The following is a 71,826-nucleotide window of genomic DNA, read 5'->3' as shown; positions in this document are numbered from 1 at the left end:
TTCTGGCTACATTTCGCAGAGTTTTAGGATTGCATATCTAGACCTACCTCTCCAGCAGTCCTTCCATCTAGGATCTCCTTTTTCCCAGAAAGGATAGAGCTTTTCATTCCACTGATTTTGATCAGGAGACCAGCCATGTAGCTTCTTATGGGACCTGACATGAGAAGAAGATCTTCCATGGCTCATCACATCTCGAAACTCTAGATAGAAATATGAGCAACATAAAGTAAGAATGTTTCCACTGCTCCATTTCACAATATTAAATTCTTGCACTGAATGCAAAACTCTTAATCAATGGACATGCTTGGAACTTTATCATGATAAATAAAGCTTATGTCTTTCAGTTTATTGACAATGGAAATTTCTCTGAATTTAGGCTATACATATTTCATCCTTTCTTTACTTTAGGACATGTTCCAGTTGTATGAAAGGATTCTTGGAGGGATAAGATCACATTGATGAACATTTTCCAGCCTTTTTCTTGCTTATTTATAATTTCTCAGAACTTTAAAAAATATTGTCAGTAGCTTATAAACCAAAAAATTTATATGTAAACTGTCACCAGGTGATTATCAAGAGACATTAGGGAATGTAATAGTGAGCTATTAGGCTCAATCTTGCAATGAGTTCTACACAGGTGGACCCCTGCATCCATTAAAGTCCATGGGAACACACATGAACATAGGTATCTGCCTACATGGAATGCATTGCAGAATTGGGGCTTTGCTTATAGTTTAGTACCTAAAGTACCTGAAGGATTCAACAAAAGGGGGGGGTGGGAGGAGCAAGGACATGACTCACAGGCTCCCCTTCCCTCCCTTGCCTCCTGAACATCTCAAGCCAGCTGATTGCTGCGGGCAAGAGGCAGGGGAGGGAGGTAGGAGGTGCGCTGCGTCCTTGCTCCTCTCCCCTTTCTCCTGCCCGCGGCAATCAGCTGGCTTGCAACATTCAGGGGGCACGAGGAAGAGAGGAGGAGCAAGGACTTGGTGCACAGGCTCCTCCCTCCCTCCCCTGCCTCCTGCCTGTGGCAATCAGCTGGTTTGTGGCGTTTTGGGAGGCAGAGGAGGGAGGAGGAGACTGTGCGCCGAGTCCTTGCTCCTCCTCCTCCCTTCTGAATGCCTCACACCAGCTGATTGCTGCAGGCTGAAGGGATGGGAGGAGGGGGAAGGCGCTGATCTGGGGGGTCGGCCAGCGGGTGCAAGGTGTTGGTACAGGTGGCGTAAGGGAGCTCATGGGGGATTGGCAGCTGTGGACAAAGCAAGCAGCCAAACGATGTTATAGTGAAGCATTGCACAACTTTAAATGGAGCATGTTCTGTAATTGAGCAGGGACGTAAGATCAAAACAACGTTAAGCAAGAGGATGTTAGGTGGGGAGTTACTGTAACTCAGGTCAATCCCCCTCCCCCCCAGTGTAGACCAGGCCTAAGAAGGCTGACTTGTTTAACACCTATTTTGCTTCAGTCTTCACTAAAAAACTTAATTGTGACCAGATGCTTAATACAATTAATATTAAACAAGAGGGAAGGAACACAAGCCAGAATAAAGAAAGAACAGGTTACAGAATATTAAATAAGTTAGATATAGTCAAAATTGGCAGGACCTGACGAAATTCACCCTAGGGTACTTAAACTAGCAGAAGCAATCTTTGAACCATTAGTGATTATCTTCAAGAACAGGACAGGTGAGGTCCCAGAAGACTGGAGAAGGGCAAGCACAGTACACATATTTAAAAAGGGGAACAAAAAGGTCCTCAGGAATGTATACTAAATTCGATATCTGGATCGATCCTGGAACAAATTATTAAACAATCAATTGGTAAGCACTTACAGGATAATAGAGTGATAAGTAATAGCCAACACAGATTTTTCAGTAATAAATCATGCCAAACCAACCTAATTTCCTTCTTTGACATGGTTACCGGCCTAGTGAAAAGATGGGAAGAAGTAAATGTGCTATATCTTGATTTTAGTAAACTTTTGACACAGTTTCATGTGGCATTCTCATAAGCAAACTAGAGAAATGTAGTCCAGATGAAATTACTATAAAGTGAATTCACAAATGGTTGAAAAAACATACTCAAAGGGTAATTATTAATGGTTCGCTGTCAAATTGGGAGGCAATATCTAGTGGGGTCCCTCAGGGAAGCGGGGAGGATAATTACTTGGACAATAGAGTGGATAGTAGGCTTATAAAATTCGCCAGTGATGCCAAAGTGGGAGGGGTTGCAAGTACTTTGGAGGACAGGATTGAATTCAAAATAACCTGGAGAAACTGGAGAATTAGTCTGAAATCAGCAAGATGAAATTAAATAAAGCCAAACGCAAAGTACTACACTTAGGAAGGAAAAATCACATGCACAAATACAAAATGGGGAATAACTGGCTATGTAGTAGTGCTGCTGAAAAGGATCTAGGGGTTATAGTGGATCACAAATTGAATATGAGCCAATTGTGGGATGCAGTTGTGAAAAAGGCAAATATCATTCTGAGGTGTATTAACAGGCGTGTCATATGTAAGACATGGGAGGTTATTGTCCCACTATACTTAACATCAGTAACACCTCAGCTGAACTATTATGTCCAGTTCGGGGCACCACATTTTCAGAAAGATGTGGACAAATTGGAGAGTCCAGAGAAGAGCAACAGAAATGATAAAAGGTTTATCATGCAGACATGTTACAAAACTGGGCATGTTTAGTCTTGAAAAAAGGAGACTAGGGGGCAGGGGAAAGAACTGATAACAGTCTTCAAGTATATTAAGGGCTATTATAAAGGAGACGGTGCTCCGTTTTGCCTCATATCCATGGAAGATAGGACAAGAAGTAATGGGCTTAATCTGCAACAAGGGAAATTTTTGTTAGATATTAGAAAAACTTTCTAACTGTAACAATATTTAAGGACTAGAACAGGTTACCAAGGGAGGTTGTGAAATCACTGTCACTGAAGGTTTTTAAGAACAAGTTATAGACAGATGCCAGGGATGGTCTAGGTATATTTGGTCCTGCTTCAGTGTGGGGGGATGGCCAGGTGACCTCTTGAAGCCCCTTCCAGTGGATTTCTGTGATTCTATAAGTGGGTATGGAATACTCTGACTCTTCTTAGGGTACCCAGAGGCATGCTGCTACCATCCGTCTTTAGTGTGAGGAAACCTTGTCCGTGCTGGCCATGGGTCAGAGCCCTAGCTCTACCAGCCACAGGCAACACATGCACTCCCCTGTAGGCCATGTAGGCCCCACTGTCACTCAACAAGTTAGCAGCTGACACACCCAAGCATCTCCCTGGAGTGTCCCTTCGATCCTCCTTTCATGAGACAAGCACACCATCAGTTTGCATCCTAGATGAAGGATTCCTTGTGCCTCGTTGCACCCCAAGATGTACTAGAACAATCCTTTGTCTTCATTCATAAACAGGACCCCTCCTGCCGTTTTTTTTTTTTTCCCTGACAAATTCTTCTCTTGTAGATTTTATAATGTCTTTGCATCTGGCTCAGTATGCAAACAGGCATACATTATGAGGCACACAGTACAAAATATACAGATGGCCAGATACGGAGATAAGTAACAGTTACCTCCTGATGACCTGCCTTAACTCCAAGACCTTAAGAATATAATTTCCAGTATAGACACATAACTTCCTTGCTATTATCGGTACGTACACTTCTCAATTATTATGATGACAGTGGGCTACTGTCTCTCAGTAGAGACCTCATATGCCACCCTTTGGTGAACTATTATGCATATATCTGACCCAGGGGATCCCTGTAAAACCTCATGCACCCCTTGTGCAGTTGTGCCCTCTCCCAGTTGGCACCATGGAGTCCCTGGGACACACAGACCCAGACATCTCACTGTAATCTGTTTAGAAGAGACCACAGCATACTTCCCCCCTGTCCCAATTCAAGCCCTGGCAAGAAATATTTTACATCCCAAAGTTTTAAGACCATCTGTACATTTTTCTAGATGTTGTGCTGTATTATCTTATCTAGCTGAAGAGAAGAAAGTTTCAACAGGTATTTTTTACTGTGAAATTTGCAGAAATTGTTCATATCGCTGGACATACCGCTGCAGTCATGTAGTTGGTTCACTTTATAAAGAGATGGACTGCTTTATGGATGGATCACACAGAAAGCCATAATAGCAGCCCCTGGACCATGTCCCTGCCCCCTCAGAGCAGGTGGAGGGTCCAGAACTCCCCACAGCAGCTTGGTCTCCCTGGATGATTCATAGCATGACCCAGCTCCGGCTTCCAGCCTGGCCAGGGGGTGGGGCCTAGGTAGGAAGAGGAGCAGGAGGCAGGGCCCTGTGGCAAGGGGGAGCACTAAAGTCCACCTCAGCCGCCCACCAGGAAGAGGCTGGCACCACTTCTGGCACCCCTGAGTCCCTGGAATATAGGGGAGTCCAAATGTTCTTTGTGCCCAGGGCACCAATAAATCTTAATCTGCCTCTGCGCCTATTGTGGTGTGTTATGTGCTCCGGGGTCCTGTCACTTCTCTGTAGTTTAGAAGAGGCACTGTGCAGATACAGCTGGATGAAGTGGAGCCTGCACAACACTGTAATGCCTGAGGTGGAGGCAGGGAAGCAGTGCTGAAGAAGGGGCAACAGCTGCTTTTTTGCCATCCGCCTTCCTACCCACTGAGGCTGCTGCCAGACTGGAGTTCCTTTTGACTGGTCCCGTGTGCACCATTCTCTGTGCTCAGCCAGCGCTGCTGCTAGCTCCTCCCTGCTGTCTGGGGAATTGTGCCCTGCAAGGTCTTTAGGAGGGAGCAGCCTTTGACCTCAGAAGTGTGGAAGGGCTGCAATTGTGCCTGGCCTCTGCAAAGGGGATAGAGGGCTGGGGAAGATGCCTGACCCCTTCCGTCTTCATGCACTCTCCTTGTGGCCAGTCACAACCTCACTCTTAATGCATGAAACAAGTTGTTATTGCCAAATGGATAAGATCTGAATTCAAAGTGCCCTGCAACTTTTGGCATTTCCTGCATGACTGGACCGTGGCTTGTATGTTTTTTCCATGACAAACCATCAGCCCTAATCGTAACTTTGGCCATCACAAATTCTAACAAGGTAAGCTCCTATGGCATGTCTTCACTGTCTTGTAATTTGTTTATCTCAATCAAATGTAAGAAGTTTCACAAGCTTTTGGATTACACAGCCAAGGCATTTTTCACCCTAACATCTTCTTCAGCCCCAGTCCCTTTAAACCACAAGGAGATGAACTGAGGGGTAAGAAAAAAAGAGCCTTTATTGAAGTTTTTTCCTCCACTTAACTATACACAGCCTTCATAAGCAAGTGTCAGTCATTGGCACATGTGGAGCAATTGAGTCCAAAGCAGCCAGTCTAATAATAAAACCCAAGAAAGTGATTCTTGTTAATAATGACACCATACTTTAGTGCGCCTGGGAGAGGAGCTGGTGCTCCTGCTCCCAACTCAGCTGGGCTTCTATCCCTGAGCTTGTACGCTATCTCTGGTGGAGAAATGGGGAGGTGAGGAGATGTTCAGCATTCCCTGGGACAGTGTGTTGCCCAGGGAAGGGAAAGGAGGCCAACTGAGGCTCAGACCCCACCCCTAGACCTCTATCCCATAGCCAGTAAGTCAACCATGGACTCCTGGAAGGTCAGCAATAGCTGAGTCCTAACCGGTCCTGCCCCTCTGTACTCAAGAGGGTCTGTCAGACCTGGAAGAGAGAGAGAGAGAATTCCAAAGAGGCTTACACCCCTCCCCAGGATCCATGGTCCATGTCAGTATGGAGAAGGAATGGGCTCCTCCCTGAGACCCCCGTTTCTAAATTAGTGAGTCACATCCAGAGGACTTTTCCAGAGGTGGGGAAATCAGCAGAGGCTCATTGTCCCTGTCACTGAGCTGGTGTGTCTCATCTAGAGGTGTGGAGAAGTCAACAGAGGCTCAGGACCCGTCAGCCCGCCACCCTGCTCCCTGGTGTTATAACAGGTAGCAGAATAGCTCTCCTCATTCCTATCCCATCTCAGATCACATGTGCAGCCACAAAGGCAGATAACCCCCAGCTGGGTAGGCAGCAGCCTGAAAGCACCCAACCCCTGAGCTGCAGCAACCAAAGCAAAACACATTTCAAAATAACAGCATAGCTGTGATCACACCATCTCAGCAAATTAAACCTGGGGAAGGTGGGGGGAGATGAGGGGAAGGAACCAAGGCACTCACGTTTGGCAGCAGCATGCAGAACTCCTTTGGCCAGGAGCAGGACTCCGAGGAGGAGGCAGAGACTCTTCATGGTGTGGGAGTGAGTGTGTGTATTGTGTCCCCAATTCCTGCACAGGTTAACTCTCTTCAGGGAAGTGGGAATAATGTTTATCTGCTGCCCTCCAACTCTGTGATTAAATGGAGAGCCCCAGGGCTCATCATGTGATGGCATTAAGCAGAGATGCATGATTTCTTGTCTTCAACTCAACTCCCTGCTCATGTGCTTATGACTCACTCCTCTCACTTTAACATTCACTGGGATTTTTAAGAGACCCACTTAGAAACATGCCATTCTCCCCACAGGAATTCTTAGACTAATTTGGCCCTGTTTCCAGCTTTTGTAGATGTTTGTTTTCAAATTAAAGCCATTTCCCTTCAGTTACCTCTCATCTCAGCCCAGATTGCAATTATTACTGCAGTCGCTCCTTCCCCATCAGTAAACCTGGGAGCGACCCGCGTCAGGTCCGTGAGATGTGATGGGTAACATTTCTGGGTTAAGAGATGAATGCTTGATCCCAGTTCATCACCAGGGCTTGGGCTTATATTTAATGTTCATTTTAGAGAAGTCATTCGTAAAAGTATCTTCATTGCAGGAGTCAGAACACGTGCGTGCATCTGATATTGCATTTTGTGATACAGGATGCTACATGGCGGCACATTGTGATATTGTGATGACATCACACCATCCCCCAAAACATGTGCTGCTATTAATTGTTATTTGTATTAGGTAGTGATATTATTATAAGGTTTATTAAGACAGCATGTAAAAGCCCAGAGGGTTTTGAACACAGGCCTACAGGTCTGCAAACACCTCCTCTTCCCCCCAAGGCCCTGCCCCCATTCCACCCCTTCTCCCCAAGCCCTCATCCTGCCCCCTTCCCCTGACGCCCCACCTCTTTCCCCCAAGATCCTGCCCTCAGCTCAGTCCTCTCTGCTCCCTCACCCCATTGCTTGCTCTTACAACCTCTGTCCACTACCATGATCCACTGGAGACACAGACCACAGGAAGTAGCACTTTAGTGAAGAGGCTCCTATGCAGATGGGAGAGCTTCTCATGTTGGCGTAGTTACATGGGGGGTTAGGTCGGTATAACCACATTGCTCAGGAATATGGATTTTTCACCCCCCTGAGTGGCATAATTATACTGATACAGGTCTGTAGTGTAGACCTGGCTTCATTCTAGATTTTGTGCATTTTCTTTTTCCATTTACTTATGTGGTGGAAATCAGTGCTTTCATGGACACCCTTGTAATTGGAGGAGAAATCCAAATACACTGTGAGTTGAGTAAACATTGAAATGTGGCTGTGCTGCAAAGATCTAGGAATTTGTATTGTGTCCTCAGCACTTATGCTTCAGACCAGACATTTTCAAAATGAAACAGAAAATGTTTGGATACTTTCACTCTTTGGTGTGGCCAGCAATGCTAACAAAGCTAAAAATGATGTAATTGGCCCTCCAGACTGAATGGATTGCCTGAAAGCTGGATTGAACTTCTCAAAGGCTGATTGATTTGACAAGTCTTCTGCTAGCCCACTTCAACTGACTTCTTCTTATTTGTACATGTGTAAACTAATTCCTGTGAAATACACTGCAGACTTGTTTAAATCAGTTTTCATCAGACTAAGTTCATCACTGCCAAAGCTTTCATTCTCTTTATAGGTTTCACATGAGAGCTAATCCAGGCTTCCTGCTGAGCAGTGGGTTTGCAGTCCAAGAAAAGTTCATGTATAATTACAATTTGAACAAAAATTCCATGTCTCTATCAGAGTTAAGGAAAAGAGGAGCTAATGAAAAAATTTCTTAAACATCTAGATAACAAAGATAATACGAATTAAGAGAAGTTTTAAGGACTTGACCTTACAAAGAGCTGAGAGTGCAGGGGCTTCAGAATATTACAAGAAGTGTTCGGTATGTCACAGGATAAAGCCCTTATTTATTAACACACACAGAGAGATATACATTATCTGTACTGCATGAAGGGCTGTCATATGACAAGAAATCCTGAAGAAATCAAGCCTGTGTCAGCATGTCGGATCATAGTTTGACATGTCCATGCCCTGATTGCTGCAGAGTTGACAAGTTCTTGTTCTATCTTTCTAGCTCCTCAACACCAATACAAGAATGGTTATTTGAGGCTTAGATAGGGTGACCTTATTTCCCTATACTGAATACTGGACACCTGGTAAAATTATTTGTATTCAAGTGAGTTCAAAGGCAATCAATCATACAAACTTGCAAATTAATATCAAGTTGACTGAGCCCCTGTTAAAAAGAAATATTGTGTAGTTGGATTCTTTTTATTCACCTTCTTATCGTTAAAGCTTTAGGGTTCACACCACACGGGGAGGGGTGACACATACACCCTCCCCCCACTCCCCCAGACACTGAGATGTGACACACTCACAAACTCCTGTACACCTCTCTTGCACAGCAGGAGTGACCGACCAACCTGACCCTCCCTGTTTGGTGCTCTCCACCCTCCATGCCTGGATGGGCCCCCGGGATGGACCTACCTCACCTGGTACCTGGCACTGCATCTTCACAAAGAAACACGTGGGTAGGGGGCACGCAGGGTCACATGCCCCCCCTCCTCAGATTTCTATCAGAGTTCACACCATAATGTGGCTAGCAGCAGCCTTTTGGCACTGTGCGGGAGGGAAGGGACAGGAGTTGCTTCCAGCTGCCAGGGTGGGGGAGGGGGAGAGGGAGAGGATGACCTGCCCCATGTGTTTGCAGAACTCATCTCTCCCCCCTTCTGCCCCCATGTGTGGCTGGAAGAAGCTTGTCCCTTCCTGCCCACACAGTGTTGAAAGGCAGCTAACACTTATAGGGTGCTGCTGGCCCAGCTGCCTCCAGTCTCCCAGTTCCCCCTCCACCTCCTGCCCCCACCCCGGCTACAGTATGGTCAGGAAGGAGTTAAGCCCTAAGGATGCATTGTGCTCCAGGGCCCAGGGAACCTGACTGCAGGAGCTTCAGGGAACCCAGCCAGAGAGGTGGCTCAGCAGGGGAGGGTGCCTAGGGGATGGAGCAGCCTCATGCTCCGTGGGGGCAGGACCCAGGGCAGGGTGTGTGTGAGAAGAGGGTGCTAAGTCCCTGCCCCAGGGGCTGCTGTGGAGCCTGCAGGGTCGGGGGCACAGACAGAGCTTAGTGAAGGGCAGAAGGGCTTCCCATGCCAGTGCTGTGTGGGGCTTTGGCATGTGCCGGGCTTGGCTTCTCCTGGTCAGTGCCCCAGGCTGGAGGGTCTTGGGCTTTCCCAGGGCGCTGGCCCAGCCAGAGGCAGTGGGAGAAGGAAGGAGCCTGTCGGCCAGGCTGTTAGTAAGCTGAGCGCTCCAACCAGGGGCTGGTTCTCTGCACAGTACTGGGAGTGAGATGCACTCTGCCAGGTGGGATATGGAGGAGCAGCAGGGCTGATGGGTGGGCAGCAGAGGCTACATGTAACCGGCCGCCACCTGGAGCCTGCCCACACTCAGCAGCCACCGTAGCTCACAGTGCACAGCTGGTGCCGGCCGGAAACGGGACAGGCGGGCGTGGTCCTGCTGGACAAGAGCTGGCACGCAGCGGGGGTTGCGGTGATCAACTGGCAGGAGGAATGGCCAGCCCCACACACTGCATCTTCACCCCGCCACCAGCCTTGCATACCTGCACCCATCACCAGGCACACACCCCTTATCACCATTGGTGGGTGGGCAGCTGGCGAGCAGGGATCCAGCCAGCAGCAGGACCTGCCAGTACTGATGTGGAGAGACAGAAAATACAGGACAATTTGTCTATTTTAAGAAAAAGTTGTGACACCTGCAGGAGGGCTTAAATATGGGATTGTCCCTTTAAAAACAGGACGTTTGGTCATCCAAAGCTTAGAGAAATTGTGAGAAAACTGAATTTGGTTTGTTATTGTCAAAAAACAAACTAAATGAGAGAATCAGCCACAACAAAATGCTGTTTGCTAAACATTATTTGCCACCCTCAATGGACTTGCTAGGGAAACTCATGGTCAGGCTACACGTGCTGCCTTTCTGGTGAGACTTCTGCATCACCCTTTGCATGTGACAGCTGGCCACCGGCTGACGAGTTTGAAAACAAAGAGAGCCACTTTTGCCTTCTAAAATATTTTTTGAAACATACCAGTCACAAGCTTTTGACGTATTTGGTACATCTAGATCAGTAAGAGCAGAACCTTGCTAATGGACAACCAGATGTGTAACAATCCATTGGGATCATCTAGTCTGACCTCCTGTATAACATAGGCCATGGGATTTACAATAATTCAGATATTTCTATCATCATTTTTGGGGTAGCTAATGCTACAGTTAAGAGTGCAAAACCAGGTTGTATTAGAGCTCATTTTCACTCTGTGATACTTTTCTCTACATTTCTTTTTTTAGGTTGATATTTTCCAAGCTTGGTCTCTGTCCAAGTGAATTCTTTTGTAATTTTGTTAGTATATATATTTTACTAGAGAGATGCCAAATGACCAGCAATTTAAGGGACAGCTCAGCACTTTGAAGTCTGAATCCTCTAACAAGTATGAACCCTCCAAGATCCCCCCCCACCCACACACATACATTATTTTTTAAAAGTGCATATGTGGCAGGGAGGAGTTTTCTTCAGTCTCTCTAGGGTTACTAGTTGCTAGAAAGGGTTCCATCCCAGGAGGATGTGTAGTTAGAGCAGAAGACTGGTCAGAACTCTTTTGTGCTGTCACTCATGGCCCCACTGACTCTCTGGGTAACCTTAGGCAAATCATCTAATCTGCCTGTGCCTCAGTTTATCTATTTGTAAAACAACAAAAACTACTAAACCTGATTATTTTTCAGTCTGAATATTAGCTTTGTTATATTAAAGATCTAATAGATTTGTGAACTACAGATTAAGCGGTTAGAGAACCTTTTTCACAGTAGATATGTAAACAGTGGTTTACACATGGTTTATATTCATAGTGACTCTTCAAAGAGCAATCATCATTCGGTCCGCAGGGCATATAATTACTTTGAAAGTACTTAGTTACTACTCTGTCATATGCCATATTATATGCTTCACTACATCACTTAATAATAGCATCTATTCAGCCATATTTCACTGAAAAACGCCAAGGTTTTGCTACTGTATATCTTTCAGCGATGTACAGTGCAACCAAATTATTGCTGAAAATGTCACCCTGACATCTTTAAAGGCATTTATTGATATTTTGGAGAAAGAGAGAGAATTCTTTAAAAAGACCAACACTGGAAGAACTGGACTATGGTAGGTGAGTAGAAAGAACTTAGCAAGAGCAAACCATTGGATAATAATTTTTCTGTTGAGACACAAGCGAGAGAAGTGCTGTCTCAAACAACCAAGATCCACACTGTTTATTTATTTTGTGACATACAATAAAAACTGTACTGTACTGTATTGCATCAGGGCTTCCAAGAGGCGGGGGGCAAGTGGGGCAATTTGCCCCGGGTGCCGCAGGGGCCCCCAGAAGAGTTTTTCGGGGCCCCTGGAGTGGGGTCCTTCACTCGCTCCGGGGGCCCCGGAAAACTCTCGCGGGGCCCGGGCCCCTGGAGCTTCTTCCACTCCGGGTCCTCAGCGGCAATTCAGCAGCAAATTCTGGAGTGGATGGACCCCCCGCTGCCGAATTGCCATCAAAGACCCGGAGCAGAAGAAGCTCCAGGGGCCCGGTCCCCATGAGAGTTTTCCAGGGCCCCTGGAGCGAGTGAAGGACCTCGCTCCAGGGGCCCCGAAAAACTCTCATGGGGGCCCAGGAGCCCTTCTTCCCCTCCAGGTCTTCGCTGGCAATTCGGCAGAGGGGGGGTCCTTCCACCCTGGGACCCACCACTGAAGTGTTGGGTCTTCGACGGCAATTTGGCAGTGGGGGCCCACCACTGCCGAAGACCCCAAGCCCCCTGAATCCTTTGGGCGGCCCTGTACTGCGTCTTATTTCCCTGCACACTCTCACCCATTTGCCATGTTACATTAGTGTTAGGCCATTATGGGGCTGAGTCAAAGAGTTCAACAAGGAAGCTCAGCAACGGGTCAAAGGGAAGAGCCCTGAAAGTTCAAGAACTATCCCTGGTACCTCTTCTGACTGGAGGTCAGACGAGATGAAAGTTTTGGCAGCTGAACCTTAGCATACTATATACTATGTTAACTACAAAGTATATGGCCAAAATCCTGCCTAATTTTACTCCCACTGAATCATGTTAATAAGACATGTTAATTCAGAAAATAATTTCCAGCAGTGGAATTTCCAGACCTCACCCCAGCTAACGCAGAGGCCATGGAAAGAAAAAGGTAGAGATCTGCACACTCTCATTGGCAAGCAAGGCACACAAGACAAAGACCTATATTTATAGAATCATATTTAATGGCACAGAAGGAATGCATGCACTGGACAAGTCATGGCCACTGCACTCTAGCCCACTGCAGAGGTGATGTGCTGCCGCTACCATGGAATTTAAAAGTTCTTGGAGCTGGCTTCCTTGAGAATACCCATTTGCTTTTAGGAAAGGCACATTCTTTGTGGGAGTTTACAGGCACTGGTTTGAGTTATGGACACACCTCCTTTTTCAAAGTCCACACCTTCTTTTCATGGGCATGCTGTGACTTGCACAGAACTGCCAAGAATTGCTACCTACAGGGCCGGCTTTAGGCCAGTTCAACCAATTCCCCTGAATCAGGCCCCGCCCCTAAGAGGGCCCCATGCCAAAGCCCCAGTACGGCATACCGGCAAGAGCCGATGTGCCAGACCGGGGTGGCCCCTTTTCCCCAGGAGGCAATTTAAAGGGCATGGGGCTTCCAGCAGGGGCTGGAACCCCAGGCCCTTTAAATTGCCACCAGAGCCCCAATGCTGGAGCCCTGGGGTAGGGCTGTGAGGCTCTGGGGGCTATTTAAAAAGTCCGGGGCTTGGTTGCTTCTACCGTCCTGGCCCTTTAAATAGCCGCTGGAACCCCACTGCTTCCCCAGGGCTCCCGTGGCTATTTAAAGGGCCAGGGCAGTAGAAGCAGTGGAGTCCCGGGCCCTTTAAATAGCCCCCGAGCTCCAGGTGCTGCTGCTACCCTGGCGGGAGAGGGAGGAGGAGGAGACACTCACCGTACAGGGTGGGCTGTACCCCCTGCACCTGCACCCCCTGCCCACAGCCAGTCCCTGCTGCACCCCTTGCCCTGCCTGCAGCAGCTCCTGTCTGCAGCCAGCCCTGCACCCCATGCCCACAGCCAGCCCCGCACTCCCTGGCCTGCCTCCAGCCCCGTATGAGCCCCTGTCTCCTACCAGCCCCGCACTCCCTGTCTGCAGCCAGCCCGTCTCCAGCCAGACCCTGATGCACCCCCTGCCCTGCCCGCACCAGCCCCGCACCCCCTGCCCTGCCATGCTTGCACCAGGTCATACCCCATGCCCTGTCTCCAGCCAACCCCTGCCGCATCCCCTGCCTGAAGCCAGCCAGGCCTGCACTCTTCTGTCTCCAGCCCTGCCGACCCTTGCTGCACCCCTGCTGTGGCCCTGCCTGAAGCCAGCCAGCCCACCCCACACCCTCCTGTCTCCAGCCAGCCCTGCACCCCTTGCCCTGCTTGCAGCCAGACCTTACCTCCAGTTAGCCCCTGCCCTGCCTCCAGCCAGCCCCATGTCCACTGGTGCCCTGCAGTTCCCAGGGCAGTAATCCTGCACACCTGCTTTAATGAGGAGGGCAGGGAGCAGCTGGGACCCACACATGTGCACACTCTAAGGTGACCAGACAGCAAGTGTGAAAAATCAGGACGGGGTGGGGGGTAATAGGATCTTATATAAGGAAAAAAACCCAAAAATCGGGACTGTCCCTATAAAATCGGAACATCTGGTCACCCTAGCACACTCCCAGGGAGTGGTGGGGACCCACACATGTAAAACGGAGCTCATTTCTAGTTCAGGCCCATCTTTTTAAAAAAGAACTTTAGGTAGGGTTAACATATATCTGTATTTTTCTGGACATGTCCAGCTTTTTGGTTCTTAAATTGCCAGCCAGGAGGAAAATATGGATGTATGGTAACCCTATTGGTACAAAAAATACATACTGTGGCACATCCCTTAAATCAGAACTTTTTATAGGGAACCGGTTGCTAAGAAAGAAAAGGCTTTTTTTTACATGTTTTTTTTTTTTTAGTCATCCCCGCTGGGGCTCCGCTGAAAATGTTCCAGTTGGGCCCTGCACTTCCTAAAGCCGGCCCTGGCTGCCTACCTTGGTTTACTCAAGGGAACACCATACTAGCAATTCATTTTTAGTGTAACTTGCCCATTGGTCATGAGTGCACAGCACCACTTCTATTGTTTTTGTTCTGTTGCATAGCAGGCCAAAGACAGCATGATCAGGCCCTGATATTAGAACAAGAAGACTAAGTTAAAACGATGACATTTTTTCCCCTGTCAATATTAAGATGCATATAAAATGTAACACAAGATTTCTCTAAGTGCTACCTAACAAAGCTTAAACCTAACAGAGTTATGATGAGAGGAGGAAGGGAAAATTTTATCAAATATACTAAACGTACAATAAGATATAATAAAAAAAAAATCCTGTTTTTAAAGAGAAACCCAAGCAATCTGAATCACCAAATGTTATATTTGCCATAATATGAATAGGCATGTTTTCACTTTTAAAAAAAATTGTATATATATGATTTGTATTGAAACTTTGTTGTTTTATCTAAACCTTCTTGTACAATGTTGGAAAACTAATTACAAGCTCATATGAAAGCCAAAAATGGAACTAACAGGCCAGTTGAGTTTCCCTCTCTGACCAAGGTGAGCTACAAATAAACATCAAATGGTAAAAAGCAAATTAGATTTTTGCAGTGCTTGTAACTTTAATGATCTAAAGTTTTGCTTGTAACTTGGAAAAGGAATTTCTTTGAAAAATCCATCTAGCTTCTAGACCTCCAAAATGCAGCAGTCTAGCTATATGCATTTTTGGCCTGATAGCACTCACTACAGAAAATGTACATGAATCACCAAAATAAATGAAATAGCCAGTTCTTCAATCTATAGCACAAAAGATTTTTTCTTAGAAAGAGCAGAATAGCATAGGACATCTCCCCCAAGAAACATGTGATTCCTACCTATCACGCAGGGTACTACTGTATCCTGTACACCAGTAAATTAAACAATCTGAGGGGGATGCTCAGGCAGGAGTGAATAAGACTGGCTGGAGTATCTTCGCTGGGAGCAAGAGACTTTTGCAGAAGCCTGCCAAAGCAGGGAATGGCTACTGGGAGTAAGTGAACTCCAGCAGGGAAAAAGCTTCAGGCAGAAGGCATGGCAGACCCCCAGCAGGGAGATTGGGAGAAAGGACTATGCAGGGTTGAGAACTTTTATTTTGAATATTTTGTTATGTTAATAAATCCAGCCCCATGGAAGGGTGTTGCTGAACTTGAAAAGAGTTTGTTTTGGTAACTTTACTGTCAGAATCCTGAAAAGACGGGAAATTGAGGCAGGACACCTGGAGAGTGACCTCAGGCCATGAAGGGGTGCTCAGGAGGTGACTAGCCTGTTCACATAACTGAAACAATTACACTTTCAGTACAAATGGTGTGTAATGAGGCAGTCACCCTGCTCCGGCCCTGAAAGGGTTAAAAGCCAGTCCTTGGAGAGGGCTGGGGCTGAGGGCCAATAAGAAGAGGCTGGGAGGCAGCCAATCAGGGCCAGGCTGGGTGCTATAAAAGAACTGTGGGGCTAAAAGGCAAAGTCTCTCTCTCTAGCTTTGAAGAGAGAAGGGCCTAGCTGCCTGGGAGCACAATGGTGAGCAGAGTTTGGAGAGGGCAAAAGGAGCTGGGGAGCTCCAGCCTGGCAATTCCCCAGGCTGAGGCCTTGGTAAAGGCCTGTGGAGGTACTGGGGCTACAGAGGTGCAACCCAGAAATAGGCAAAGACAGTGGGTCCAACCCCCATGCCAGTGATGAGTGGCCATTACAGACTGAAGTTTGCCCCAGAGAACAGGAGCTAGATGATGACTAGCAGTAGCCACTGAGGCAAGGTGGGCATAGGGGGAGATGGTTCCCAGGGGAAAGGAGACCCGGAGTGTGGGGGCACTGCTGCAGGGCAGAACCCCAAGGAAAGGGGCCCTGGGGTTTGGGAGGGACATGGGGTTCTGAGACAGGAGAGACAGCGGCCAGCAGGAGGCGCTCTGAGGCTGGAAAAGAGCTAATTCCTGGATGACCAGCAGGAGGCACCACACCAGTGAGCGCTCGATCTGCTACATGGTGCCAATGTAGACATGATGGAGCGGAAGCTTCACAGTTATTAAATGTACATTCAGACCTCCTGTAAATCAGTTGCAACTCCCTTGAAGCCAGTGTCATTGCACCCATTTGAACCAGCTCTGAATCTGACCCTGTACTACATGTTTCCTCCAGGAGCAGAGGATTATACATAAACTAGTCTTATTCTGGAACAGCATCAAGAAACAAAATTAAAGAAATGAGCAGTGTGAAAGAAGAGGAAAAAGTGGTTCATATATTCAGAGCTCTCCAAAGTTAAAGTGATTCTCCAGGCTGAAGTCAAGGCTGGTGTCCAAATGAAAGCAAAAAGATGGATTTGCTTTCTGAAATGAGGTGACATAAAATAAAAGCAATTGTGGGTCATTTCAGTTCTGAGTTGCTGGTGGTTTGTCATTCTCTGGATGTTCACCAGAGCCAGCTCTTGTTTCTTACATGCCACAAAAGATTTTGCTGCCTCTGATCCTCTCAGTATGAAAAACTGGCGCTTTGCCAGGGTGGAGAATACAGGCATATAGGGAGGCAGTACTGGTTAAAGGACTAAAAGCCAAGAGAGCCCAACTTCTAATCACTCTCTCACTGTATAGATTTGGATACATGACTTAACTGATGGGCCTCAGTTTACCCATCTAAAATGTTGATGAGAAATAATTCCTACGCCACAAAGGTGCTGAACGGAGGACTACGTAGTTATTATTTGTAAAGTGCTTTGAATGTGTAAAGCACGTGTCGTGTATAAGCACCAAGTGGTGGTGTTCATTTTTTTAAGAACACTAATATAATGGTCAATCCATGAAGTTGCTTCTTTATCTTTAAGTGCTGCTTTCTAGTTCAAGAAAGAGCTTGGCTCTGATGCTGAGAGATCAACTTCAATGACATCGTTCACCTTTGCTCTGGCAGTTAAATTCTTGTCCTTCGCACATGTACGTATTGACGTTCTGCTCTCACTGTGATTGGGAAAACCTCCAGCTTTGTGCCACAAGATAGACACTTTGCATTTCCCTTGCAGTAACAATCTGCTCACTGACAAGACTCACTTGGAGGTGACTGTGATTATTAAAAATAAATAGCACAGCATGAGCTTTATCTGATTCATTAACTGTGTGATAGTGCCATTAAGAAGCAGGATGAGAAGTGTAAATCAGACTTTCAAGGCATTGTGTCATTTATGGCCGACCTAGTATCTGGATTCAGATCACTGGCAGTAGTCAGCATGCATTCTGATCCTTGCTTTGAACACATTCCTGTCATAGAGACATAAAAGTGAAACTACATTCCAGAGTCAGGTTCTGTTAGAAGCACTTCACCATAAAATGCCTCACAATCATCAAGGATCTATTAAATCATTAAGTCACAAGGAAGAATTAGCTATTTGTTTCAGAGCTGCCCAGAGGATTCAAGGGGCCTGGGGTCTTCAGCAGCGTGTCCTGGGGCAGAAGGACCCCCCACTGCAGGTCTTCGGGACACTTTAGCGGCAGGTCCTGGAGCGGAAGGACCCCCCGCCACCCCCCACCACTGAATTGCCCCCGAAGACCAGGAGTGGAAGAAGCTCCGGGGGCCCTGACCCCGCAAGAGTTTTCTGGGGCCCCCAGAGTGAGTGAAGGACCCTGCTCCAGCGCCCCGAAAAACTCTCGTGCAGGCCTCTGTGGGGCCTGGGGCAAATTGCCCCGCTTACCCGCTCCTCTGGGCGGCCCTGATTTGTTTTATTTTTCCACCAGTAACTGGTCACTAGTAATATGAAACTGACTCGTACTGTGCATTTATTTGGCTAATAGAAAAACAGCAATTAACTTTGTAGTAAAGACCTGGGGACTGGGTGACTCAGGATTAACAATGGGATAGAGAGATTTTTCACCTCTGGGTGGGCAATTCTGCTTCAGATAAGTAGAGATAATAAACCACTAGCATCTGATGACTGTTTGCTGGCCTACGTACAATGAGTGGGTGGTCAGAGTCCAGCTCCCAGGGGGCAACTGTCTACATCACTAAACTGTCACTTGGCATCAGACGGCAGATGAAGCAGAGGGGCCAAAGACTGAAAGGGTCTGACAATCAGAAGACTCTCACCTCTAGGCTAGGAATAAGACAGTTTAGCAGGACAGTGTGAAGATGCTTGCACTGCTGCTGCCTCAGCTGTATGGCTCTTTGGATAAATAAATAACTTTATGTTCCAGGCTTGCTACTCCAGCTCTAAAGTAATGAACAAAATTGAGGTGGAAGGAAGAATCAGGAATACGTAAGACAGAGGGATCATTATAAAGATAACGACAAAGACATCACTCATTGAGTTATACATAAACTAATTACCCCTGGACTCTGCCTGGTATGCTGAGGAATGCAAGTGTTCTTCAGAGCACCTCACGATAGTCGCCTATTGAGCCTAACTCTCTCTCTCACTTGTTTTATGTCACACCATTAAATCTGATCCATTCCATTAACTCTTCTGAAATCAAAAGCTCTGAGTAAAAGTGACAGATAAGATTTTCAGTCTGTGGACCAGCTCACTACTATGCCATGAAACAGGGACCTACCTCTCTTTGCCTTTGCATTGCCCCACTAGATCCTTCCATGAGCTAAGGCATTTCTCTTCTTGTGAAGGACACAGTAGAAGCTATTTTTTCCTCTAATGAAGACGGGAATTAAAAGCCTTTAATGAAATTAAACGGTCTAACAATGGCATGAAAAGCAGAGCATCATATTCAGAATATGGTGCCAACAAATCAAGGCTCTCAGAAATAAAGCAGGTAATATAGGGCTTGTCTTCAGGTACATCACTGTTACACTTTAGTGAAAATGGTCCTACGCTGACAGGACAGCTTCTCTTGTCAGAGTGTCTCCTGCCAACACAGTGGTGGATTTTTCACACCCCCAAGCAACCAGGTTGGTCTATAGTGTAGACCTGGCCTGACATCATTATGCAATGTTGTAGCTCTTCAGTTACCAAGTTATGGCCTGCAGACAGCCCATAGTCTGAGAAACCCCTTCTGTTAGTCTACAGAATGAAACATTTGGGGCAACAATATAATAAATGATATGGCGGACTGAAAATTTGGGAGGGGAAGTGGTCAGGGAGAGATCTGTCTCATACAAACTAATTCACATCATGAAAAATTATGCAAACCACTACTGTAGATCATGCCAGTGAATGGCTGGCTATTTTAAGCTATCATGGTTTATGCATGTGTTTCTCTCTTCCAATAAAAATAACATAAGAACAGCCATATGGGGTCAGACCAATGGTCAGTCTAGCCCAGTATCCTGTCTTCTGACAGTTGCCAGTGCCAGGTGCTTCAGAGGGAATTACCAGAACGGAGCAATCATCAAGTGATCCATCCCCTGTCATCCAGTCCCAGCTTTTGGCACTCAGAGGTTTAGGGTCACCTGAGCAAGGGGTTGCATCCCTGACCAGTTTGGCTATTCACCAGTGATAGACATGTCCTCCATGAACTTATCTAATTCTTATTTGAACCCAATTATACTTGTGGCCTTCATGACATTCTGTGGCAATGAGTTCCACAGGTTAACTGTGCCTACTTGCCTTTGTTTGTTTTAAACCTGCTGCCTATTAATTTCATAGGATGGCCACTGGCTCTTGTGCTATGTGAAGGGGTAAAGAAAGCTTTCCTATTCACTTTCTCCATGCCAGTCATAATTTTATAGGCCTCTATCATATCCCTGCTTAGTCATCTCTTTTCTAAGCTGAACAGTTCCAGCTTTCATGGCTCCTTGTATGGAAACTGTTCCATACCCTTAATCATTTTTGTTGCTCTTCTTTGTAACTTTTACCATTCTAATATATCACTTTTGAGATGAGGTGACCAGAACGCCATAATTCAAGGTGTGGGAGTACCATGAATTTATGTAGTAGCGTTACGATATTTTTTGTCTTATTATCTATCCTTTTGCTAATGGTTCCTAACATTCTGTTCACTTGTTTGACTGCCACTGCACATTGAGCAGATGTTTTCAAAGAACTATCCACAATGATGCCAAGAGCTCGTTCTTGAGTGTAACAACTAATTTAGACCCCATCATTTGATACTTTTCAAATTCTTTTTTGGCCTGCACTAATTATACTTTTACACTTGATTTGCAGAGTTTATGCTTCTTTCTATTTTCCTCCCTGGGATTTGACTTGCAATTTTTAAAGGATGCTTTTTTGTCTCTTGTCACTGGGTGCCTTGGATGGATCATACTGATATTGCTACACTCACGGCAGACTGCCAGAAATAGGGCAGATAATTCCCAAAGCTGGTGGTTTCCTCTATAGTCAGATTCACCAAACCAGCAACAAAAGAACTTCTGTAGTATCACACTAGTTAACTTGAAGCCAAACACATTCCAGCCCTTGTCTCCCATCCAGGCACCTCAGGCTAATATAGTGAGAGGTTATTGCAAACCATTTCAACATATGTGAGGTTCTTTCTAATCCCAAAGTATCAGACACATCCCCAGCTCAATATGTATCTCAGCTCTTACCCAAATATCACGTTGTCAGCCAATCCTTAGCAAACTAACTAAAGATTTATGAATGAAAGAAAACAAGAGTTACGCATGGTTAATAGATCATATACATGCATACAAATGATCACAAAGTCCTTAGCTCAGGTGTGTAGCGGCGATGGCATAGCCTGACAGCTTGTAAAGTCTCTTTGGTAACTTCCAAAAGGTCCATAGTTCAAGGTGCTCCTTTTAGCTGCAAATTCACAGTCCAGAGAATTAGAGCAGGAAAAGAGGCAACATGGAAATGTCTCAGGTGTCTTTATATCCTCTGCCACATGCATGGAAAGTTACCATCCCAAACAAAGCCCGTCGACCCCGAGGTTGGAAAGTTACTGGCCCAAGATGGAACCCAGGATCACGTGAGCACATCACATGTCCTTCCAAGGTTTACTGACTCACAAGAGGTGGCCATAGGCTCTTGGCTGTCTGAGGCATCCGCAGGAAGACATACTGCGTGGAATGAGTTTCTTCAATGATCCGTTGTGAGAGCTGAGTGTTCGTGATGGACCATCAATATATAGCTGTCTAGCCCTGATGTAAATCCATCTGATGGGTGTCACCCAGGAATACAACACAGGTTTACGATACCAGTACATAGCCAATAGTTATAACTTCTGATTCAAAGATGATACATGGATTTAACCAGGACAATCACATTTGATAGAGGGCAGCTTATCCATTGGCATCTTACATGATACACTTTGTACAAGATTTATGGTAATTGTATAACAGTGGTAATATCAATGATATAAATGGTGATCTTTAATCACACAGCATCATACCTCTAACTACCGTTTACTCATATTTCCAGGAAGAATATGGGGTGTAACATCACACACTTATCAACTCTCTGCTGTTCAGCTATAGTAACTTTTTTTTTTTGGTGTTCTGTTGTTGTTATTTGGGGTTATACATTTAGGTGAACCTCTATTATGGTGTTTTAAAATAATTTCCATGCAGCTTGTGGGCTTTTCACTCCTGTGACTGTTTGTTTTAATTTCCATTTAATTAGCTTCCTTGTTTTTGTGTAGTTCCACTTTTTGAAGTTAAATACTACTGTGGTGGGTTTCTTTGGTATTCTTCCTCCTCTACAAGGATGCTAAATTTAATTACATTATGGTTGCTATTACCAAGTAGTTCAGCTGTATTAATCTCTTGGACCAGATCCTGTGAGCCACTTAGGACTAATTCAGTAATTGCCTTTCCTCTTGTGAGTTCCAGGACTATCTACTCCAAGAAGCTGTCATTAATGGTGTCTAGAAACTTTATTTCTGCATCCTGTCCTGAGGTGACATGTTCCCAGTCAGTATGGGGATAGTTGAAATCCCCCATTATTATTGGGTTGCCTGGTTTTGTAGCCTCGCTGATCTCCCTGAGCATTTCACAATTACCATCACCATCCTGATCAGGTGGTCAGGAGTATATTCTTACTGTTATCCTCTTATTATTCAAGAATGCAAGTTCTATCCACAGAGATTCTAATGATAGTTTGATTCCTTAAAGACTTTTACTATAATTGATGCTATACTTTCTTTCACATACAGTACTACCCTGCAACCAGTGAGACCTGCTCTATCATTCCTGTATATTTTGTATCTTGGTATTACCAGGTCCCATAGATTTTCATCATTCCACAAATTTTCTGTGATGCCTATTATATCAATATCCTCATTTAATACCAGGCACTCAAGTTCACCCTTAGTATTTAGACTTCTAGCATTTGTATGCAAGCACTTATCAAATTTGTCACTATTTTGTTTACTATTTTCGTGTGATGTAATTGTTTCTCTTCCTGTGCCTTATCAACTTCTACCCTCTCCTCTTTTCTAGGATATAAAGTATCTCCTTTAATAAATCCACCTCTAAGGGATGTGTCTGAACCATGTGCTCCTCTGCCTCTATTAGATTTAAAAATAATAATAATAATAATATATGGAGATATACCTGTCTCATAGAACTGGAAGGGACCCAGAAGGTCATGGAGTCCAGCCTCCACTAGCAGGACCAAGTACTGATTTTGTCCTAGATCCCTAAGTGGCCCACCCCCTCAAAGATTTGAACTCATAGTACTGGGTTTAGCAGGCCAATGCTCAAACCACTGAACTATCCCTCCCCCAAAAGGAACAAACACAGGAATAGCAGAGGATGATTTTGATCCTTTAACCTCAGGGTTCTGAAGCCAGCATGCTGCCACTGTGCCACTCTGCTAGCTTTCCCACAGCCAACAATTTAAACATGCACCGATATATTTATTCTGTTAGGGCAGTGTCAGTAATGACTTTATAGCTAAACCTGTGTTCAGTTTATTATTGAAAGGCTGGGCCTACACTAGACTGCTGAAAAATCACACAACATTACTACCAGTGGCAGCAACGGTGGGAGCTTCTGTAAAGACAGAATTTTGGGTGGCTGCCAGTGTTAGGCAGATGTGGTATAACCTTACCCACAGTAGATGTCTACACATCATGTAAGTAAAAACGCCAGTGGCCCAGAGACCCTTGTCTACACTGGTGCTCCCTCTGTAGCCATCACCAGTGAAACTGTTCTGGCATTAGAAACAATAGGAAAGTGTGGGGGTTTTTTAAAGCCAAAAGTAGAGCAGGCTTAAGTATTATTTGAATATCTTGAAACATTAGATTCAAATTATGAATTGCTTTAATAAATACAGGTAATGTTGGGGAACAGATGAAATGCATAGGAAAGTTTCAAAGTTCATGCAGAAAGGAATTGGAAATAGCTAAAGCCATCCAGATCCCTACAGTGGAAATAGGCCACTCAGACCTTTGAAGTTGTCTATTTATCTACACATGTATTTTTATACCTCTAGTCACTGTAGCCTTTTTGTAATAATTACTAATTAAAAAGAAAGTTTCAGGTTATTCACAAATAAAAATAAAGTTGTTTGTTGTTTATATTAAAACCACCAGCACAATGGCACCATTGTTGGATAGCTGAGCTGAGAGGCCATGGACTGGCTGGGCGTGCAAACTACACTATTTTGTTCTGGAAGTAAAGAGAGAGTGGGAAAATGGATAGATCTGATGGGGATAGAGGGAGGAAGTTGGAGGAGGCCCATCAAGGGGTTGAGACATTGGGAGGACAGTGCAGTGCAGGGATGCTTATATTATATCTACATAGACTGTGCCTATTTTGCAGATAAAGAAAGGATTTCTATCTCCATAGCTATCAATCCATAGCATTAAATTTACTTGTAGGGGGAAAATATCCTCTTTCCTGTATAAAGACATTTAGCGATAGCTGTGATGTGAAAGCCATGTTATTACTATGTATGGGGGCACTGATGACGAAAATGCCACCTACTTGACAAAGTGAATGAGGTCCCAAGCAAATTCCAGCTAGGAACAGTTATGACTCAAACAGATAAATAGAAGATTTCTTGTGATCATATCCGAGTCTCTCAGTACATTTTGTCTTTTCTGTGCCCAATAACACATCATCAAAAAATTGTGCTCTTAGAGTGAAATTTATCTCAACATGGAGAACCAGCACACATCCTTTTCACCCTTTAAGCCAAATCCTGGGACGTGCATTAAGAGCCAAAAGCAGAGCAACTACACAGGGGACCTCTGCATATTGTGGATGGTAGAATCTGGGGCAGAATAATGAAACATACAGCTACATAGATTCATTTAGCCTAACAACCCATGCCAGGGACACATTGGGATTGCAGCTACTGTTCCACCCCATGCCAGGACTAGTGGCTGTGAGAAGAAGGCAGCAGGTTGTTCTGCACCCTGATCCCAGAATAAGGATGCATTGCCAAGCCTAGACCTCCTGCATGTCAACAACATGAAGCCTGATTTTATCATCATATTATGGGCAATGTGAATGTCATCCTGAGGCTGAAGTCAGAGGTAATGTGCACATCACATCCAGCTTTGACCCCTTTGGACTAAGTTAGATTCCCTTGCTTCAGTTAGACTTCAAGGGCCAAGCTTATAGGTGATGTACATATAATTTTCACATTGGTAAATTGATATGAGTTTATATAAATAAATCTGTATAAAGATAGACAGCGGGAGGACATGTTTCCACAACACACACATTGAGAGGGCCAGAAGACGGTGTAAATCACACCAAATTTGATTAGATTAGGGTCACTTCTGAATTTGGTTCTTAGTTTTTAAGGTGTGTCCTATAGCATGTATTTATCAGCACGGTACTAAAAGAAGATATTATACCAGTTAACAAAAACCTGAAATTAAAAGCCCCGGGTGTGTCCATGACAATACTTTACTCTCCAGTACTGCCCTTTCTTCAAAATCTTTTAGGAGGCATGATTTTAAGTTTCCTAAAAACAAGAGAGTGCTTAGGTCAGCAGTCATGCACTTTTGCGTGAGGTTTGTGTGGCGAAAGAGCTGACGGAACATGTGCCTTTGCTAATGAGAAGTCAGGGAGAAAAAGCTTTAAGCAGACACATTTCTGGTCCAAGTTACATCATACATTTTTGGGGAAAACTTTTTAATCAAGATCAGCAGCTTACACAGTTCAGTTGTGTTTATTTTATTTATTGTGTGTTTGAAAATGATTGAAAGGAAGAAATTCTAGCTTGTTAGTATGTTATCTTTTATGCCAAGTAAACCGTCCCAGTTCAGACAGTTTTTGAGAGAGACTGATTACATATTTCAGTCTCCAGTTAATCTGGTATCCACATATTGATTTATTTTAGATTCTGATATAATATAGTAGGTTCTCAAACTGCATAGAATTGAGGAGGTCGGGTTTGTTTGTTTTTTAAATAGTTTTAGGAATACAGCCAGAAGACACACCTGGAAGATTCTTTTGCTAATTTTGATGTTCAGGCTTCACAAGCTGCTTTGTAATTAAGAACTCATAATATTTATATCACAGTAATGCTTACAGGCCACACCCAGGTTGGACCCCACTGTGTTAGGCACTTTACAGACAAAATAAATGACTGTCCGTGCCCCAGAGACTCAGCTGTTTAAACTCAGGTTCTAATATTTATGGAGTGTCTGGAATGGTACTGTCATTGTCAGATTTAATTGCACTCCACTCTTCCATTTCTGTTTTGGTACCATGGATAAACACAGACTTACCTGACACTTGCTTATTATTATCCATATTATTTGCTGATGTTAATAAAATGATCATATTATGACAATTCCTCTGAGTTAGCTTAAGCGTTTAGCTTAAGCCAGGTGGTTTCTGGCTCATCTCACACAGCTGGCAACACTGGCCAGAGAGGGAAGGCTTGGGGGCTAGGAGGGCGAGAGAAAGATTGAGAATGGATGTCATATGCGTCTGTCACAGGCGGATAGTTTCTCCTTTGATTTTAGCTCAGAACACTCTTCCGTTGAGAGCAATATTTTGATGAGCCCCTCTCTGAAATGAATGGAATCCATGCACCTACAGATGAGTAGGAGACAATACTTTTTGTCTGATGGCTTACTCCTTCAGTGACCTGGGAGGACTTTATAATGACCTTCTTGTCCTCCTAGCAATGCAGTGGGCTCCTAAACACCCTTTTTCTTTCCTTCATCCTCCCAGGTCACCATGTTCCACAGCTGAAACAACTGAGGAGACAAGTATCCCCAGCTGGCAATTTGAACTTTTTAGAGTGGCACATAAGAGATAAAACAAAGCAGGGGAGTAGGCCCATGGTATTTTTTTCTTTCTTTCCAGTTTCTCTTGTTTTATACTTGGCCACTGCATTGGTGACTTAAGTGTTATGTCACAGTTGACTGTGCTATAAAGAATTTATGAAGTCTTACAGCACGGCTGTGTAAGGAGTGAAGAAATAACCATATGGTGCTAGACCAATCAGAAACTTAAGATAGTAGAGATGTAGCTGCCTATTAAGTGGCATTTCATATAAACAACATATTATAGCAGTGCTTTGTAGTCAGCACTAGCTGCGTCTCAGTTTCCAGGTGGAGTTTAAAGTTCTGACTTTGATCTATAAAGTCCTGAATGTTTTGGATTCTTCCTTTGTGGAAACTGCCTCTTTCCCCATGTGTAATAGCATCATTTTTGTGATCAGTTGATGCGCATGACATGAATGATCAACACCATGATTTAAAAGGGAGGGAGGCAGTAGCTAAGCATGTTCTATGAGAGACTACTGAGTCCGGAACTCAATTCCATTTTGGGTCAAAATAGTGTACATTTATTGACGTTCACAGCAGGGTTCCAGGCTCATTTATTATCTTACTGGTTTGGTGAGGTGCAGGAGTGATTTTTGGAGCATGGGACGATGGGGGATGAGGTGAGTTTGTGAGTCAATCTCGGTGGTCTATATTTTGGGGGCTTGTGTCAAACTTAGTGGCAATATCGGTAGAATAATTCTGAAGATAAAATGTCCTTTAAAAGTCCAGCTGTATTTCAGGGGAGATTCCTATTGGATAGAATGGGAAGCAACAAATAAACATGTAGTGTGTACAGAATGGAGGGGGGTGAACGGTTAGAAAAGAATAGGCTAGAATACGATCAGAAATAAAAATTCACTTGTGTTAAGAAGCACTTGCCTAAATTACCTCCACGAATATTTTAAAAGGTTTTGTTTATTTCCCAAGGGAAGTGTACCAAGCTTCGTGTTCAGTTGCAGAAACCTGTTTGGAGCTCATCTCCAATGATTCAGTCCATTTCCCCTATGATCTCAGGAAGGCTGGATACAACTCCTTAGAAGCACTACTCCTTTTGGGCCTGTGGCCAGTCTGATAATAGCAATCCTCCCCACATGAAGGGCTAAGCAAACTGCTTCTCCTCCACTGCTCCCACTCCTGGCAGCCCAAACGTGGGTTTCTTTTTCAGATTTCAATAGGGGTGTTGTCTTGGTTTTTTTTAATTTAAAAATGTATTGGATTTTTAGAATGGTCAACTATAAAGCAGAAAATAAATACCATGGACCAGCCCCTCAGCCTTGCTCTATCCCTTACGTGCTGCTCCGGAAAGCTTAAACTGCTAGCTGGGGATTCTCCTAGCACAGGGAAATCTTTGAGTAGTATATAGCTGGTTTTATGCCACTTGCTCCTGGGGCATACCATTCCCAGCACAGATGGCATTCAGGAATAGGACTAGAGAACACTGTGCTCTAGCGGTCCTGGACTGCCAGCACAAGTTGGAGACACCCTAGGTTGTACAGGGGGCTAAATGGGTCCTGGCTAGCCCCAGGATCAGGGTAAACATCTGGTAGAAAGCTGCCTATACCTCACTCAGGTGTACTGGTACTCTAATATATTCATACATACATACATACACTCACTTCTATATATACACACAGAATTAAGTTACATAGCTATAGATTACAACACGTTTGTGATTATGAAAATGCATAATGACTTTAGATGAGAACAATAACAGGGCTCCCTCTGTTCATGAATGTTCCCATTCTGCTGTTGTTGGAAAAATAAACCTTTTCAAAGCAGACCATCATAAGAATGGAATGCATCCAATGAACATCTAACTGGGAGGAATTCTCCCAATGCTGCCAGAACTACTTTTATAGCAGTTGTGATCAAGATGTTTGTTGTGTGTATTTATTTACTTGTTCTGCAGTATTGAATTTAAAGACCAAGCAACAGGAACAAAGTTAATCTTTTGAGGGAAAATATTAGATTACATTCTAAGTGAAAGTGTAAATGGAAAGGGGAGAAAAAATATTAATAAGAGCACTCGGAATTCTTCAGCACAAATCAGCCTGATAGTCCAGGCCTGTATACTGACAGATGTCCACATTGCTTTATTATATTTTTATTGAAATAAAATCAGCAGCCATATGTGAAATATTTCCTGATGTAAGAATCAACACATGGTTAAACCATGCACTCTTTGGCCTATTTCTCATATGAAATGTGCCCTTCATAAACATTACTTTGTAGATCTACTGTGGGAGGAAGTATGGTCTTGTGATTAAAGCACAGGACCCAGAGTCAGGAGATCTAGGTTTCATCTGCAGTGGTTTAGCTTTCCTGTGTGAGCAAAGGGAAGACACATACGTGTTTTGTGCCTCAGTTTCCCCATCTGTATTTTACAGATGGAGGCTGCAGGATGCGTACAGACTGTAGAGAACCCATAGGATGAGAGGATCCTACAAATGCTGTCTGTGGGGCATTCCGGGGAGGGTGGCTGGCAGTAGACTATGAGAACCTGCTAGTTAAAGCCTTCTTTGTGTGCAGGTCCAGGAGTTGCAGGCGTTGTCTGAGAACAATTCTGCAACTAGAGGGAGGATTCCGTTTCTCTCTTTCCACAGTGCCTGCACAACACCAGTGCATGAGGACTCCGCCCAAAAGGGTGAGGAATTACCTTTAAAACTCACAGCTAGGCTATGCAGTGTTACAGTGTTATGAATTGGTCACTGATGCGTATTTGACAGAGATAACTAAGCAAACAGGGAGTTCTATCTCCTTAAAGGAAGGCTGATCTAGATTCAGCAGTTTACTCCCTCCACCTAGGACACTTAAAAGCATTGGCTGCTTATCTAGAGCAAAAGCTGACAGCTTGTGGAGTGGGGGTGCTGCTTTGGAAATGAGATATGGGGGGGGGGAATGAGTACCGTGTGCATAAAAACTTAATAAATAATAATAATAGTATTATTAGCCCACCTTCAAAATAACTCTTCCATTGTAGAAATAGAATGCACAAGCCAAGATCCAATCACCCTGCCACTCCAGCCTAACTATGGTAAAGGCAAAAATGTAAGGGGCAGTTGAAATGCTGTTTTCCCAGAGGAAACTGGGGGATACACAACAGAATGATAGCAGATAGGGAGTCATTATTGTGTGATAGACCAAAACTGTTCTACTTTCTCCAGACTGTGCCCCGGATCAAGCCTTATGATGGAAAAATGCTGGTGTAACCTGCACCATTGATCTGATATATGACAATTGAGTCTTTCACCTATATTTTCCTACAGGGTCACAGACTGTAAAAGACTATAATGCCAAGGTAATTTGAAGACTAGAGACCATGTCCTAGCATGGTGTCTGCTAAATGGAAAGAGAGAGAAGACGACAAGCTGGATGCCTTTTAAAACAAAAAAAAGTCAAGTCACTTCCATATGTTGTTTTGAAGGGGAAGTAATGTTCTAACCTCTTCTGGACCGGTGTCTGGGAGAAAATAGTATCTTCCTTGGAGCACACAGTTGAAACAACAGCTTCAGTGCCACCCACTGTGATTAGCAGGATCACAGGGAAAGTTGGCTGACCTGAAGAAAAAGCAGGAAGAGGGGACCACTGGATATTTAAGTCAAATCAGGTTCAGATTTATTTTGTTCCAGGTGAAAAGACCCACATTTTAAAATCTGTCTCCATCTAGTCTGACTATGTAAAAGAAATGCTGCAATGGGACAGCAACTTTGAACAACTCCAACCTGAAACACAAGTTGTGCTAGGTAGTGGCATGGCCCCTCTATGGTCTTGTACAGCACCGAGCTCTTTGCTGGGTGTGACTGCTTTGGAGCTGCCTGGAATAATTTAGCAATAGTATATCTGGGCTGGATCATGATATTTGCTGTATGCATACGTTTGAGTGAATTCTTAGCAGTTTTGTCAGGAAGGGAGCTGGTTCCCGATATTCACATCTCTCTGTGAACACTGGGAGGACAGTGCAGAGCAATTCACTTTGAAGCCCTGGCTCACACAACCCCTCAGGGACCTCATGGACCACACAGATGGGTTTTTTCCAAGAGGAATTCAGCTCCTGTGATGGATGGACAAGATCAAAGGCCTCAGAAGGGTTGAAAGACAGCCAGACACACAGACACACACACAGACTCAAGGAGGGCAGATGGTTAAGGGGGAGACTGAGGCAGAGATTGTTGTGGAGCAGACTGACCCCTGCTCCACCCCAGACTCTAGAGATGGGAGTCTGGGGTAAGAAAAGGCATAACTAAGCCTGTAAGTGAGATAAATGTGTATATCCATTTTGTTTTAAAATCCCTTTCCTCTTATGCTATGCTGAACTTCTACTATTAAGATTAAACCATAATTTGTTTTAAGATGACTGTGTGGGAACACTGTATTCATCACTGGTCACAACTCCCACATGTACCGAGTCCAGTAGGCTCTGCTGGGTAAGCGTGATTGGTACACAGGGTACTGTAGCTCTGGGCTCAGGCCTGGTCTTAGAGTCAGAGAATTGTGGAATTCTGCCCTAGAAAGGGGAAGGCACAGTGCCCAAGACTAGGAGGGGAAGTACTCACAAGAGACCAAGGAAAGGGCTAGAGGTGCAGCTAGCCCTGAGCTGACACCAGCTTTTCACAAATAATGACTAGCAGTACTGCATAGTCAGTACTAAAACCAACCAACCTCTGGCAAATAAACTACCATGACCTAAGGAAGGAGTCTCTGCTCCTGCAACTGTAGATAACTCTGCTTAGTAATGGTAGAGGTGCATGCTCTGTGTTATGTTGGGATCCTGGACTGAATAGCATATGTGCAAAGGTAGGGCACCAGAAGAGATCTTGCACAGGGGATTTAAGGAATATTTCAAAACTTTTCTAAACCATTCTAAAAGTGGCTGGTGGTAGATAAAATCTAATCAGGTGTAAGATGTTCAGAGCAACAGCTGTTTTCTCTCTCCTTTAGGAGGAGGAGGAGGAGGAGGAATGCTATAATTTCAGTTCAATCATTGGGGCCAGTAGTTATTTGCTCTAATGTTGTAAATCCTTGATCATAGCAAGAGTTAAAGAATATCTCTAAGGCAGGATTCTATCTGGATCTAATCTGAAATGCATCTGATGTGCAGAAACTGTGTGCTACTTATGGCATTTTCTTATTCCATTATTTTATCCCATTGTTATAAAATGCCACTCCTGAACAATGGTCAGCACTTCAAGGGAAACCTGAATATGTTCTTCATTGTAAAGCGAAGGCCACCATCATGAGAGTGGTGTAAAGAAAAAAATTCTCCATTGCTTTTTAAGGTTTCTGTAGCATTTAACTCTACAATAGTCCAGAGCTCATCAGATATTCCAAAGACTTGCCTCGCTGAGAAAATTCAACAACTGGGGGAAGGTAGGAAAGCAGAGCAGCAAACAGCAAGAACAGTGCCACATGTGACTGCTTTCAGAAGAGGTCTTGTATACGTTACTACACCATGTATTTTATACAAACACTCTAAACAAAGTAAGAAGTAAAGCAGTATTTGTAGGGTACACTGTGTGCATTTAAGTAATTAGATTTTTCCTAATTAGATAGATCACATGATGGAGCATATGCTGCAGCCAGATTTCATGTGATCTGCAAGGATAAAGCAACAGAGAAGTCTTATAGGAATGTGACTAAGATGCTGACTAGAAATTATTTAGTTTGCTGAGAGGGACGTGGAAAGCTCTGCTTAACAATGAACAGAAACATAGGACCTGCAGGAAATAAGATCTGTGTGTACTTTTAACTACCACATCTCCTTTCCAGTGGCCACTAAGTTTTATAATGAACACTTTTATAGAATTTGCTGCTCAAAGGGGGCAGGGCATGAAAGTTGTTTCTAATATCTATCAAATTGTGTTTGAATATTATAAATTAAGTATAATAAAATCCCACCCACTGGTGTGTAGTCTTCTAGGAAAAAGTATGAACAAAACCAAATCAAACCAAAAACACTTTTGATGTATTTGTTGACACTAAAAGAACTCTCTTCCCCTTTGTTCCTCTTCCCAACGTTTTGAGCTGTTTCATTTTGTATGGGGAAAAAACTTGCACCCAGTACCTTTTTTTTAAAAAAAAAGATGATATTGATAAGAATGTGTCTAGTCCTCCCGCACAGAGAAAACTCTGAAGAGATGCAGCAGCAATGGAGACTATGGGTACATCTACACTATAGGATTATTCTGATTTTACATAAACCGGTTTTGTAAAACAGATTGTATAAAGTCGAGTGCACGCGGACACACTAAGCACATTAATTCGGTGGGTGTTTGGCCATTCATATACCGAGGCTAGCGTCGATTTCTGGAGCGTTGCACTGGGGGTAGCTATTCCGTAGCTATCCCATAGTTCCACAGTCTCCCCCCCCTTAGAATTCTGGGTTGAGATCCAGTGCCTGATGGGCAAAAAAACTTGTCGCGGGTGGTTCTGGGTACAGCCTCACCCTCCCCCTGAAAGCAGCAGACAACCGTTTCGTGCCTTTTTTCCTGGGTGAACAGTGCATGCCATAGCACAGCAAGCATGGACCCTGCTCAGATCAGACCACAATCGGGACGTTGTAAACACCTCGCGCATCTTCGTGCAGTCTAGCTGCAACCAGGACCTGCAAAGCCAGGTAAGGAGGCGCTAACAACGGCAGCGCAGCGACGAGTGAATTGAGGACATGCCACAGAATCTCTCAAACCCGGGCCCCTGCGCTTTGGAGATCCTGCTGGTAATGGGCAGGTTGTAGCCATTGAATGCCGATTTGGGCCGGGAAACAAGCGCTGACTGGTGGGACCACATAGTTTTGCAGGTTTGGGACGATTCCCAGTGGCTGCGAACTTTCGCATGCGTAAGGCACTTTCATGGAACTTTGGTACTTGCTTTCCCCTGCCTGAAACGCCAGAAATACCAAGATGAGACAGCCCTCACTTAAGAAATCGAGTGCCATATAGACCCTGGAAGCTTGCAAAGCCAGACAGCTACCGGTCAGTCGGAATCAATTTGGAGTGGGCAAATCTACTGTGGGGGCTGCTATGATGCAAGTAGCCAAGCAATCATTAAGCCTGCTGCAACAAAAGGTTGTGACCTGGGAAACGTGCAGGTCATAGTGGATGGCTTTGCTAACAATGGACCTAACTGTGGTGGGCGATAGATTGCAACCCATATCCCTATCTTGGGCACCAGAGCACCAGTGCACCCAGTACATAAACCGAAAGGGGTACTTGGTGTTAGAGATCACAGACACAGGTCCGGCCTCAGAATTTGGCTTGCATGGCATGGAAGCCATTGCTTTCGGCTTCTGCAGCCTCAATATATCCAGCGCCCTCCTTTCCCAAATAGCAAGAAAGCCCGTTGAAGTTGCTTCTTTCCTGTTAACGTGCAGCACCAGAAACCGCCCATACATTCTCTGGATGATCGCTTTACCTCCCCTCCCCTCACCGCATGGCTGGTATCATGGAAGATCCCAGCTAGCCAACGCAAAAAGCTCAGCGCCACTTGCCCCCTCCCCTTCCCCTGCTTGGCTACCTGCAAGAAGGATTTATTTAAGCAACAGGCAAACAGCCCAGTAGAATGACATCTCTGTCCCCTAATTAAATTCTGAATTCAACAGGTTACCATGAACGACATCACTCTCCTGAGATAACACAGCAGAGATAAAAAATGGATGTTGCTTGAATGCAGCAATCACTGGCACCATACGCAGCTAGGCTTTGTCAATACAGTGATACCAGATTACTTGCACATGCATGGCGTGGTCAAGTGCCTACATGGAGGACGGAACAAGGTGCCCTGCCAGAAACCTCGCAAAGGCTTTTGGAGTACACCTCCAGGAGAGCTTCATGGAGATGTCCTGGAGATTTCCGCTTCATCCCCAGAACTGTTAACAGACTTTCCAATAACTGTCCTGCCGCGAATGCATCCCAAGTCCTCAGGCAAATTCATCATTAAAAAAGCTTGCTTTTAAACCATGTTTTATATTTACAAGGTACACTCACTAGAGGTCGCTTCCATGGCTTCATTGTCTGGGCTAGTGGCTGGGAGGGCTGGGAGGGTAACCGACTGGGTGAGAAAAGCTCCGGGCTGTTGGGGAGAATGGAGTGCTGTTGCTCTCTGCAAGCTCATCCTCCTCTTCCCTTCTCTCTCTTCCACGTCCGCAGAATCCTCAGCCAAGGCTGAGATACCACTCCACCTCAGAATCACGGACAGGGGGGTATGTGGGCGGACCCCTAGCCAGATTGCATGCAGCTCAGCGTAGAAGCGCATGTTTTCGACCCTGCCCCGGACCTTCCGTTTGCTTCTTTGGTTTCTGGTGGGTTGTCTGAGCGCCTTAACTTTCACACGGCACTGCACTGAGTCCTGGTGTGGCCTTTCTCCATCACGCTTTGGAAATGTTTCAAATATTTTTTCATTTCGTCTTTTGGAAGGAGTTCTGTTAGCATGGAATCCTCTCCCCATATTAGCGATCAGATCCAGTACCTCCCGTGCGGTCCATGCTGAGCTCTTTTTCGATTCTCAGGAGACTGCATTGTTACCTGTGCTGGTGAGCTCTCCACGCTGGCCAAACAGGAAATGAAATTCAAAGTTCGTGGGCTTTTCCTGTCAGCCTGGCCAGTGCATCTGAGTTCAGATTGCTTTCCAGAGCGGTCACAGTGGTGCACTGTGGGATACCGCCCAGAGACCAATACCGTCGATTTGCAGCCACACTACCCTAATCTGACATGGCAATACCGATTTCAGCACTACTCCTCTCGTCGGGGAGGAGTACAGAAACTGGTTTTAAGAGCCCTTTATATTGATATAAAGGGCCTCATTGTGTGGACGGGTGCAGGGTTAAATCCGTTTAACATTATAAAATCGGTTTAAACGCGTAGTGTAGACCAGGCCTATGTAAGAGTATTGCCTAAAGTTGATTTGTTAAGGAGAGCTACTCTTCCTTTTTGTACTTGCGCATTCTCAAAAGGAAAACTACAGACAGTTGTGAGAGAGAGATACAGCATCCTTCTTTCTGACATCCAATTATGTATAGCATTATGGAAATATATTAGGTCATCTATTCCTTTTACCAGTCAGAGCAGGATTAGTCCCTACTGTACACTGTTTGGTGGTGGTGTGTTTGGTTCATGAAGTTTTAAATAGAGAAGGAACTATTGGTCTAATAAAGTTGGCAGCAAGTTCTTTTCACCAATTATGGACTAATTATGTCCCTTTAAAAATTCTGTCTCCACCCTTAAGCGTTTACACCCCAAGTACCTGTAGACAGTTCTGCCACTCCACATACTTAGTTATCACCAAGCAATAGTTATTTCTCTCTTGCGTTTCTTCATAAGTCCATGCCTCCAACTCTCCATTCAGTTTGCTTGCTCTCCTCTGAATTTTCTTCAACTGTTTAAACAGTTCTGTGGTTACACAGTACTTAGAACCAATGGCACCAGTACAGAGCCAACGTTAAAAGACTTATTTCTCTACTGCCATACTTGATATCTGTGTACTTCAAAAATTGTATTGGCTTTTTCTGTTGACCTAGCCCATTCCAAAGTCTCATCTAGTTTGCTGTCCAGTGTCACCTAACATCTTTCAGAATCACAGATTTACAGGTTTCTCATTCTCACTAAATACACAGTACAGATTTCTCACCAGCTCTTAGGTTGCATTTTTCAGGGTTAAGTATAATTGTACACTTATTTATAACCTCTCAGTACATTTTTGTATTATTTCTCTGTCCACAACATGGTCTAGTATATTTCATTAACATGCATCTCTACTTCCAGATCATTAATAAAAGTGTTCAATAACAGAATTAACACTGACCTTTAGCTGTCTCCTTCAAACTAGATACAGAAAGCAGACTGTAAATAAATGGCATTTCATCATTTTCAGTACACCTAGCAATGTTCCTATCCAAATCACCTTAAAACAAACATACCACATTTTTTTGGGATACACTTATCAAACGTTTTACTAAAAGTCAAACAATCCATCCATGGAATTCCCTTCAATTATTTTGTAATTGTCAAAAAAGCAATTGTTTGCCTGTTAAGATGTATTTTCTCTAGTACATCCCTACTGCTCCATAACTTATCAAAATAATTGTCAGTGGCACAGTAAGTGCATTAGCTCATTCTCTTACTACTGGAGGAGATACACCATCTGGACTCAATGATTTGTGTACAGCAGGTTCTCATTTCACAAAGATTCCCTTAGCTGCCTTTTATCAATAAGCATTTTGCATCTTCCTTGCCTTCCTCCTGGCCATTTATTTCAATAGTGTTTTTAAAAATGATCTCTCAGGCATTTCAGAGTTATCAGTTCATCTCACTGTCCCTTTATTAACAGATTCTTGTATTTCCTTAAATATATTTGTAAAAGCCCTTATTTCTCTTTCTTCTTTAACTTATTTTTTTTTGCTGCCCTTTTTACAAGTTTTAACATTCTCAGTTCATCACCTTCTTCCTCTTTGATTGTGAGAAGCAGTAGCCTCTGATTTTTCAGCAGCAGTTAGTGAAGTTATTCCTACTACTTTTCTTTCCTTTTATTACACAATTGGAATTACTTTCAAGCCTCTTATTTCCCCTCCCCCTTTAACTGCTTACACTTGAGGCCCCACATTGCTGCTGCTAATATTTGGTTGAATAAGCCTGGAGAGCGTTTCAGTTGTTGCCCATTAAATCTGCTCCTTTTGCTTGTGCAGTAGAAAGATGCCGTTGGATGACAAATCTCTTGGGTATACAGCCAGCCCATAGCTGCTGCTATCTGAGAACTGCGCCATCATCTCCCATGAACCAAACTTCAAATAATTCTTAAAATTAGTTACTTGTACACACCACAGGAATTTCAGTGACTCATAAATCCTGTTATCATCAAAGCAAGGGAAATACTCAGTATCACATGGAGCCAGACCTTGGGTTGAGAGCTTGACTCCGTTGTACCTAGTCTTCTGCCAGCGATCATGACACTTAAATCTGTTACAGCCCTGCACTGTGATTTTTAAACTCTTATTACTTGAACTAAAGCTAAATGTGACAATGAGATCTGTGAATCTGCTACCATGTGCCATTTTCTTTTCCATATGTCAAGTCCAAACTTTTATGACTATCTGTATGGCAGCCAAATAAGGAGGTAGGCACAAGAGGCAGCACTCTAGTCAGCAGGAGGATAAAAGAGGGATATAACTGCTATGAATTAGGAGTTTCTCTCTCCCCTCTCCATGTTGACAGTGAATTTTGAAATCCTGTTCTGCTTTCACTGTAATTGATTAATAATGGCAGTGTGTGCATGTGGGGCATTTTTTAACACAACTGTTCAGTTGGATGGATGGACTGACTGACTTAAAAGTTATCTGTCTTATGTAGTGTAGCAAGACTCCTTTGGCTGCTTGTATTCCTACCATCTGCAGAGACTGCTCTTCTTGGGGGAGGGAGAAGAGTCCACTCTTCCTTGCCCCATTTCTGTCCTGGACCCAGAACTGTGCAGTTGACCACCCCATCGGGGGGGAGGGGCGTGGCACTAGAACCCAGGTGGTGCTTCTCCTCCCCAGTAGCCTTCAGGAATAACTGCAGAGTGCAGCCAGCCACTGAGACTCCAACTGGTAGGAACAGGAACAGCCAAAGCAGGGTCCTTTGGACATGCCAATCAAAACTGGCACGTTCTGACTTTCTCTGCCCTTTATTGACTGGCTGTTTTGCTCCAATCCTCCCCCACCATCTCTTCACTCCACACCTGCCATGCCCCTCTCATCCCCTCCCCCCTTTCAATTTAGCTGATCTTCCATCTAAGAAAACCCACCTCCACAATCCATAAAGGGATTAACATGCTGCTTGCCACCATCATATTGTTCACTTTGCTAGTATGTTCTACCCCTTCCCACAGCCTGTGTCAATCTTATCTATTCAGACAATATTGCCTCATTGTTTCCATGCCTTCTCTTGCTGGTGTCTTATATTTAGATTTTAGTTTCTTTGAGATGGGGGCTGTCTCATTGTTCGGTGTTTGTATAGAACCTAGCACAATAGGGTTCTAGGCCAAAATAGGTTCTTAGATGCCGCAATAATACAAATAGTTGTCATAATACTTATGCTCATTTTAGCATTGTCTTGTCTGTTGTATAGGCCACCACGCTCAGATGCTTGACTGCTATCACTTAATATAGAGTACCAATGTTCTATTCTAGCATCTTCCTCGTTTTAGTTACACATAACAAATTCCATTGGGGATGAACGGGTGGGTGCTAGCTCAATGAGGATTGTTTTTTATCTTAAAGTTGATCAAACCTACTGCAGTGATACTTTTGCTGTAGGCCCAGCTAATGAATTGTACCTTCATTCCTTTTATATATATTTCCTATAGCCTTAAAATGATTAAAGTTAAAAACTTTAACTTGGCTTTCTTACATCCCTCAACCTGACAATAATCCAAGTTTGAAAAATGTCATTTTAAAGATGGGATTTTGGCTCATGCAATAGACTTTTTCTACTTTTGTACTCCAAATCGCAGTGTTGTATAGCTGTTTAGAACGTGGTATGCATGGAAAACCATTGCAGCTTAGAGAAGCCCTTGGCCACTTCAGCCCTCAAAAGTTCTTAAAGCAGCTTAGTAACAGCCTGCGAGACACCCTGAAAGGGGCTAATAGTCTCAGGCAGCTTAGCACTTAAGTGCAATGCTAAACAACTATAAGGATCATCTGCATTGCAAATACAACTAAAGGCTCTTGTAGTAGCCTAGTTTCTTCAGTATTATGAAACTGGCAAACTTTTAGCAGATGCAGCCCCTCTCCAACTGTTACTTCAAGAATCCCTGTCATTACTATGGCAGCCATTTAACTGGACAAACCATGAGGACAGTTGTGAAGAATAATGTCTTTAAAGTTGAAATACATGGAATTTCTAGATAACAACCCTTTTGAGAAATTTTCCGAACACAAGTTAAGAATGACTTTTTCTAAAAAACATGCCAGGGGATGTTAATGCCAGGACCACCTCATTTTTAGGCTATACTTCAAACTATAAGCTCTTGTGCAGTCTACCATCATGCACTGGTTTAAACGCTAGTTTAACAGAATACCACCACCAGCTTTTCCTGTAGCATCTGGTTTTGTTTTTCCTTGGAAATCTCTCACCCAACTACTGACTTGGTTTTCTAAATTATGCACCAAGGCTAAAGCTGCTCTAACAGTCTTTGCCATTGTTTTTATCTACAAGTAATTTTACAAAAGTGAGGCAGTGAAAGTGTATTTTTTTAGAATTACAAAGGCATGACAATTGACATGCAAGTAGATTTTATTTAAACAAGCCATCTTCTGTGTTAATTAGTAGTGTATTTGTGCAAAGGCTATGTGGTCCATAGTAAGATTTAAGGCAAAATGTCTTCAAACTGCTCAAGAGAAGGAGGCTGGTGGTGGTGGTTGGGGGGACGGGGGGAACGGGACGACTGAGTCATCTTTCTGCCATACCGACCAGGAAAACCGAGAAGTGTGCTGCTTGCTAGGAGCCAGGAGTCACAATGTGACAGAGAGAGAGACTGCTGAGATTCATCATGCCCTTGGTTTGCTACCCTTTCCTGCTTCTCCACGGGGGTACCAATGATACTGCCAAGAATGACCTTGAGTGGAAGTCAATGAATGGCTACGCCAGTGGTGTCGGAAAGGTTTTGGATTCTTTGACCATGGGATGGTGTTCCAAGAAGGAGTGCCAGGCAGAGACGGGCTCCACCTAATGAAGAGAGGGAAGAGCATCTTCGCCAGCAGGCTGGCTAACCTAGTGAGGAAGGCTTTAAAATAGGTTCACCGGAGGAAGGAGACCAAAGCCCTGAGGTAAGTAGGGAAGTGGGATACCAGGAGGAAACACAAGCAGGAGAGTGCAAGAGAGGAGGACTCCTGCCTCATACTGAGAAAGCAGGACGATCAGTGAGTTATCTTAAGTGCTGTCGTAGCTTCCTACTCAGATTTGAACCTTAGCGTTCATAAAATGAGAAGCTAGCATGAACCCTCTAAGCTTAAATTACCAGCTTAGATCTGATATCGCTGCCACCAGCCAAGGATTCCAGGGCTTGGCTCACTCTGGTCTTCCCAAAACCTTCTCTGGGGGACCCCAAGACTCACAGAGAAGAGATATATCCCTGGTGCAGTGCCGGAGGAACACTAGGGGCAGAGCTCTTCTTGACCTGCTGTTCACAAACAGGGAAGAATAGTAGGGAAGAGAAAGTGGATGGGAACTGGGAGGCAGTGACATGAGATGGTGAGTTCAGAATCCTGACACAAGAGAAGGAGAGCATACGGGACCATGGATTTTAGAAAAGCAGATTTGAATCCCCAGGAACTGATGCAGGATCCCCTAGGAGACTAACATGAGGGGAAAGGAGTCCGAGATCTGCTTATTTTAAAGAATCCTTATTGAGTTGCAGACAAACATCCATGTGAAGAAAGATAAATTATGCAGGCAACCAGCTTGGCTTAACAGTGAATCCTTGCTGATCTTAAACAAAAAAAGAGCTTACAAAGTGCGCCAGGGAGGAGTAAAAATTGCTCAGGCATGCAGGATTGAATAGGAGGCCAAAAATCAACTTGGAGTTGTGTGAGGAGATGTTAAGAGTACAAGAAGGGTTTCTTCAGGTATGTTAGCAACAAGATGGTGGTCAAGGAAAGTGTGGCGCCTTACTGAATGAGGGGGCACTAGTAACAGAGGATGTGGAAAAAGCTAATAGCATTCAGTGCTTTTTGCCTCTGTCTTCACAAAGCAGGCAGCTCCCAGACTACTGCATTGCAGCACATATGGGGAGCAGGTGATCAGCCCTCTGTGGATAAGAAGATGTTTCAGGACTATTTAGAAAAGGCATGAGCACAAGTCCATGGCGGCAGATCACTGCATCTGGGGTGCTAAAGAGTTGCAGATGTGTATGCAGACCATTGTTTCCTTTAATCTTTTGAAAACTCATGGCGATTAGGGAATTCCTGGTGATGACTAAAAAAAGGCTAATGTAGTGCCATCTTTTAAAAAGGAGGGAAGGTCCAGGACACAAGCAGTCGCTACTCAGTCCCTGAAATCATGGAGCAGGTCTCAAGGAATAAATCTAAAGCACTTAGAGGGAGGAAGTGATCAGGAACAGGTCCATGGACCACAAGGGCAAGTCATCGCTTGACATCGCTCGAGAAGTATTAGATTAAACTGGCCTGTGGATGAGGGAAAGCATGGATGTGTTAACCTATTTACAAAGCTTTTGATCAGTCTCCACGTATTTTCTAGCAAGTTAAGTAGTATGCTACAATAGACTATAGGTAGGATAGAAAGTTGGCTAATCATTGGGTTCAACGGTAGTGATAGGCTCCATGTCTAGTTGGAGCCGGTATCAAGTGGTGCCCCAATGGTGTCTTGGGCCATTTTGTTCAACATCATCATTAGTGATCTGGAAATGGTGTGGACTGCACTCTCAGCAAGTTGCAGATGACACTAAACTGGAGAGTGCTAGATATTTGAGGGTGCGCATAGGCTAACAGGGGATCTAGACAAATTGAGGATTGGCAAAAGAATATCTGATGAGGTTCAACAAGGACAAGTGCAGAGTCCTGTTTAGGACAGAAGAATCCAGCACTCTACAGACTAGGGACCGAGTGCTAGGCATTCAGTTCTACAGAAAGGACCTAGGTTACCAGTGGAGGTTGACTCATATAATTTCCGTGTTACCATCAAAAGGGGGCAATGGAAATTACTCAGATCAAGGACCCAGACCTTTTGAAGGGCTGGACTTCGGGTTGTACCTAGTCTTCGTTTGGGCCATCTGGATTCATTGGACATTGAAATAGGTGGTACATGGCGCACTGGGTATTTTTAGAACCTTATTCTTGACTAAAGCGTAAATGTGACATATGGAGATCTCGTGAACTGGGCTACCGATGTCATTTTTCTGTCCATATTAATGGTCCGATAATTTATGGCACAATCTGATCACTGGCGACCGAAAATTATTTATGGCGATGGTGGGCACTAAGAGGCAGCATCTTGCAGTCATGAGATAATAAAGATGGGATTAAATAAGCAGTGGCTATAAAGTCGGATTCTCTATCCCTCTCCATGTAGTGAACAGTATGGAATTGAGAAATCCTTTATCTATGAGCTATTCACTATCATATAATACTGAATAAGAATGTTGCAGTGAGTTGATGTGGAGTCATTGTATAATAACCCGAACAACGTTCTATTTTGCTATTGTAATGGACTGTACTAGAACTTATAAATTAGAGTACTGTCTTTTTGAGGATAGCAAGACTATTTGAGCTCGCCTTGTATCCACATGCTGCAGGAATCGAGAGCCTCGTGGGATGTAGAAGTAGTCACTCTTTACCTTAGCCCATTCTAGTCACTCGTAACCAAGCAACTGTGACAGGTTGAGCCACGTTTGTCCCATCTGGCGGCGGAGGGGCGTGCACTAGAACCCAGGTGGTGCTTCTCCTCCAGTGCCTTCAGGAATAACTGCAGATGCAGCCAGCCACTGAGACTCAACGTAGGAACAAGAACAGTCCAAAGCAGGTCTTTGGACATGCCAATACAAAACTGCACGTTCTTGACTTTCTCTGCCTTATTGACTGGCCGTTTTGCTCCAATCCTCCCAACCATCTCTTCACTCCACACTGCCATGCCCTCTCTCATCCCTCCCCTTTCAATTAGCTGATCTTCCATCATAAGGAAACCCACCTCCAAATCCTAAAGGTTAACATGTGCTTGCCACATCATATTGTTCACTTTGCTAGTATGTTCACTCCGTTCCACAGCCTTGTGTCAATCTATCTATCAGACAATATTGCCTTCATGTTCCATGCTTCTCTTGCTGGTGTCTTATATTTAGATTTTAGTTTCTTTGAGATGGGGCTGCTCTTTCGGTTTTTATAGAACCTAGCACAATGGGTTCTAGGCCAAAATAGGTTCTTAGATGCGCAATAAATACAATAGTTGTCATAAATACTTATGCTCATTTTAGCAGTTCTTGTCTGTTGTATGGCACCACGCTCAATGCTTGACTGCTATCAACTTAATATAGACCAATGTTCTATTCTAGCATCTCTCCTTTAGTTACACATAACAAATTCCATTGGGATGAACGGTGGTTTCTAGCTCAATGAGGATTGTTTTTTATCTTAAGTGATCACAACCTACTGCAGTGATACTTTTGCTGTAGCAGCTATGAATTGTAGCCTTCATCCTTTTATAATTTCCTAAGCTTAAAATGATTAAGTTTAAAAACTTTAACTGGCTTTCTACATCCCTCACACCAATAATCCAAGTTGAAAATGTCATTTTAAATGGGATTTTGGCTCATGCAAAGACTTTTCTACTTTTGTACTCCAATCGAGTGTTGTATAGCTGTTTAGAACGGTGTAGTCATGGAAACCATTGCAGTTAGAGAAGCCCTTGGCCCCTTCCGCCTCAAATCTTAAAGAGCTTAGTAACAGGCCCGAACACCCTGAAAGGGCTAATATCTCAGGCAGCTTAGCACTTAAGTGCAATGCTAAACACTATAGGACATCTGCATTGCAAATACAACTAAAGGCGCTGTAGACCTAGTTTCTTCAGTATTGATAACTGGCAAACTTTAGCAGATGCAGCCCCTCTCCAACTGTTACTTTAAGATCCCTGTCATTACTATGCAGCCATTCTTAACTGACAAACCATGAGGACATGTTGTGAAGATATATTCTTTAAAGTTGAAATACATGGAATTCTAGATAACACCTTGAGAAATTTTCCGAAACACAAGTTAGAATGACTTTTCGAAAAAAAAACATGCGGGGAGTAAGCGCCAGACCACCTCATTTTAGGTATAACTTCAAACATAAGCTCTTGGTGCAGTCTACATCATGCAACTGGTTTAAAAACGCTAGTTTAACAGAATACCACCACCAGCTTCCTGTAGCATCTGGTTTTGTTTTCTTGGAAATCTCTCACCCACTACGACTTGGTTTTCTAAATTATGCACCAAGCTAAGCTGCTCTAACAGTCTTTGCCATTGTTTTATCTACAAGTAATTTTACAAAAGTAGGCATGTGAAAGTGTATTTTTTAGAATTACAAAGCATGTACAATTGACATGCAAGTAGATTTAAGAACAGACCATCTTCTGTGTTAATTTAGTGTATTTGTGCAAAGCTAAGTGTCCATAGTAAAATTAAGGCAAAATGTCTTCAAACTGCTCAAAGAAGAGGAGCTGGTGGTGTGGTTGGGGGACGGGGGAAACGGGACATGAGTCATCTTCTGCCATATCGACCAGGAAACCAGGAAGTGTGCTGCTGCTAGGAGCCAGGGTCACAATGTGACAGAGAGAGAGACTGCTGAGATTCATCATGCCTTGGTTGCTACCCTTTCTGCTCTCCACGGGGTACGAATGATACTGCCAAGAATGACCTGAGTGAAGTCAATAATGGCTACCCAGTGGTGTCGCAAAGGTTGATCTTTGACCATGGGATGGTTTCCAAGAAGGAGTGCCAGGCAAGACGGGCTCCACCTAAGAAGAGAGGAAGAGCATCTTCGCCAGCAGGCCCTGGCAAACCTAGTGAGGAAGGCTTAAAACTAGTTCACCGGAGGAAGGAGACCAAAGCCTGAGTAAAGTAGGGCATGGGATACCAGGACAACACAGCAGAGAGAGTGCAAGAGAGAGGACCCTGCCGCAACTGAGAAAGCAGGACGATCAGTGAGTTATCTTAAGTGCTGTCGTACTTCCTACTCAGATTTGAACCTTAGCGTTCATAAAATGAGAAGCTAGCATAAACCTCTAATCTAAATATACCAGCTTAGATCGATATCGTCTCACGACCAAGATCCAGGGCTTGGCTCACTCTGGTCTCCCAAAACTTCTCTGGGGACCAAGCACTAACCAGCACTAGGGCCCGAGTCTCACGACTCAGACGGCCCGAGTCTCCACCAAAGGAAAACAGACCCTCTTCTTGTCTCCTCTTTACCTCATCCCGTTCCCCTCCCTGGGTTATCCTGGACGTACTAGTACTAATATTGATTACAAAAACAGAGAGGCAATTTACCTTCCCCTCCTCCTGTTTCCTCCCAGTCTTTCCTGAGAGAGACGTAATTTGGCACAGGATTTCTATCCCTAGAGCCTCATAGAAAAGAAAATCCAACAGTTTTAAAAAGAAGTTTATATAAAGAAAGAAAAACAATAAATAGTCTCTGTATCAGGTTGACATACAGGTCAATGCTTAAAAAAAAATGAATAACAACCTTATTCAAAGAAAAGAAATACAATTTAAAATTCCAGCAACTACACACTTGTAATACAAAACATATTAAAACCTATATTGTCTTATACCTGTACTTACAACTAGGAAACAGAAGATTAGAGCTTGAAGATAGAAAGTTCCTCTCATAGCAAGAGACAGACAAAGACCCACACCCAAACATTCCCTCCTGAGCTTTGAAAAATCGTTCCTGAAGTGTCTCTGTCAGGTGTTTGGTTCCCTTCGTTAACCCTTTACAGTAAAAGAAACATTAACCTAGCCTCTGTTTCATGACAAGTGCCTATACACAAATGCAAAAGGAAAGCCTGGGAACAACTGGGAACTGGAATCCTAGCACAGTCAAGGAATTATGATGTGATTGGAACAACAGACTTGGTGGATAACTCACATGACTGGAGTACTGTCATGGATGATATAAACTGTCAGGAAGGACTGGCAGGCAGAAAAGGTGGGGGGTTGCACTGTATGTAAGGAGAGTATGACTGCTCAGAGCTCTGAGAAACTGCAGAAAAAACCTGAGTCTCTGGATTAGTTTAGAAGTGTAAGAACAAAGGTGATGTCTGGTGGCAGTTGCTAATAGACACCAGACCAGAGATAAGGTGATGAGGCTTCTTCGGCAACTAACAGAAGTTACTAGATCACAGTCCTGTTCCACAGAGAGACTTCATCACCCTGATATTCTGGAGAACAATACAGCGTGCACAGACGATCCAGGAAGTTTTTGGAAAGCGGAGGGACAATTTCCTGGTGCAGTGCCGAGGAACCAACTAGGGGCAGAGCTTTTTGACCTGCTGTTCACAAACAGGGAAGAATTGGTAGGGAAGCAAAAGTGGATGGGAACCTGGAGGCAGTGACATGAGATGGTAGAGTTCAGAATCCTGACACAAGGAGAAGGAGAGCATACGGACCATGGATTTTAGAAAAGCAGACTTTGAATCCCGAACTGATGGCAGGATCCCTAGGAGACTAACATGAGGAAAGGAGTCCAGAGATCTGCTTATTTTAAAGAATCCTTATTGAGGTTGCAGAACAAACCCATGTGAAGAAAGAATAATATGGCAGGCAACCAGCTTGGCTTAACAGTGAATCCTTGCTGATCTTAAACACAAAAAGAAGCTTACAAAGTGGACCAGGAGGAGTATAAAAATATTGCTCAGGCATGCAGGATTAGATCAGGAAGGCCAAAATCACACTTGGAGTTGTAGCTAGCAGAGATGTAAGAGTAACAAGAAGGGTTTCTTCAGGTATGTTAGCAACAAGATGGTGGTCAAGGAAAGTGTGGCCCTTACTGAATGAGGGGCAACTAGAATAAGAGGATGTGGAAAAAGCTAAGAAGCTGGATATGAGTCAACAGTGTGCCCTTCTTGCCAAGAAGGCTAACAGCATCTTGGGCTGTATAAGTAGGAACACTGCTAGCAGATCAAGGGACATGATCATTCCCCTCTATTCGGCATTGGTGAGGCCTCATCTAGAGTACTGTGTCCTGTTTTGGGCCCCACCCTACAAGGATGTGGAAAAATTGGAAAGAATCCAGTGCAGGGCAACATAATGATTAGGGGGCTGGAGCACATGACTTACGAAGAGAGGCTGAGGGACTGGGGCTATTTAGTCTGCAGAAGAGAAAAATGAAGTGGGATTTGATAGCTGCGTTCAACTACCTGAAAGAGGATGGATCTAGACTGTTCTCAGTGGTACCAGATGACAGAACAAGGAGTAATAGTTTCAAGTTGCAGTGGAGGAGGTTTAGGTTAGATATTAGGAAAAACTTTTTCACAATGAGGGTGGTGAAGCACTGGAATGGGTTACCTAGGGAGGTGGTGGAATCTCCTTCCTCAGAGGTTTTTAAGGTCAGGCTTGACAAAGCCCTGGCTGGGATGATTTAGTTGGGGATTGATCCTACTCTGAGCAGGGAGTTGGACAAGATAACCTCCTGAGGTCCTTCCAACCCTGATATTCTATGAATCTGTTCCACTTCCCCCCCAGATTATTGATAAGCAAAATTTTGAGATTTCAACTTCATCATGATTTGAAATGGGAAAATTCTGAAATTTTAAACTCTCATAGGACAGGAAAACTATTCACTGACCAGCTCTAAAAAAAACTCATTAGCCTTTGCGAGATGCTCAGATGTTATGGTGATGAGGGCCAAACAAAAGCCTAAAAATAAATTTAAAAAAATCCAGGTTCTCTTGACAGCAAGGGCTTTGCCCTATTGTAGATTTTATGGTTATGAACTGACTGTAGGGTGAAGAAACAAGGTTAGAGCCTATGAGGAGTAGATGACACTTATACTTGTCTGCAATTCCAACACACCCAGTAAAATTGTCAGTTGCCGAAGAAAGCATGTCCCTTTCTTTAAAGGGAAAAGAAGACAAGGGAAAGTAGGTGATTTGAGGGTTAGAGCAGTTTTACTTTGCACACACTTCACTATATATCTCAAAAGTACTCATTCCACTGTAGATTTTCTTTTCACAGAAGAGAGGGAAAGATTGAGAAGATATCACTGTATTTTTGTTAATTCACTATAAAAACTTTATTTTCAATTGTAAACTTCTTGGCTTTAAAGACTCTTCCAAAGCAAACAGAGAATATTTACAATTGGGATCTTACCTTCCTGGAGCAGCCTTAGAAAGGAAATTAAAATTTAACTCACAAGGAAGTATATAGTTCAGTGCCAAACCTCAAAATTATATATCTGAATTGTTAAAGTGTCAAGTTGCCTACTTACAGAAAATTAAAAACATTCTGTAAAAGTTTAATTTCAGAATTTGCTTACTGTACATGTTATAGTTTCAAACATTTAAAAGTTCTATTGGTGGTGGCTTTAGAGGAATTTTTCCTAGAGTAAACTTCTTTGCTTCAAACTGCTTCAACTCTTCAGGTGATAGATCATTCTTCGGTGTGAATAACTTATCTGAGGTAACAATGCTTGTGGCTGCAGGAGGTGCTGGTGCTACATTATATCCAAAGGCATTAACGGACCGTCCAAATAAAGAGTTACCTGGTTCTGAGGCAGGGGCAGCAACTGCTGCATTAACAGCTCCAAAGGCTGGAAGCGAAGTTGTGCTTGACAAGTTTACAGCAGACGAACTGCCAAACCCTGAAAATCCAGAAGCTCCAAAACCACCCGCAGTTTCAGGCTTTTTAAATGAAAAAGAGGCTGCAGATGAAGCTGGTTGGCTACCAAAGCCAGTGGAAGGGGCTGATCTTGCGGAAGATGTCACACCCAATGCTGAAGGGTCCGGAACCATAGAAGAGCTTCCAAATGGAGTGGTGCTTCCAGAGGATGGACTGACAAGTTCAGTATTTGATTTAAAGGAGGAACTGCTGGCACTCCTATTGCTGCTACTGCTTAGTGGAAAGCCTGCAATTATAACACACACATAGGGAAATTTTTAGAACAGAAAAACAAAGGGAATATTTAACAGTGCTAGCTATTAATATAGAAAACTTACCTGATGACCCAAAGGTTGATGTTTGTTGTCCACCAAATCCAAAGGCAGGCAATGGTTGACTAACCACATTTTTCAGTTCAGATACCTTTTAAAAAAAGGTAAATGTAGGATTCATTTTAAAGAGGGAAAATGTGTTTCTTTCTATAAAGATTTATAACTAATAATATAAATACTTCTGATAATTAAGTCAGTGAAGTCAAAACTGGTTTCAACTGAAGAAGTTAATTGGCATGGTTCTTTTAAGTATGTTGTCATATCAGGCCAAGCCTAAAAGTACTCTGTGGCAGGAATGGAGCGCGACACTCTGTTTTCAAATCCAGACCACCATCATCTCTCTCACCCTCCATCTGTTCTGTTCCTCACTGCCCACCCCGCCCCAATATTCCCAAAGCATTATCCAAGACCTGACACCAGACTACTGTCAACATGCCTCTCTCATTGCTACTTGGCCAGGTCCTTTGACATGGATACCCCTGTATGGCAGTAATATGGAAGATAATCTCAACTATGGTGTTTTTCAAAGTACTGCAGAGGTTTTAGCCACACATCTTCTATTAAAATTGCCACAGCTAGACGGCAAATATTTTCAAGTCTTGGCTATTTAGAGCCAAGCAAGACCATTCTAAATGAGTGCAAAGTACTTGTTCTTATATAATAAATGTTGAAATTTTCAAAGCCAAGCAGGGGGATTTAGAATTTAATGTAAATAGAAGATGGATGGCTAAATCCTATGACTATATTATCTGTATTTTCTACACGTGGAACTTTTGCCTGATCGCTAAACAAAGATCAATTAATGAAGTCGGCAAATATGGATTCCATTTCTTCACCCATATCATGTCTCAGAAATTGGTTCATTAACAATCATTGTGAAGGCAACTAACTTTGGTATGTGTAGACACATCATGCCAAAGTGTGCTAACAAACTATCTTGAATCCAAGTTAAACATTCCTGTTTAAAATTAGGAAAAGGAGAACATTAAATATATTTTACTTTTCAGTAACACTCACCAGTGCAGCTTTGGTAGATGTATTCAGAGTCTTCAACACAAGCAATCTACTTCTCCATTGGTTTACTAATTGCTGGACTGAATTTATCTAAAAAAGGGGAGAGAAAAAAAAGAGACAGAGGACATTTTAAGTCTGTTAAATGCAAATAAGAAATGGCAATATTGAGTAATTTCATGATTCAACTGAAAAGGCATAGGTTTCTCAAATTATGATGGGACAACCCCACTAGCCCAAAAGAAGTAAGACACCTTCCCCTTCCCAAAAACTCCATGCTACAAATTTTAGCAGGGGAAGTAGAAGTCTAACACTCAAGATTCCTTCAACTTTCTTTACACAATTGCTCTCAGACCAAGCATATTGCTTTGTATGCACATGAAACATGAGAAACTGCAGGATACTTTCTTTAATGCAAGTTCTAACCAATTAGCAGTATATTAACAGAGGAATTCCAAATTCCAGCTCTACAAGAATAAACTCTTCAATCCTTGTTTTATTGCTGGTATAGTTGACATTGTATGTGCTGAATCAGGAAGTTAAAGTACCAAGAGTTCACCTAAGGCTCCTGTTGCTTTCTAGTAAAAACACCCCCTTCTCTCAGAATAATTTAGCACTATTACTCCACACTTACCAATTAAGGACTTAAATTCGCTAATATAATTAGTTCCCTTAAAGTGTGGAGTGGATTACTACACACAATTCTGTAGTAATTGCTAAAGTACAGTAAATTAAATCACATCACAATATTGTGCATATCACTATTCCACATCAGTATAATTTATAACAAATGCGAAAGCACATTTAAGTAGCTATAGTTTAACAGTGTAAAAAAAAAAAAAAAGATGTCAACATTATAAAAGCCTTTTGAGGTGCCAGCAACCTGTGAAAGTGGAATTTTTAATCTTTTAGTAAAACCTTTGCACACTTTCAAAGGGCCTCAACATCATAAACATCACAATCATCCCAGCAATTCTATTCAGTGTGGTCACATGCTGGAAGATCATATTTGTCTGACATCAGCTCTTATAAGACAAACTGGGAAATTCCTAGTTTATATTTTGACTCCATTTATGAATGAAACACACATTTGGATGAGAATATCTCATGGAAGGTAAATAATTATGGACTTATATATTGACAACTTCATGAACTTGCATTCAAATATTCAGTGAAGCTCTCCTACAAATCTTAAAATCAGTTAATACATTATCCACCACCACTAAGTTTGATTATAGCTTATTAAATATTAAAAGTTTTACAAAAAATCCTCAGCATTGCAGCAATACCAGATACTAAGAAAACATACAAAGGTGATTTAAAAAAAAGTACATTTAAAGCTTCTTTTTTTTAAAATGAAATATTTACTAGATTAGAAAGTTATATTTGGAAGGCTCACTTCAGAGATTTGAGGAAGCAACTGTTCCATCTTTGACAAAAAATATAGTACCAATATCTTTAAAGGGTTATACTTTTTGTTTTTGTATGATTTAGCCTTCTCTAATCACTTCTGCTACTTTCATATCTTCACTGGCTTGTTTGACTAATACTAAATGTTTCTGGTGGGATAAAATTTTCCTCCTCCCTACCAAAAAGCAGCGTTCATGCTAAATGTTAATGTTAACAGGAAGCATCAGCATTTAAGTGCTTCCTGTGTCTAATAAGACTAGTAATATTAGCAATTCCTGCTGAAATGCTGTCCCAAGGGGAAGAAAAATTGTGCAACAATCAGATTAGGATGGGGCATCCAAATCATGATATTCCAGAATAAAACAGAGTATGCTTTTATAATCCCATCATATTAGATTCTGGTCTATAGCAATATCTGAAGTCTACTTAAAGGAAGATAATCAACTTGAAATCTAGTCAATTACAAAAGGTTTGAAGTAAGGTAGTTTCAATGTCAGTAATTTGTGGGTTTACAACAACATTCTCCTATTTTTTAAAAGTGTTTTCGGTTCCCCACACAAACAGGAAATCTTGTAATTGTCTATCACAAATTGTTAATTGCACAAAATTTTGTAATTTCCCCCCCCCCCCCTTTAATCTCTGAATTAACATTAGGTGTCACTTGGGGCAATTCTTCAAATACTTTCAAAGAGAAATTTGACTTCTGATATCATTAGGGTGTTATAAAATTAATCTTTTGCAATAGTGTAATTTCCTGTTTGTGAACTGAGAAAGAACAGAGGAAAACAAATTTAAAAATAATATGCTTGGATTATTGAGGATGTTATAAACAATATATATTATTAATCATACTACTGCAATTGATTTTAGTTTAAGCAAGACTGGTAGTAAAAGACAGACTGGAAAGAACAGAGGGGTATAGAGTCAATGGACACATTTTTTTGACTGGAGACAGAGACTAAGGCCAGGTTTACTTGTGGAATTTTTGCTACTATAGTAATGTCAGTCAAGGATTTAACTTATTTTTTAAACAACATTTCTATAACAACCAAGACCCTAGTGTAGATGTAGTTATACTAACACTAAATGCTTTTGCTGATATAGCTTACTTCATTTGAGAAACTGATATTTGCTATACTGGAAAAGCACTCGTTTGCCAGTATAAGCTGTATCTACATTAAGAGGCATGCTGATATAGCTGTAGGACAAAAAAATTGTCAACAGTATAGAGGACTTTTTGAATAGGAGACAAGAACAAAAAATTTGCTCACAAGAAGGGAGTCTTCAAAGCACTATGTTTGTAATACAGATAAACTAACCTGTGTCTCAGAAGTTTGACTGAGTCATCTTTTAGTCATTTGTAAATCCAATAACTTGTATTATGAAAGGATGTGGATGAAACTTCAGCCTGACTGGTGCAGCTGGTACAAACCCCATATAAATAGCTCAAATACACACACTTTTTGACTTTGACTCTTCTTCACCAGAAAGATCACTGTACCACTTCATAGCGCACATCATTTTATAGACATTGCCAGGCTGGTTCCCTTGATACTAATGTGGCTTTAGGGGCAGCAAGGACATAAAATTAAAATGAATACTGGTACAAGTCCTCTGCTCTGAAGGGTAAACTTTAAACAATACATGGAGTTTATCTTCATTGTGCCCTATGCTCTGCCACATCAATATCAAATTATATTGATATCAGCAGACACATTAGTGTCAAGCTCTCAGGCCATGATTCAAGCAGTTACACAAATAATACACACAAGATTCTAACGGCTAGCAGAGAAGAAGCTTGGGGCGTAAGGATAAGTGTGAACAGAAGAAAATCTAGGCAAAGAGGAGCCCCTAAATTTAAATATGTGGGATTAGCCAAAGGCCCTCTCCCACTGCTTCCCATGGAGCTGCAGCATTAACAAAGCAAGTGCCCAGCACTTTAAGAAATCAAACCACTTTCTTTAGCTGCCTAATTTTAGGCATTCACATGTGACAGTTTTGGCCAATGTTCTCAATGAAATTAATAACTGAAATGGGAAAGCATGCACAGTATATTTAAAACTAAAAACAGCCAATTCATTGAGAGTGTATTTTGGCATTCTGAAAATTCCTTGCTACACAGATCAAATGAGCCACCACCGTACAGTTATTAAAAAAGCACTACTCTGAAGTGCATGTTACATCAGAAAAATTTGCAATATTTTTAAAAAGCTTACATAGTTCTGAATATTATTGTTTGCTCTGCAGTTATAGTATTCAAGATGCAACTCTTCTGGTGAGAAGTCTGGAAAACCTGCAGGGAAAGGAACAATCAAAATCCTCGGAGGGAGATGTATTGTTTAAGAGCACTTTTATGAAGCTACAATAAATAGGCTATGCTGCAAAGCCCATAATAAGTCAATTAGTTACAGTACATTTGAAAAGATGCAAACGTCACTTGTAATAGACCCTCAAGGTTGCACATGCCAAAAATGAGGCACCATATCATTTTATCATCTCCTTTTAGTTGCATCACAAATTATGTCTAGATCCTGCAAGATCTCCACACAGGTGGAACAAGTGGAAGGTTTGAGGCTTTAGCTTTTCAGGGGAAGAGCTTTTGTCTCGTGCATTTCTGCAAAGCAACAGGCAACCTTTTGAACCCTAAAATAAATATAATGCAACACCTTGAGAGAAACATTCTTGGTAATAAATGTATGATGACACTAGGGAAGTTACTACCTGAGATGTTAGGCTTTTCTTTCATAGGTGAGTAACAGGAGAACATCCACTGTCCTGAAGATTCCCAGACTTCCATGTCCTTTTTTATGCCTTCACTAGAAAAATTATACCAAAACAAAGAAAAAACACTGAATAAATCAAACGAATTATTCAATCAAAAAAGAGAACAAAAAAAGGTATTTCAAAATAATTTAGGGCCAGATTCTGATACATTCCCTCACCCTGAGGGGCACCATACTCCATGAGCAGTCTCCCTGACTTTAATGGAGTAAGCATTTCCCCATCCTACTAGTAAAGCTGAACCATGGACGTTAATGGTTTACACATGTTGAAGTAAGGCATTCATCACCATGAACACTGGGACAATTATCCCCTCAGTGAACAATTGTAATAACCTATAAGAATGGCCACTTTTTAAATGTTTTGCTAAAGTATACAATTGCATAAGGAATTGAGTAAGTTGGAAAAAGATTGGCAGCCTGAAGTGCATACCTCCCATTAAATGATTCCCTCTGAGGGCTGCAGATCATTATCTCAACATTATTATATGAGAAACCTTGAAAATTACAAAGGTAATTCTAAAAAATAAGCTAATATATATAGCAGCATAAAGTAAAATGCAGAAAGACTGATTAGAGGAAACCAGCTGTCTTACGTCAATTTTAAGAGAATACAGAAGTCCATATACTGTAGAAGCAATGAAATAATAGGGATAAAGGACAACCAACTGAAGTAAAACAAAATGGAAGGAGAAAATTTAGAGACAAACATTGAAGAGAGCAAAAGCAAGAATACTGTACTGTAGAGAGAAGATTACTAAGTATTTGAAATTTGCTTTTATTACTCTGGATTTTTTGTAATAAAAACCACACATTCATATGAGGTTAACCAAAATTTAGGTAAATACAGGTTTTAAGGGTTTTAAAAATTTCCTCATCCTACTCTAGAAAAAGTGACCTGCAAAGGGAATTTAATATTTTTTTCTCTCTATAAAAAAAAAAAATCAGTCTAGTTTATGCCCTTAACGTATAAAGAATGTCTGATTCCATCCCCACCCCCTAAGAAGGGGGAGAAGGTTTATACTTGTTTTCTCCTTAAGTGTCAGGAAAGTAAAGACAAATCTTTCCTTTGTTTTTGGAGAACTTTTTGAATGACTGAAATGTAATTAATTAACCTGGCTGGCACATCAAAATCTTAAAGGAAGTGTTCTCCTAGATCTAGGTACATTAAAAAAATTTTCAGGACACCTGTTCAACTAAAGAGAGAATAAAAGCCACTTCTGGCCTCAACCAGTACTTCCATTCCTTAATACCCATGATATAAAGATCCTACCAGTACTCCAGTCTTCCAATAGCAAAGACCTGACTTTTTTTGGTTCAAAACAAGCTGGAAACCTTCCAAGTGTCCTTTATGGATAAGAATAAAGCAAAAAGAGGAGGAAAAATGATACAAGTCCAATTTTTCCCCTTTGCAGATCATCTTTAAAGAGAAATGCAAATGATTAAAACAGTAATTTAAATTCATAAAGGCCATCTGTGTGCATTTTAATGTAAGGTTCACTGAGGTTTTACTTCCAGCTCTATTGAAGTCCCATGAAATTTAATTTCACTACAAACACACTTCCTTATTACTCCTTAGTGAAGACATTCATATTAACAAGTGATCTATAATGTATAATAAATAGTTATGCATTAGAAGCCTCTTTAGACTTCATTATGGGGAAATTATATAATACACTCAACAAGTGCCTCCATACAAATCTACACTTTTAAAATACATTTTTCTAAATACTTTCTAGATGCTCAAAGACAGAACAAGGACTTACAGAAGCTTCTCCTCTTCATCTCTGTAGCTACTGCCAATATTTTGCTCAGAGCTTAACGCAGAGAATCTGTTTTGAGAAAATCCTGGACTTTTATTGCCACTGCCTGGTGCTCCAGAGTCAATAGAGGGTCCAAAAAATGCCTTTCCATCATCTCTGCTGCTACCCCATGTAGTGGGTTTAGAAAAGTTAGAAGGCTGGACAACATTGGTGTATCTCTGGTTATGGGCACCCCATCCTCCTCTGCCAGAACCTTACAATGAAAAAGAAAAAACAATTAAATATTTTTTCACATTTTCTTCACTACCATGAATCAAGGAAACCAAGCCCAACTGTACATGGTAGCACTGTACAATGGAGCATGAAGAGAATCAACTTCTCAGTCAACATTTTGACGTTGTGTTTAGTGTGATCAAAGTTTATTTATTTTTTTTAAAAATGTGTGGACAAACTAAGAGCCCAGGCCTGCATAGGTCAGCAACTGTAATCATGTGAGCAGTCTCAATGAAGCTAATGGGACTATTTATGCACATGTTTGCAGAGTGGGGTCTTAAGATATCCTATTCATAGCTCAAAACCTTTCAGAAGGCCAAAACCAAAGTAAAATAAACCATAAGGGACACCAATTAAAAAAAAACATACATATACCAATATGAAATGTAGTCATTGTTACTGCAAGTAACGATTAAGATTACTATATCTGAAAGATTAGAAAAAAATCTATTCTTTTTTCAGTTTATTTTGCCCATTTGACAGCACTTTGTGATAGTCTCCCATTTAGGCCCCAATCTTGAAAGATGACCTGCATAGCTGCACCCCTTGCCCTGCCAAGTCAAGTCCATATGTTCAGCTAGAAGAATGAGGCCCTCATTTTCACACTGCTTGTGAGAGATTTCACAGGGCAATATGGACAGAAACATTAAAAAAAAACAACAAGGGAACATGTGACTGTAAACTACAAACTTTTGCTGGGAGATTCAGGGGCAGATAAGCATCTGAAACAACTTTTAGCCTATTTTTTGAAACAGATCAGATTCCAAGTTGGCAGCACTCCTTGCAAATCATAAACATTAATGATGTATTTAGCAAGGCTTGGGTGCTTGGGAGTTACCTTTCAAACTGTCCACTGTGGAAACAACAAATCACCGCACTGTGATGTGTGTATTCTGTCTATGGACGAAATACGGAAAAACCACACTTGTGCAGTGGGAATTAGGGAAGGTTTCTCTCTAGTGTACCTACATCTCATCTCCCTTAATACTTATGTCAGAATCCTATTAGTATTCCAGTCATCCAGTAGTCAAGAATGGAGGCTTTTTTGGTTTGAAAACTAAAGATTTTCTGAAAACACCTTCCAGAAACTTTCAAGCCTTGCTTATGTATCAGAATAAACCAAAATGCATCTAGACAGGCTATAATTTCTAATGAGGAAAAAAGTCACCTTTTTTATTTTACAAATATTACTAGCTCCTAGCTATTAGTCATTTACAATAAATCCCCATATGAGCTATGTGAAAAAGTGATCAATGACAAGGATGACAGTGAAAGATAATTCATGGTACAATTTCACAAGTAACTTTTAATTAAAAGAGAGAGAAAAGAAAAAAGGAAAAGGTAAAATACTGAACTATTTGCTATTAAATAAAGTTTTCCTATTTGAACCGACAGTTATTTAAGCCTTTAAACTTCAAGTTCCTGCAAAAGCCTACAGCATTTGGTGCACCTAAATTCTGTATTTATATGTGGTGGCAACACACTTGTTTTCTTTTAGAAATCTACTAGTTAAGGAGTTGAAAATGGTCACCCTCTACCAGCCTCCTGTTCATTAAAGAGGGAGGAGAATTCAAGATGCCAATTGTCCGGGATTACACATTACCCCACCAGATTAGGCACACTGAAACAGCAGGTGCTAACAGCAGCACCAGTGGTTACATTGGTAGGGCACAGACCAGAGACAAAAGAAGTCTTAGCATTCTGACAATAATTCGGGACCTACACAGATGACAAGACTATTTAGAATTATGATAGTAAACGTTAAGAAAACAAACGAGTTTGGGCAGGGATATAAATCTACCCGCTTTATGGCAGAAGCCAACCTCGAAATGGGGGAGAGAGCAGCCAGGAAGAACCGTCACTGGGCGCAGGTTATCCCAGGCCTGCGGCAGGGCTCCTCGCAAGCCGTCCGTCCGCTGTGGCGGGCAGGATACTAGACGGGTCAGAGCAGAGCTCCAGCTAGCAGGGCAGCTGCGGTAATGACATCCACTGCAAGCGCCCAGGGCCCCAGCCATGTATCACGGGCCCCGGCGCGAGGCTGGATTTGCCAGGGGGTGATTGGGACAAGCCCAATGCAGGGGGAGAGGAGCAGGTAGGGTCCTAGACGTTTGGCCATTGAAACCACAGCGCGAAGGGGGGGCGTTGGGACCCCGCCGGCCCCGACAGATTCAGCCGCTTCAAACCCGGGGTTCGGAACCCGCAGCCGTCGGTTCCCCGCGCGCAGACAGCAGCGCGAGCCGACCGCCGCGGGCGCGAAATCCCAGTAGCGCGGGCGCCCCGCCGCCGCCGGCCCCTCACGGCGCCCTTACAGAGCGGCGGCCCCCGCCGCGGAGGAGAAGAGGAGAAGCCGGTACCCTGGGAAGGCGGCGCGGCCGGGCCCGAGCGCCCCGCGCCGCGGGGATGTTCGTTCCAGCACTTCTCGCCGAAGCGGCAGCGGCCCTGCAGGAAGAAGTGGCAGATGGTCATGGCAGCGGCCGGCCCCCAGTTCCCTCAGCCGACCCCTACTGCGTCAAAACAACCCGCCGCTACAGCTAACAACACGGGCTGGCACAGCCGCCCGCTGTCGTCACGTGACAGGGTCCACAGCCGCCTCACCGCGGGACAGTACGGCGCTTCTTGGTGACGTAGACGAGTCCCCGCCCCAGTGCAGGAGAGGACGTAAGAGGAAGGCGGGACTTGACTTTTACCGTTGTGGAGAAAACTGCCAGGTTTTTTTTCTTTCTTTTTTTTGAAGTCTCACAGCTTTGAAAAAGTTTAATAGCTCAAATAATACCAGACTTCTCATACACTTACCATCCTACCTGCCAGGAATGATCCTGCACACAACTCACAGTACTGCTTTCCGCGGCAAACTAACTAAAAATTAGTGCATTGAGGGCTACTGTTATTAGAGACATTAAGTCTTACTGCAAGTTTTAACTAATCCTTAAAGAACTTGTTCAACGAAGCAGTCACATCCGCTAACATGAAAACACAATCCAGTGAAAAAGAGTCCAGTTAAGCTGCGTAATGAGCAGCAGAGTTGTTGCTCCGCCCCTTACTCCCTGTTTAGCGCAACAGCCAATCCGAGAGCTTCAGCCTGCCTCAAACGACTAGTTGCACATGGGTCCTCCCTGCCCTCTCACCATTCCTCCCTTAATCCCCTCACCACCGGAGCCTAGGGGGACCCACTGTCCTGGTTTTATAGGCACAGTCTGGATATTTGGGGCTTTGTGTTATATTGGTGCCAGGACCGGCGCCAGGGTTTCTGGCGCCCTAGGCGCCGGGCCATTTCGCCGCCCCGCGCGCGGGTCTTGTGGCCCTGGTGGAGCTGCCGCAGGCATGCCTGGGGCAGGTCCATCAGAGCCGCAGGACCAGCGGACCGTCCGCAGAAATGCCTGCGGGAGGTCCACCGGAGCTGCGGGACCAGTAGACCCTCTGCAGGTACGACTGCGGCAGCTCCACCGGAGCCACCTGCCACCCCCCCTGGCAAAATGCCGCCCCCCCGTAATGCTAGTGCCCTAGGCGACTGCCTAAGTCGCCTAAATGAGAGTGCCGGCCCTGATTGGTGCCTATTATTCCCCCCCTCCCATCCCAATTTTTCACAGTTCCTGTCTGGTCACCTTACCCAAGCCCCAACCCCATTCCATTTCCCCATCTGTGCTGGGACCAGGAGGTGGCATTGAATCCCCACGACCTGGCACAGCCCATCCTCAGCACAGTGCAGGGCGCACCACCCTTGCACCAGCCACTGCATGGGACAGCAAGCCCAGCACTGCAGCCAGCCTGAGGGTCCAAGTGGAAGGGGGAGACCATGAGATGCACCATGCCTCCATCCCCCTGCCTCACACAGCCACCCCAGAGGGAGCTAGACCATAGCTCAGCCACAGCTCCCCCTTCCACAACTCAGCCTGTGACCTACACTTAGGTTGCCAACCCTCTAGGATTGGCCTGAACTCTCCAGGACTTAAAAATTAAACCTTTAATTAAAGATTGGCACGTGATGAAATCTCCACAAATATATCCAACCAAAACTGGCAACTCCCTTCCCCAAGAGCAACCATGATTCACACTGACACCCCATCCTATCTAGTGTAACCCTTCTGCCCCTCTGAGTTGGCAGCAATGATACTGGTTCAGTACAGAGGCGTAGCGAGCGCCCTCCGTACCCTCCAACCGGAGGGGGCCCTGCAAGGAAGGGGGCCCCTAAAAGTGGCAAAAAAAATGAATGCAGCAGTGAAGATGGTGTCAATATTTGTTTGTTGGTTTTCTTAATGTTCATGAAACAACTGGCGAGGGCTTATTGGAAGCATTTCTTGAAAAGGCAAACAACTTAGGAATAGACATTGCTGACATGAGAGGCCAAGCTTATGATAACGGCGAAATATGAGAGGAAGAATAAAGGAGGTCAAGCCGCATGCTAGAAATAAATGACAATGCTGTAGTTTACCATGTGGAACTCACACTTGGAATCTTGTGATCTCAAACGCGGCAAAGTCATCGAAATATGCCGTTAGACTTTTTTTCAGTAAGGGGCCCTGGACATATGTTCGGAGGGGCCATGTTCTTTTGTGCTACGGCCCTGGTTCAGTATCCAGGGGTTCCGCTTCAATAACACAATGCAAACACCATTGAGCCACCTACCCAGTGACCTGGACAATTACATAAGACCCACTCTCCGAGCGCCTCCAGGAGGTGATACTTCCTCACTTTGCAAGCATGGAGTCTGAGTGTAGCAAAAATCCTTTAATAAAGGAGGGAAACAATGCAGTATCACAGTGAGAAACACCACAAACAGGATTATAAACAACAACCATAAGTCAACAAAACCCACCTCCAAGTACGTTTGCAATGTCCCTTTCCCTCTAAAGGTCTTACGTCAAGCACCCCAAGATCCAACAAACCAAAGTCTCTGGTCAGTGCTACCCCAGAGTTCAAAAGTTATCTGCAGGTTTTACACCAAGCCCCCCCGCAGCCTGGATGGAAATGGGGGGGGGGCACATACAGGGTGTTAAAGGGCCCTTACGTGGTCAGGGCCAAACTGCTCCGCCTCTCCACAGAGTTCCGCTGCAGCCTTCACCACAACCAGCTCCACTCCACCACGTTGGGTGCTCCTCCAGCCGACCCGTGAGCCGCTCCAGCCGTCCCCAAGGCAGCGAACTGCTCCTGCTCTGCAGCGCTTGTGATAATCTTTTCTAGGCTCCCCAACTAGTTAACACAGCACTCATTTGATTCTCAGCTTCAGTAAGCTTAGCTCTTTTAATGATTTCAGGCTCTGTAGGCCCCAGTCTAGTACACATTGACCCAACACGGCAATTTCAGCTCAGAAGCCTCTAGACGACTCCTATGGAATCAAAAATTAGCTCTGCTCGTTCAACAGTGAGAGAGGAGGATGTGCAATTGGTGTTCCAAGCCTCAAAAGGGGCCTCATACCATTAGATACACACACCAATCCCACCTCTCTCAATTCACTGGGTTTTGGTACCCATGTCCCTTGTCTAGCAAGTGCTACTTAATTGATGTTGAGACATCTCTATCATAGAGCAGTCTCATAGTTCCTCATTCACATAATTAGGGTGACACCACTTTATTCCTCCTTCCCCAATAACAAAGAAATTGGGGATCCCAGAGCTGTCAAAATAACCATCCCAGGCTGCCGTGGGCTATGCTAGGTGGGGTGGGTGTGCTAATGAAAATACCTGAAATTCCTTTCCACACTCCCCATAATTCACCACCAGATGTCAGGGTAGAGCTCATCCTGAGCTCTGCTTACATCAGCATGACCAGATAGCAAATGTGAAAAATCTGGCTTTTTTTTTTTTTTTCTAAAGCAGCAGAGGGGATAAGTAGCTACCTATATAAAACAAAGCCCCTACTATGGGGATGACTCATCACCGCTCCACCTCCTCCCTCCCCCGACCCCAAGACAGACTGTGACTCTGGCATCTCCCCAAGAGACATACTGGACCCACACTGCAACCCTCCCCCAAGAGGGAGACAAGGACCCACTCTGACCCCATGCCCATAGGAGTAATGGAAAACAGACTCCTAATGTTCCAAGCATTGATTACACTCTCCTTCCAACAATGTTTTCACATATAAAGCAATTACTTAGGCAAAATGTGATATTTAGATAGTGGTAGCCTTCAACTACACTGTTTAAAAAAAGTGCCTATTACCCTATCCAGCTACTAGGCCAGTTCTATTTTAATCCAGCATAACTTGTGATAACATAGGATTTTTTAAAGTTATGTAAAAAGTCAAAATAATATTTTGAATTGTCAGATAAAATATATCAAATTATCTTGATTGCAGGATCACTCCTGCCTCATAGCTGCATCACTAAGGGCCCATCTAAACTGGCAGTGTGTTCGTACTATCAGCTGCCTGAACAATAGCCTGTTCACAGTTGCAACCCTTGCAGCGGTATTCAGAGTGGTGCACTCTGGGCAGCTATTCCACAGAGCATCTCTTTCTCTTCTGCTGCTAAGACTTATGGGAAGGTGGAGAGGGTCACGTGGCAGCCTAGGTCTGTCCCAATCCCACAAATTTGGTGCCATCTTTCAATAGTTTGGGTACTATGTACCCTGCCTCGTCAGGCTGCAGGAATGGATCCCAAACTACTGACCAGCATGCTGCTCACTCTAACCAACAGATCACATCACGAGTGGCAGTGGAGTTATTCCTTAAACCACAAAGGCAAGAGAAATGTGACAACTTTTCTTGCCACGCAGAGTAGCTACCACCTAAGATTGCTTGTGGCATTCATGGAGGTGCTGACCACAGTGGAACGCTACGTTTCCTGAGCCAAAAAAAGCACTGAGTGGTGGAATCACATTGTCATGCACATCTGGGATGACAAGCAGTGGCCAAACTGCAGAGGGATGGGTGTTTAGTGCAGTGAGTAGTTTGAGTCCACAGTCCTGGACTGTGAGGAGGGAGGAGTGGAATGTTGCGCAGGGCCGCCCAGAGGATTCAGGGGGCCTGGGGCAAAGCAGTTTCGGGGGCCCCTTCCATAAAAAAAGTTGCAATACTATAGGAGGCCCCTGTGGGGCCTGGGGCAAATTGCCCCACTTGCCCCCCCTCTCGGCGGCTCTGCCACTTAGACCTGATTATCAGTGATTTCAGTGGTCACTTAACAAAACAAAAGAGAGTATCTATGGCAGCTGTAATTAGCTCTAGTCTTTAAACAGTGGAAAAGGGCAGAGTCAAATAGTACTGTGATAGGCAGGACCAGCAAGCCAAAACACCTGTCCCCACGCTCTCTCTTGATGTTCTCAAATCAGCACAGGCTAATTCGTTCTATTGCCTATTTACTTGTAAAATAAGAACAACATTTCATTCCCACCTCCCTCACCCAGCATTCAAGCTGATTTTGTTTAACCCAAAACCAGCCCAAAATCTCATCACATTGGGCAAACACAGATCTGTTTGCTGGATACCTGGAACAATATTGCTCGATAGTCTAGGTGTAAATTGCAGATAACATCTGTCCTGAAGCCCTTTACCCATCCCCAGCCCTCATCACTTAGCTGTCAGGGAGAGCTCATTTTAGACTTTGCTTACAAAATCATTAACCTTGGCCAACGTCACCGAAATGAATGCACTGGCATCGTCAAAAACAAAAGATTATAAGGAAGCTAGTCTCATGTTCATACTTTTCAAATCTATTATACTTTGTCAGATACATGTATTTTATCATACACTTTATATGCTTTTAAGTATGTATTAATGTCTCAATTTTCAATCAAAATTTCAAACAATCACTTAAAATTGGCAACATTGCACTAATTTAATTTCAAAACTGGTGAGGGGTGTTTGGGTGAAATGTTGGTGGGGTGTAGGGGGTGTGTGTAGGAAATCCCTGAACCATCTTAAACAGTAGAAGGCTTCAGGTTGTGTGACACTTTTCATTCTTTGGCATTTCAGGAAACAAGAGCAAGGTTTCCCCACCCCTCTTCACTGGAAGCCCTGGATTCTTTTGGATTTCCTTTTGTAAATACTGAGAAACTTTAGTTCTGAAACAGACCCACCCAGGCAGGCACAAACTCACCCTCAAACAGCAACACCCTGAAAACCACACCACCACCCCAATATTACAAACCTAGGGGGAATCACAGGGTCAAACACTCAGGGTTGGAAGTCCCAGCAGCTGTTCAGGTGAGTGAGTGAGGTCACTGAGAGATTATTCCATCCTGTCAGTCTCCCACCGGACCAGAAGAAGCTGTCTCCTCCAGGTGAGCAGGTAGCTTTCTACCCCCCTCCCCTCTCCTTTCCTCCCCTCCCCCAGCCGCTGGCTCTGCTTCAGCTCAGCGTCTGTGGTTGCCTAGCTGCTGCCGCAGAGCTACTTCGGCCAGTGGGGCCCCGTCAGGGGAGTATCAGACACAGTCACACAGTTGCGGCTGGGGGCCCCTGCGGGGCCTGGGGCCCGGGGCAAACTGCCCCACTTGCCCCCCCCTCTAGGCGGCCCTGATGTTGCGGGTAGAGACTGGAGGTTGATAAGAGTGTGTTGGCAGTGGCTGTAAGGCACATGGGAGAGTTTTGTGACAGCGGCTGCAGGGAGGGTGGGTGTGGAGCTGCTCAGTGTGAAGAGCTAGTATCTCTTGGAGCGTGTCCGCTTGGTGCTCCATAATGTTTAAGAGCCACTCCATAGCTTTATTCTGGTGTGCTGCATTCTCCTCACTGTCCTACCACTCCTTCAATTCCTGTTTCTCGGTGGCGGCATGCATCATAACCTCACACAGAAGAGTCCTTCTTGGCCACTTTCTAATTCTGTGCAGCCATTCTGCTGCCGATAAAGAGGGAGGCTGGATTCCGAAGGTCATCTCTGTGAAGTTTAAAACAGTTTACAGAAACAGTACTGTTTGCAAAACAGACAACACCGATTCAGTGATTTAAAACACAGCCAGTACTCACACACTTGTCACTAACTGGCTGACCCCAGGCAAGCACACATGAGCCACAGGACCCTCAAAATGGTGAGTAGTCACAGGGGCAGGGTAAATCACTATTCCTGGATCCTGCTGTACACTGGGCATGTGGCTCTTGGGGAGAGCCAGCATTGTACAGTGGGCCTGATAATCATTCCTGTCCCCACACTTTCCACAGGATGTGATCATAATGGAAGACATCTTGCTGCTGAGGGTGAGCAGGGAATCAAGGGAGAGCCATCTCCAAGCCTGCGACTTCTACCCTGGCCCTTATGCAGCTCACCTGTGTGCAGCAATGGTTACCCTCCCCATCCCCCCCGTGACAGCACAGTGGCATGGGAAAGTTACTATTAATGGGGCAAGAAACAAAGCAGCTCTGCCGAAGAACCTGCAGCTGCAGATTGCCCAGTATCTCCACAAGAGTTTTCTAGAGATCTGGGAGATTCCCGTGAAGTGAGGGAGTCAATCAACAGCCTGTTCTGCCGCTCAGACTAGGCATGCTGTGGGAGACAAGCCTGCTTTCTGCAACTCTCCTGCCCCCAACAACTTGCTTCAACAATTCCCCAAATCAGGTCCACTTCCAGAGGCCTCCTCTCCTGTTTGTGATTCACCAAGATCTGACTGCTGTGAGTGGCTAGGCTTCTCCAAGGTAGAAAAGAGCTTGTGGCTACATGCATCTCTGGTCTCTGAGTCATCCTGTGCCTCCCCCTCCTCATCCAAGATTTCCTCCTCCTGGCTTGGTCCACTCTTGACTGGCATGCAAGCCAAAAAAGTATCCACAGGGGCCTTGGTAGGTATTCTGCAGCTCCTTCACTTTTACCCTACACTGCAACGTGTCCCAGTCATGGCCCCTTTCTGTCACGCATCGTGAAATTTGTTTGTAGGTATCATAATTCCTGTGGCTAGAGTGCAGCTGGGACTGCACAGTCTCCTCTCCCCAAATGCTGATGAGGTCCAGCAGCTCGGCATTGCTCCATGTGGGGGATCGCCCGGTACATGGAGCAGGCATGAACACCTGGAAAGCTGCGCCGAGACCACTGCACACATCACCAAGCAAACAGAAAGGGGTCTTTCAAATTTGCAAAGGAATTTACAAGGTGGGGATGAGAGTTGGTCACCTGAGGGCAGGGCAGTAGAGTTCAAACTAATGACCAGAAAGGTGAGAACAGGCATTGTGGGATACCTCCTGTCCTGGAGGCCAATTGCAGCGCTGTAATCACCACAGTGCCTACACTGGCACTGCAGAGCTGTAGCCCCGGTGCTGAAAGCTGTAAGCCTCTCGTTGAAGTGGTTTTTTTTTTTTTTTTTTTAAGAGTGCAACAACTGCGCAGTTTCTGCACACTAAGTGGCTTGGCAGTTTGTACACCTTGGGAGTTACAGCGCAGAAAAAGACAGTTACCTTTTCCATAACTCATGTCCATTCCACAACAGGTGTGCGTGCTCACCACATGCACCGGTGCCAGAAGCTTTTCCCCTAGCAGTACCCGTAGGGGAGCGCCCCTACAACCCCAGGAGTGGCATCTCTATGGCATGGAATAAGGGGAGCTGCATACTCCCCCAACCCTCAGTTCCTTCTCGCCAGACAACTCCAACAGAGGGGAAGGAGGGCAGGATGTGGAATGGACATTAGCAACACATCTTGAAGAACACCAGTTACAGAAAAGGTAACCATCTTTTCTTCTTCGAGTGATTGGTCATGTGCATTCCACAATAGGTGATTCCAAGCTATATCTGTTGGAAGTGGGTAGGAGTTCACAGACTCTCGTGACAGAGTACAGCTTGGCCGAACCCGGCATCCTCCCTGGTTTGGGAGATGATCCCATAATGCAAGGTGAACGTGTGAACCAAAGACCATGTGGCAGCCCTACAAATGTCCTGAATGGGAACATGGGCTAAAAAGGCAGCCGACGAGGCTTGCGCCCTTGTTGAGGGTGCCCTCACAATCGGTGACAGGGGGACTCCCGCTAGGTTATAACAGGTACAAATTCACGAGGTGATCCAGTTTGAGAGCCGCTGAGTGGAGATTGGCTGACCTCTCATGCGTTTGGCCGAGCGATGAACAGCTGTGAGGACTTCCTGAACAGCTTAGTCCGCTCAAGGTAAAAGGCCAGAGCCTGTCTCACATCCTGCATGCGGAGACAGCAGTCCTTACTGGACACATGAGGCTTGGTACAGAGCACTGGCAGGAAGATGTTCTGACCCACGTGGTAGGTGAAGACCACCTTGGGGAGGAACGAAGGATGTGGTTGGAGCTGGACCTTATCCTTATGGAACACCGTGTACATGGGCTCGGAGGTCAGGGCCCTGAGCTCCGAGACCCATCTAGCTGATGCGATCACCACTAGGAAGGCCACCTTCCACAAGAGGTGCGACCAGAAGCACATAGCTAGTGGCTCAAATGGGGGACCCATCAGCTGGGCCAGCACCAAGTTCAGGTCCCACTGCAGGACTGGGGGCCTAATGTATGGGAAGAGATTATCCAATCCCTTAAGGAATTGGTCAGTCACAGCATGGGAGAATACCATGTGCCCCTGCACCGGTGAGTGGAAGGCCGATATGGCTGCCAAGTGCACCTTGACAGATGAGGGTGCTAGGCCTTGGGCTCTAAGGTGAAGGAGGTAGTCTAAAATGAGTTGGATTGGAGCAGCCATGGGTGAAACGCCCCAATTGCCTGCCCACCAGGAAAACAGAGACCACTTCGCCAGCTAGGCCCAGTGCGTGGAGGGCCCTCTGCTTTCCAGGAGGACATGCTGAACCCCTTCCGAGCACGTCCTTTCCTCCCAGCCTAACCATTGAGCAGCCACATCATGCAGTGGAGTGCTGCTAGGTTGGGGTGGAGGAGGCAGCCCTGGTCCTAGGACAGCAGGTCCGGGAGGGACAGCAATGGCCACGGTGGGGCGACTGCCAGGCTTGTGAGAGTCCCACACCAATGTTGCCTGGGCCATGCCAGAGCAATCAGGAGGATCCGGGCCTTGTCCGTTTTTATCTTCTCCAAGACCTTGCCAATCAGCGGGATCGGGGGGAAGGCATAGAGAAGCTAGCCCAACCAGGATAGGAGGAAGGCATTGGAGATGGCGCCCATGCCAAAGCCTCTCGCCCCCCGCGAGCACAAACTGGGACACTGGTGGTTCTGCTGAGTCACGAACAGGTCTTCCTGGGGATTTCCCCACTCTTGGAAAATCCTGCGCACCACCTCTGGGTGTAGTGACCACTTGTGCTGAGAGAAGTCTCAGCTCAGGCAATCTGCCCACGAGTTTCCGGGCACCTGGTAAGTGGTGGGCTGATAGCCTTTGACATTTGCCTACACAGAAGTCCCACAGCCTAAAGGCTTTCTGGCAGAAGACAGAGGAGCGGGCCCCACCTTGCCTGTTGATGTAAAACATCAAGGCCATGTTGTCCATGAGAACCCTGACCATTCTGCCCTCCAGGTGCGAACGGAAGGCCACATATGCCAGCCAGACTGCCTTGACCTCCTTGACATTTATAGGCAGGGCAAGGTCCTGTGCAGACCACAGACCTTGGGTCTGAACATTCCCCACATGGGCTCCCCGCCTAGGTCCAATGCATCGGACACCAGCTCCACCGATGGGGGCCTGCCTCTAAATGGGACCCCGTGGAGTATGTTCCCCGGGGAGGACCATTATTGTAGGGAGGTGGTCACTAGTTCAGGTACAGTGAGGACTGTGTCCATCCTGTCTCTGGACTGGGAGAACACCAAGGCCAACTAGAGCTGGAAGAGCCTCATCCTGAGCCTAGTGTGGTGAACTACATATGTGCCAACATGTGACGCAGGAGCTGGAGGCATGCTCTGGCTGTGATCACAGGGAACCTTGTGACTGTGTCAATGACTCCTTTCAGGGTCTCGAAGCTGTCTGGTGGGAGAGAGGCCCTGGCCAATGTCACGTCTATGTGCTGCACCGGGACTAACATGGACTTGGTGTTGTTTACCAACAGGCCTGGGGTGGCGCATTTGGACAGGAGGAGCTCCACGTACTCCCACATCTGTGACCTGGAGCTGCCCTTGACTAGCCAGTTGTTGAGATGGGGGAAGATCTGAACCCCACAACATCTGAAGTAGGCCACCACCACAGATGTGCACTTTGTAAATACCCTGGGAGTAGTGCACAGGCCAAAATGGGAGGACCGGAATTGGTAGTGTTCCTGCCCAACTGTGAAATGGAGGAAATACCTGTGTCCCTCGAATATCTGAATGTGGAAGTACGCATCCTGCAGTTCGAGGACAACAAACCAGTCTCCGGGATCCAGGGAAGGGATGATCAAGGCCAAAGAGACCATGCAAAACTTGAGCTTCACCATGTAATAGTTCAGGCCTCGCAGGTCCAGGATGGGCCTGAGCCCCCCTTTGGCATTTGGGATAAGGAAGCCCTTGCATTTGAACTCCGCTGGCACCACTTCCACCGCTCCTAGGCCAAGGAGCCACTGCACCTCCTGCTCAAGCAACGCCTAGTGAGAGAGTCCCCCAGGAGCAACAGGGATGGAGGGTAGTGAGTGAGGTAGAGGTACATTGGAGGATGTAGCCCTAGGAGATAGTGTTGAGGACCCAATGGTCCGACGTCAGCCACGACCACCCGGGGATAAAGCCCACACGACCAGTTGGAGAAGGGAAGCTTTACTGCAAGTGAATCCCTGGTATGAACTGGTAAGTCGACCCTAGGTGTGCCGTCAAAACTGCAGTTTCCTCACCTGTTTGCCCTTGGAAGGCTCAGTTGGAGGGCAGACCAGAGCTGCCTCTGCTAGCATTTCTTATAGTCCTGTGACTTTTTATAAGGGTGCTCATATTTAGAGTAGGTGGGAGCCTGCTGAGGCTTAAACTTGGTCCTGGCCAGAACGGGGACATAGAGGCCAAGTGTCTTAAGCGTCGTGTGGAATCTTTCAGGCCGTGCACTTTCACTTCCATCTGTTCCGCAAACAGGGCCTTGCCGTCAAATGGAAGGTCCTGCAAGGAGTTCAGTGCCTCGCTGGACAGCCCCGACAGCAGGAGCCACGACACCCTCCTCATGGACACTGCAGAGGCCACAGACCTTGCAGCCATATCCGCGACAGCCGACGCTGCCTACAGAGTCGCGCTGGCAGTTGCTGTACCCTCCCCCACCAGAGCCTTGAACTCCTTGTCACACTCCTGGAGGGAGTCCTCAGATTTGGGCAGAGAGCCCCACAAATTGAACTCATACAACCCCAGGAGGGCCTGATGGTTTGCCACTCTTAATTGGAAACTTGAGGACAAATAAATCTGTCTCCCAAATAAGTCTAACCTCCCTGGGTCTTTATTTTTCAGTGTAGGGGCTGGTTGGCCCTGCCTTTTCCTGTGGTTGACCGACTTGACCATCAGGGAGTCGGGGACAGGGTGGGCGTACAGGAATTCATGCCCTTGGCGGGCACAAAGTACTTGTGTTCCGCTCTCCTAGAGATGGGTGGGGTGGGGAAGGATGCCAGGGTTTGCCACCTGGTGTTTGAAATTTTTGCCACCCCTCCATGCTGAGGCCCAGAGGACGTTGAAGAGGGAGTCCGAGGGTTCCTCCACCTCCTCGGCTTGAAGGCTGAGGCTTGATGCCACCCTTTTCAACAGTTCCTGGTGGGCCTTAGAGTCCTTCTGCAGAACAGGTGGAGGAGGGACTAATCACCTCATCAGGGGAGGATGAGGATAGGGGTGCGGTACTCTGCATACCCACCAGTACTGGAAGTCCCATAACTTGGTTGCCCTCTGGGTGTGGAACCAGAGATGAATGCCCCATCAACTCCTATCTGGGAGGCTGAGAAAGGGAGGCTGATGGTCTCTCCAGGCTCTGGCCACCGAGTGAGCCACAACGGGGGGCTGCGTCGGGGGCCACAGGGCCCATTGGTACCACGGTGCTGGTGCCACTGCACCTGCTGTGACACCCACGGAGCAGACTCTTCAGCCTGCCTAGCCTGTCCTATTGAGACTATGAAAGGAGGCCAGGCTGGTGTATGACTTGCTGCTGTCCTGAGACCGAGAGGAGCGGCATCATCATGGTCTCGTGGTTGACACCGTTCCTGATCCCAGCATCGAGGAGCGGGAATACCACTGGTAGCAGCTGTTCACGATCAGCTCTGATGAGCGGATCCACGATGGTGAGGTGCCGGTGATTGACGCCTGGGACTATGGGAGCGGTGCCACGGTGGGATCTTGGAATGAGACGAAGAACGGAAATGGCATTGATACACGTAATGCGACAGGCTACAGTAGCCTCTCGGAGATGAGGACCTCTGGTGCCATCTGTCCTGGTCTTGATGGGGTCCACTCCCCTCGTGAGGTCTACCGTCCCTCGAGGCGGAGCAGCGCCTGGAACCACTGCCAGTCAACCTGGTGGAGGTCGATGGGGACTGGCACGGACTGCGCACCGGGCAGTTGCTGAGTGGCGAATGGCGTCGGGAACGTTCCCTAGACCATGAACGGTACTGACAGGTAGCAAC

At 44.7% G+C, this 71,826-nt stretch overlaps 2 protein-coding genes and 1 long non-coding RNA gene across 6 annotated transcripts in view; 1 reads left to right on the top strand and 2 right to left on the bottom strand.

The window, feature by feature from the left end:
* The window catches only part of GPNMB (glycoprotein nmb), a 24,071-nt gene extending 17,668 nt beyond the window's left edge, over positions 1-6,403 (bottom strand). The window contains exons 1-2 of the mRNA XM_032773881.2: positions 6,176-6,403; positions 48-200 (exon numbers count right to left, since the gene is read on the bottom strand). Of these exons, the coding sequence (XP_032629772.1) occupies positions 48-200; positions 6,176-6,401 (379 nt within the window). The 5' untranslated portion in view covers positions 6,402-6,403. The remainder of the gene's footprint in view (positions 1-47; positions 201-6,175) is intronic.
* Positions 6,404-10,624: 4,221 nt separating this feature from the next.
* Positions 10,625-17,108, top strand: LOC116821014 (uncharacterized). The gene is made up of 3 exons (XR_004372804.2): positions 10,625-10,737; positions 11,331-11,460; positions 16,572-17,108. It is a non-coding gene; the product is annotated as an uncharacterized LOC116821014 (long non-coding RNA).
* Positions 17,109-48,282: 31,174 nt separating this feature from the next.
* NUP42 (nucleoporin 42) lies at positions 48,283-59,052 on the bottom strand. 4 transcript variants are annotated; one of them, XM_032773883.2, is made up of 7 exons: positions 58,819-59,052; positions 56,195-56,444; positions 54,370-54,464; positions 53,865-53,941; positions 50,245-50,331; positions 49,234-49,318; positions 48,283-49,142 (listed from the first exon to the last, which is right to left on the bottom strand). In XM_032773883.2, exons 1-7 carry the CDS (start codon positions 58,928-58,930, stop codon positions 48,571-48,573), a joined length of 1,278 nt encoding a protein of 425 aa, XP_032629774.1. In that variant the 5' UTR covers positions 58,931-59,052; the 3' UTR covers positions 48,283-48,570. The 4 variants fall into 4 exon arrangements, with proteins under 4 accessions (XP_032629774.1, XP_074918503.1, XP_032629773.1 ...); XM_075062402.1 differs by having other exon boundaries at positions 58,881-58,954; XM_032773882.2 differs by lacking the exon at positions 58,819-59,052 and adding an exon at positions 58,266-58,558.
* Between the last annotated feature and the right edge of the window lie 12,774 nt (positions 59,053-71,826).

Source organism: Chelonoidis abingdonii, chromosome 2, assembly GCF_003597395.2.
Source record: "Chelonoidis abingdonii isolate Lonesome George chromosome 2, CheloAbing_2.0, whole genome shotgun sequence".
NCBI lineage: Eukaryota > Metazoa > Chordata > Testudines > Testudinidae > Chelonoidis > Chelonoidis abingdonii.
This window is presented reverse-complemented; position numbering and strand designations above follow the sequence as displayed.

Coding starts and splice junctions, on each gene's coding strand:
- NUP42 (XM_032773882.2), bottom strand. CDS start 58,479: ATGGCTGGGGCCCTGGGCGCTTGCAGTGGATGTCATTACCGCAGCTGC. Junction 54,465..56,194: donor GATGAAGAGGAGAAGCTTCT/GTAAGTCCTTGT, acceptor TAATTTTTCTAG/TGAAGGCATAAAAAAGGACA. Junction 50,332..53,864: donor ACAATAATATTCAGAACTAT/GTAAGCTTTTTA, acceptor CCCCTTTTTTAG/ATAAATTCAGTCCAGCAATT.